General features: G+C 41.0%; 2 protein-coding genes across 6 annotated transcripts in view; one reads left to right on the top strand and one right to left on the bottom strand.

Annotated features, from left to right (window-relative positions):
• Window positions 1–670: 670 nt before the first annotated feature.
• Window positions 671–37640, top strand: SNX3 (sorting nexin 3). Of its 5 annotated transcripts, none has more exons than XM_069487860.1 (4): window positions 679–1115; window positions 26646–26741; window positions 35404–35528; window positions 36896–37640. In XM_069487860.1, exons 1-4 carry the CDS (start codon window positions 960–962, stop codon window positions 36999–37001), a joined length of 483 nt encoding a protein of 160 aa, XP_069343961.1. In that variant the 5' UTR covers window positions 679–959; the 3' UTR covers window positions 37002–37640. The 5 variants fall into 5 exon arrangements, with proteins under 5 accessions (XP_069343964.1, XP_069343963.1, XP_069343961.1 ...); XM_069487861.1 differs by having other exon boundaries at window positions 680–1055; XM_069487859.1 differs by having other exon boundaries at window positions 682–1121.
• An 18503-nt stretch (window positions 37641–56143) lies between these two features.
• The window catches only part of NR2E1 (nuclear receptor subfamily 2 group E member 1), a 20899-nt gene continuing 16094 nt past the window's right edge, over window positions 56144–60948 (bottom strand). The window contains exon 9 of the mRNA XM_069488530.1: window positions 56144–57650. Within this exon, the coding sequence (XP_069344631.1) occupies window positions 57488–57650 (163 nt within the window). The 3' untranslated portion in view covers window positions 56144–57487. The remainder of the gene's footprint in view (window positions 57651–60948) is intronic.

Genomic DNA, 60948 nt, shown 5'->3' with positions numbered 1-60948 from the left:
CTGGGATCTAATCAATTGTTTTGTTTTTTTCCATTTCTTATAAAGGCTTACCTGAGTTGCATTCCAAGTGTTGTAAAGATATGTTTACCACTTATTTTTTTTTTTTTTAAATGTACCGGGACTTCGTGAGAAATGAAAAAGAATGGCAGCTAGGCTACACAACAGCTTTCAGCCTGCCTACTAGCTATTGTTTTGTTTTAGCAGGCCGACCTGTCTCCAAAAAAACTGTTTGACCTCAATGCTATGATCTCGCCAGGCTTTTTTGTTTGACTCCAATTTATCAATCCAGAAACGTCTGATGAAACTCTCAGGTTTATGTCAAAATCATCATTTGAGGAAATTTTTTAAAGGCTATTCAGAAGGCATTTTCCAAGGCTCACGGTGAGACGCCAGCCAGGTTGGCATAGACTTAGTAGAGGCAGTTTTGTTCCGACTTGCGGGCAAACCTCCGAAGTCTGGCCGTTTTTCCTTTTGCCCCAGCAGCTCCCAGGCCGTGAAGACGGCTTCCGGCGCTCTGAGGGGGCGCAGAGACAGGAAACGCCAGCCCCGGGCGTCGGGGTCCTCTGCGCCAAGGCCGCAGCCCGGCAGCGCGCTTGCCCGGTGCATTGTGGGCGCTGTAGTCCGCCCAGGGCCGGCCCGCAACCACAGGTCCCGTGACACCGCTTCTCCTCTAACTCCAGTCGGTAGTGCCCCTCCCGGCCTCGGCTGGGCCTCCAAGCCCCGGGCGGGGCGTTCCGGCGAGTCAGCTATTTTTTCCCCGGGGCACAGTGGCGGAAGCCCGAGGGGCGTGGGGTGGAGCTTCGCGCGCGGGGTGAACGCCCGCCCTACGTGCTCGTTCGCTTCGCGACAGCTGAGCGCGAGCCCCGTGTCCCCGCGGCCGGCAGCAGCGGCGGCGTCGGAGGAAGGCGGAGGGGGCGGAGGGAGCCCGCGACGGCGGCGGCGGCGGCTGCTACAGCGAAATGGCGGAGACCGTGGCGGACACCCGGCGGCTGATCACCAAGCCGCAAAACCTGAATGACGCCTACGGGCCGCCCAGCAACTTCCTGGAGATCGATGTGAGCAACCCGCAGACGGTGGGGGTCGGCCGGGGCCGCTTCACCACCTATGAAATCAGGGTCAAGGTGAGGCCGTCTTTTCCCTTTCCCAAGAAACACCTTCTGGCGGCTGTGGTTGTCCTCACTCTACCCAGGAGCGAATCTCATCAGGCAGCCACGGCCGGGAGGCCCGTTGCAGAGGCGGTCATACAGCCCTGTCGGCGGGCCGGGGTCGTGAGCCAGGGTCCTCCTTGTAGGGCTTGTATGGGGGCTGCAGAGCGAGCCCAGCGCTGGCACTTGAAGAAGGTGCTCGAAAAAGAGGGCGTGGGTTGAACGCCGCTTGCCCCTCAAGCAGCTGATCTGGGAATGACATTTGAGTTGGAAAGGGGTAGATCTTTCGAGAACACAGCCCTTCACCGGGAAGGGAGTCATGTTGACTGAGAAAGGGGGGTTGCGAAAAGTTGAAGCCTTTTCCCAGTTTTCTTTTCCTGGAGACTTCCCAGAGGCGGCCAAGCCAAGCTGCTTGCTCCAGCCCCTTCCCGAGCTAGTGAACTAACCTAGGTTGTACACTCTTCTGAACGAACAGAACTTAATTAGAGTACACAAAAGCCTGACAAATATTTTGATGGGGCTCAGCCAGGCTAGAACGGTGATTGGAAATGCTTGACCTTAACATTTGGGGCCACCGTCTGCTAAAGGCTGAGGTGTGCTGAGTGTTGCCTACCTCACAATCCAAAACTACGATTGCTTTAAAAAAAAAAAAACTCCATTTAGGGAACTTAGGCTCTTAATTTTGAGATTTACACTTCGCTGAATGAAGGAATCAGCTGGAATAAAACACACACTTATAATTTCATAGCTAGTGTTTGTTGGCAGCAAGTAATTCAGATGATTTGAAAGATGCTAACTAAATAGTGCTTCACTTTCACTCTGTAATGGAATTTGCCCATATTTGGAAGTATCTTTAAAAATTAATTACATAAAACTAAACGAGCAGGTAAAGACAACAAATTGCTTTATTAAAAATTAAGCATAAAATGATTTTGGCTTTAGAGTAATCAAAATTTACGTAACAAATTACTATTAATGTTTAAGTGGAGTAATTTCTCATTAACTTTTGCACTTTTGTGTGTGTTGTAAAAAACACAACATAGAATTTACTGTCCTAACCATTTTAAGTGTATGGTTCAGTGGTATATTCACATTGTTGTGAAACTTAAGCACTGTTTAAAAAATGATTTTTTTTAAGAGATGGGGCGGCTCTCATGTCGCCCAGGCTGGTCTTGAACTCTGGACTTCAAGTGATCCTCCTGCCTTGGCCTCCCAAAGTGCTGGGATTACAGGCTTGAACCACCACACCCAGCGTAGAAATGATTCTTATGCAGTTAGTGTTGCTTAAAAAAAAGTTAATCATCAAACTTTAAGATATGGATCAGTTTAATTTTACAAGCCAACTCTTGTCTCCCTAGAGATGTGTAAAACATGAGCCATAAGCTGTATTGTATAGAGATACTGCAAAATCCAGGCTCCAGTACACCTAGAGAGGCCATTCATTCTCATATAAACCTAGTGGAAAAGTTTTTTTTTAAACTTTTGGAATGGTTTTGGATTGTCTTTAATGTATGGCAGATGGTTTACTAAAACGAACTTCCTCTTTTGCCCTTATTTACCAGCGTGTTTTCTTTTTTTTCTTGTGCTAAAACAGAACTTGGTATTCCTGTTTCTAAAGTTCCATAGTAAGTACTTCCTGTCACACAATTGAATTGGAATCTCCTGCCTACGTAGGCTTCCTTCACTTAATAAGTGTGTGTTTATCTTGCTGAGTGCATTATATCAAATGGATTCTAGTATAATGATTTAATCCTTTTTTTATACATCTGATACTTACTACCAAATAGCTGATGTGACACTTCAAAAATAAATTGTTTTTGGTATAGCCATTTGCATGTTAAAGAAAATAATCCTTTTAAGAGTGATTAATGAGTTAGGGAATTAACAAATTTTAAACCTACTCTGGTTTGTACTTTCATATAAGCCAGTTTTTTTGCTTGTTAATGACTGTTACAGTCAGAAATGCAGGTGCCCTATAAGAAAATGTAATAGAATTTTTTTTTTTTTTTTTTTTTTTTTTTTTTGAGACAGAGTCTCACTGTTGCCTGGGCTAGAGTGCCATGGCGTCAGCGTAGCTCACAGCAACCTCAAACTCCTGGGCTCAAGTGATCTTTCTGCCTCAGCCTCCCGAGTAGCTGGGACTACAGGCATGAGCCACCATGTCCTGCTAATTTTTTCTATATATTTTTAGTTGTCCATATAATTTCTTTCTATTTTTAGTAGAGACAGGGTCTCGCTCTTGCTCAGGCTGGTCTCGAACTCCTGACCTGAAGCGATCCTCCCACCTCAGCCTCCCAGAGTGCTAGGATTACAGGTGTGAGCCACCGTGCCCAGCCCCATGATAGAATTTTTAACGCCTATGAAATGCCCATGAGTTTCTCATTGTATGTAACGTGTTAAAACTGAAGACACCGTATAGTAAGACATTAGGCCTTATTTAAGCAGCATGTGATTTTTAGAGTAATTATAGTTTTATATTAAGATAGAATAGCTGTAAGATGAATAGGTTAATCATTTTGTAATTTTATTATTTTCTAAACTGTCACTGCTCTCCCTAGCCTCTACTGCCTGCATTTTGTTATTGAATTTGCCATGTGAAAACCATTTTATGTTCTGGAATTTGGGCCCTTAAACTATCTTGTACTTACTCTCTAATTCTGGTCTTGAGAAAAATGTTCAATTTTATAGCATCTGATTGAAATTACTCTAATTCACAGGGTAATTTTATCTGGATGGTGGTACTTTAAAATGCAAGTTTCCTAATCTCCATTTATCTTTTGGTTTGAGAATAGTGTTTAAGACTATTAGGATCATTTGATTAGTATTTCTGGGCTTTTGAAAATAATTGGCACAGTATTAATGTTTTTTAAAATTGTTCTAATGGGTAGATACAGCAGAGAGCACCATAAATGATTAAAGATTTTAAAAAGCTTAGGGCCTAGAATTATTTGGCATATTAAAGAGAAGACTGAAAGGGAAATTCAGTTACTGTTTATGAAGTTTGTGTATAATGTAACTTTAATTTTCTGGAGATTTTAAATTAATTAAGATCTATTAACCTAGAGACAACTGTTTCAAACAGGAATGGATTTAAGGATCTTTCTTGAGCTCTGAGATAGTCCTGGGTTCAAAGAATAGATTTACCATTTACTAGCAGGTAAGATAGAAAATCAAAGTGCCATTTCCTCTCTGTACAGAAGATGTGCTGTTAATAGTACCTACCTCTTAGGACTAAATGAGATAAGGCAGATAAATCCCTTTAGCACAGTGCCTGGCACATACTAAGCACTCACAAGTTAACTCTTTCTAAATATAGATATCTTCTAAGTCAGTGATCAACTACATTTTCTCTGTGTCAATATGCAGTTGAGTTACAAAAATTGTTAGATTTCCTTATCAAGAAACCTTGTCATAGAAGTATACCTTTCATTGAGCAAATGTGGTATAAAAAGAAGCCAGTTGATCAGGTGGCTTACACCTGTCATCCTAGCAGTCTGGGAGGCTAAAGCAGGAGGATCACTTGAGGCCTGGAATTTGAGACCAGCCTGGGCAACATATCGAGATCCTGTCTTTACAAAAAATAAAAAACTTAGCTAGGTGTGGTGGCATGTGCTTGTAGTCCCAGCTACTTGGGAGGCTGAGGCAAGAGTATCACCTGAGCCCAGGAGTTTGGGGCTGCAGTGAGCTATGATCCCATGACTACACTACAGCCTGTGTGAGAGAGTGAGACCCTGTTTCCCAAAAAAAAAAAAAAAAAACAAGCTAAGCTATCTTATTTAGTACTTAACCAAATATCCTTTTTAAAAGTTGAAGTATGTTAAAACATAAAGCTAAATACTAAAATTGGCTAATAAAAATTTTGGCAAGGAAGATGCTAAGCATCTTGATAGTTTGCCATTGTAAACCTGTATGGGTGATATTTGTTGGGTCAGTCATCTCCTCCTAAATTGGGAGTCATATCCAGATTGGAAACTGAGAAATAAATTATTCTTGGATTTGTTTTTAGGATTTATCAACATGTATTATTAAAGGGCCAAAATAATGTTTTAAAGAATCAGAGTATTTTGATGCCAAAGGACATCTGCAAAATCTGTGTAGCTTTATCAGTTGGCCAATGAGATGATGTCTGATACACATTTTTGCTGCTAGTTGCAGCTGACTTTTCCAGGCTTTCCATCAAGGAGAGAGATGTTGTTACAGCTATGAAGATTCTATCCTTACCTAACCCATCCATTAAGAAAATGGGAAGAGGGAGAGGAGGGCAGTGACAATTAAAAAGCACCGCTGTTATATTAGGTTATTAGGGACTCTGTTCTATAATGTTCATTTTAATATTAGGGAACCAAGATACAAAAGGTTGTCTCTCACCCAAAGTAAGTTATCTAATCAGTGTCAGAGCCAGGGTTATATTTGAAGTATTCTGGTCTTGGGTCAGAATTGGTCTACAACTGCAGTTCATTTATTTAAAAATAGTGTATTAAAACCTTTGTTATCTACAGCCTAGTGTTAGGGCACCTTCAAATGTCTGAACCCTTTGAAAGAAATCCCAGTATTGGCACCCTTGAGACCTGGGAGTTGACTTCAGTAGTCCACAGTAGCTAAGATGCAGCCAGGAAAAATAAAACAGCTGAAAAGAGCTTACTATTAAATTCTCTGGTATGATAAAGTCACCTGAGGAGAAAGTGGTAACAGTTGGCTAGTGATGCTTATAAAGGGTGAGCTCATTACTTGAGTGCCTGTTACTTGTAAGGCACTGTGCTATATATATAAAATTCAATCTTTGACTTAACTAAGCAGAATAGATGATATCCCTGTTTTGCAGATGTAGTAGCTGAGGTCCCTGTTGACTCTCATCTCTTGCTTGTCCCTTTGTCAGTCTTATTTATGCTCCAGTCCTGAACTGCTTGTATCTGCCAATTAAGCTGAGTTCTTTTGTATCCAGGCCTTTGCACACTTCCTCCTCTGTTAAGAACAGCTTTCCTTTAGCAGCCTCATCTGGCTACCACTATTTATCCTGTAGGACTCAGCCTTAATGTCCCCTTTTTAGAGATTTTGCTGATCCCTCAACTCTAGACTAGATTTCCTTCCTGTGTACCCCAGTACCCCTATTAGGATTCAATTTGTTTGCTTGTCTATGGCTTCCTTTAGTTCCTGTATCTCTTCACTATGAGCTCTTAGGGGACAGGGACTGTCATAATCACCTTTACTTAACACTTGGCAATATTTGGCCATAGTGGACACTTATGAATAAATGGAGTGTAGGAAAGTTAACTTGCCCAAGGTCACAGCTATTAACTGGCAAGACTGGTATTTGAATCTAGATTTTCTCCCATCCAAGTCCTAACCAGGCCCAACCCTGCTTAGCTTCCGAGATCAGACAAGATCAGGTGTGTTCAGGGTAGTATGGCCGTAGACTGAATTTAGATTTTCTGACCTTCAGAGCCCACACTTTTTCTTCTCCCCTCACTGAATGTCCAGATCACTTGGGAAGCTTTGAAACTATTAAGGTTCTGTTTTAATTAGGATGAGGTGAGGTTTGAGCAGCAGTAGTTTATTCTTTTTATTTTTGGAGACAGGGTCTCTCTCCCCCTGGGTAGAGTGCAGTGGCATCATTGTAGCTCACTGCAGCCTCAAGCTCCTGGGCTCAAGCGATCCCCCTGCCACAGCCTTCCAAGTATCTGGGACTGCAGGTGCATGCCATGATGCCCAGCTAATTTTTCTATTTTCAGTAGAGACGGGTCTCGCTCTTGCTCAGGCTGTGCTCAAGCAATCCTCCTACCTCAGCCTCCCAGAGTGCAATGCTAGGATTACAGGCGTGAGCCACTGCACCAGGCCGGGCAGCAGTCATTTAAAAAGCACCCCAGCAAGGGCATTTTATTGATACACAGCAAAGATTTCTCCTGGTATGCACCATGATCTCTGTCTCACTGAGAAATAACAGGCAGTAGAAAAGTAGGAGAGAAATATATAGAGCAATAATGGTTGGTAGCTTTGATGGGGGTTAAAAAAAAAAAACCACAAACTAAAAACGGATTCTAAAATAGTAAAACAAAACCAATAGCAGATCCTGACAGCAGAGCGGAAAATCAGTGACATTGGTCAAAGATTGAAAACTGTTTTTGGAGGAGAGGCAATTTAAATACTGGCTGAAAGTATGCCAGTCTCTATGGTTTAGCTTTTTGAGAGGAGGGGGAGGCACTGACCATATTCAGCCAAGCCAGGTCTTTTTGCCTCTGTCTTGCATCATCCATATCTAGACCCTGTATAATAATCATGAAAATAAGCTAGAAGTCAAGAAAAGACATATCCATTTATGAAAGGAGTCTTTACATTTTATAAATATTGTCACTGTACACCTTTAAAGAATAAAATCTAAGAATGCTTGACTTTTAGCTATCCTGGTAATTCCATATAATAGAAGTTTTCCTTTCCTGCTCACTTTCATAGTCATTCTTACCTCCCCCAGCCCCGCAAAAATGCTAGACTATTGTTGTTAGATACTTTGATGTTTGTACCATATTATGCTGCTTCCAATGTAAGTAGAGCCAGCAATTTTTGAACATCTGATAAAAAAGATGGTGTCCAAGAAAATCTTGGCACTGCTCTTTACTTTTTTTTTTTTTTAAACAAACAAAAATTTATTCTTAAATGTACAACGGGCTCCAAGACAACACTTCATTCTAGCTGTAGGTGGCAAAGGATGTTATGGCAGGGAATACAGATGTTTAGGAACGGAGTGAACGGTTGCCATTGATTGCCTCAGGCAGAAGGAACAGCTTTTTGCCAGACTTCTTAATTCCACCTGTGGCCAGGGGGCCCTTCCCCATGGTCTTAGCTTTTAGCTCTTCAAGTTTCTTCTGCTTCTCTTTTTGTTCCTGCTTAAAAGCCTCATCTTCCTCATCCAGCTCTTTGGCCTTCTTCTTGGGCTATTCCAGACTTCTTAATTCCACCTGTGGCCAGGGGGCCCTTCCCCATGGTCTTAGCTTTTAGCTCCTCAGGTTTCTTCTGCTTCTCTTTTTGTTCCTGCTTAAAAGCCTCATCTTCCTCATCCAGCTCTTTGGCCTGCTACTTAGGCTGTTTCAGGGGTTTCTTGCCACCTTAGAGGCTGGACGTGGTGCCTGCTGACCCTTCTCCAGGCCCTGCCACAGGAAATCAGAACTGTTGTTTACTGATTTGATTCCTTAGTTAAAGACTTAAAGCTTTCAACCAAAGTTCTATTTTTTTTTTTTTTTTTTTTTTTTTTTTTTTTGATACAGTCTCACTCTGTTCCCCGGGCTAGAGTGCCATGGCATGGCGTCAGCCTAGCTCACAGCAACCTCAAACTCCTGGGCTCAAGCAATCCTTCTGCCTCAGCCTCCCAAGTAGCTGGGACTACAGGCATGCGCCACCATGCCTGGCTAATTTTTTCTATATATTTTTATTTGTCCAGCTAATTTCTTTCTATTTTTGGTAGAGACAGAGTTTTGCTCTTGCTCAGGCTGGTCTCGAACTCCTGACTTCAAGCTATCCTCCCGCCTCGGCCTCTCAGAGTGCTAGGATTACAGACGTGAGCCACCGTGCCTGGCCACAAGAATCCTTTTAAGTGAAACGAGGCAGGAAGTCAGAGTCAGAGGAGGAGATACAACAATGGAAACAGGTTGTATTGATGGAATTGCTGACTTTGAAGATGGAGGAAGGGGCCATGAGCCAGGGAATGCAGGTAGCCTGTAGATGCCAGAATAGGCAAGGAAACAGATTCTCACCTAGATCCTCCAGAAGGAACACAGCCCTGCTGACACCTTGATTAGCCCAATTAGACCTATTTTGGACTTCTGACCTCTAAAACTTTAAGATAATAAATTTGTGTTGTTTTAAGGTACTAAGTGGTAATTTGTTACAGTGGCAATAGGAAACTAATAGCAGTGGCTATGCCTCTGTCCTAAAGACAGTTCCAACAGAATGATACTTTAAACTCACTCAAGGAGAATGACAGTAGGGACTGGGTCTGAGCCTAGGTTGTAAGGCCCCACAGCTTTATCTTCCTCATCTGAATCTAGCACCTTTGGTTCTCATCCCTCTCCTAGTCTGCCAAGATGTTTTGCCAATGTTGTAAAAAAAAATGGTTTTTTTAACATGAAAAAGTTGAGTATCTTAATAGGCAGTAAAGGGATTGTTTTTACAAATTAAAGAGAAAATTACTAAAAGACTAAGTCACTTTGGCTATCCAAGTCAAGATTAACAATGCTAAGTGCATTTTTTTTTTTTTAAGTCTGAGTGTAAGAGAAAGAACCACATCATCTTTGATAGTTTTCTTCCTGTTGTGATCTGGTGCCCTTGTATGAGAGAGGGCTGACTTTTGAGACTAGACACGTGTAAAATTATGAATGCTAGATGATGAATACTTTAGGTTATTGGCTTTTGATTAAAATTTAACTTAGAAAATATTTCATACTTTATTGTCATACCTTTGAACCACCATAATTCCAAGCAAAGTCTTAGGCAATAGTATCTTCAATTCACTGTACACATTATGAGAAAAGTATTTTTACTTTTGCAACTTGTGATTCTTTTTTTTTAATACATTTTTGCATTGCTTTTTCTAACTATTTTTTTTTTTATTTCATCTTATTGTTATGGGGGATACAGAATTGCAGGTTACATACGTTGCCTATGTACTGCCTTTCCCCCAAGTCAGAGCTCCAGGCGTGTCTGTTCCCCAGGTAGTGCGCATTGCACCCATCATGTAGGTATATATCCCTCCCTTCCCCCCACCCCTTCCCGAGTCAGCACCTTCAAGCATTACCATTCCCCAAACGGTGCGCAATGCACTCATTGTGTAGGCATACACCCATCCCCTCCCCCACCCCCCAGCTCAGTCTGATATCCGATTGGTGTCTGCAACTTGTGATTCTAAATCTCAAAGTCTAATATATATTTAAGCATTTCTGGCAATAAATACATAACTGCACATTTTTTTCTGTTGTCACGTGATTTTTTTTCCCCTATTTTGAGAAGAAATCTGTACCATAACTTGAGGCAGTCATTTAAAATGAACAAGAATAATCTGTTTTTAAAACATCCACATTTATTCACGGTAGGATAGAATTTTAAAATTCAACTTAAGAAAATATTATGAATTGTATAAAAAATAAGCATCAAACATGTAAGGAGCCAAGAGCTCCTGTATGAGAAAGTTTTAAGAACGTCAAAGCTAGGGGACCAGGAGTTTGAGGCTATAATGAGCTAGGATCATGCCACTGCACTCAAGCCTGCATGACAGAACAGGACCCCATCTTGTAAAAAAAGAAAAGAAAAGTCAAAGCTAAGGGAGCATTGCAGATAAAGGATTATATTTTTAATTGCATAGAATTACATAGAATCTGATCAAACATTCATAAAATTAAGAAAAGTTTTATAGGTTGAAGTAGGCCATCAGTTATAAATATAGTCCTTTATTGAATTATTTGTAAGGAATACATTCTTTGATTTGCCTTTCTCTAGAACTTGCAGTGATCATAGCTCACTGTAGTCTCAAACTCCTGGGCTCAACAGTAGCAGGGACTACAGGCACATAGCACTATGCTCTACTTTCCTCTAGAACTTTTGATCTGCTTTTGTCTAAAACTGCTCTATATATAGTAGTCATTAGGTACATATGGCTATTTAAATTGAAATGTTATACACCAACCACCAGACATCTGTTTGCTTGGTTTTCTTTTTTTTTTTTTTTTTTTTTTTTTGAGACAGAGTCTCACTCTGTTGCCCGGGCTAGAGTGAGTGCCGTGGCGTCAGTCTAGCTCACAGCAACCTCAAACTCCTGGGCTTAAGCGATTCTACTGCCTCAGCCTCCCGAGTAGCTGGGACTACAGGCATGCGCCACCATGCCCGGCTAATTTTTTGTATATATATATTTTAGTTTGCCAGATAATTTCTTTCTATTTTTAGTAGAGACGGGGTCTCACTCTTGCTCAGGCCGGTCCTGAACTCCTGACCTCGATCGATCCACCCGCCTCGGCCTCCCAGAGTGCTAGGATTACAGGCGTGAGCCACCGCGCCCGGCCTGTTTGCTTGGTTTTCTTTGGAATTAAAGTTGACTTGTTTGACTTGTCTTTAATTGATTATAAGTGATATTGGCCTCTCTGTGGAATATTCAGGATGGCTCATACATGAAGGGACCAGTATATACAAGACCTTGTCTCCTGAGTTTCTTTGACCTATTTGCCCCATCTCATTATGTTTCTGGTTACTGGTCACTCACACCTCATCACAGTTACTCCTGTGCCAAACTCCAACTGCAAACTAACTTCACATATACTCCATTTTCTACTGATGAAGATAAAGAAAAAATTTTTTTTAATCCAACCAAAGGTTAGAGACTTTCTTGATAGAAACATTTCATCATATTAGAAAGTTGAACACCAGTTTATAGGCCATAATTATAGCTTTACCTAAAAGTGAACTGGGATGAGAGTAAATCTTTCAGACCGCATATCTTACTCCTTTCTCTTCAGTTCTGTCCAGGTTAAAAGTTAAAGATATGAAAATATCTGGTCTTGGACAGATTTTAGTTGTATCAGCTCTCACATCTGTTGAGAGCACCAGGTCCTCCCAAGGTAATTAGCTCAGGAGCCCGAAGTAATTTTCTGTTCCGTAACTGGTTTGGACCTCTTACAGGTCTTTCTGTGGCCAGTGGAAGAGGAAGTGCTCCCCAAATTCCCTTCCTGTCCCACTTCTGTGAAGTTTCTTTGTAAAGGCCTCAGAAAGTCTGTTAGGTTAAAACATTGAAGTCTTACTACCTAAGTTCTCAGATAGGCAAACATAAGATAACTCACCAGTGGATATTAAATTTAGATTTCAAAGCACTTTCATAAACCAGTTTTGTCCTGGAGTGTACACATTATTCTTTTCATGAACACCTTAAATTGGTGAGAAGTCAGGGCTGGCTTGTTTTGAATAAGCTGCAAAGCATAAATATTAATAATTTCAGTTGTAGCTTCATTGAAATGCCCCAGAGAACTTTCATTTTTATAGCTTCCTAATTTAAATTCTTGGTTGTTGAATAAGTCAACAAATATAAAGATTGAATTGTTGCAGTACTTTCTTTGGCAAGTTTTGATGGCTTGTGGTTCCGATTAGTATCTGTAATAGTTTCACCAGAACTTTATTGAAAAAGCACAATTTCTTATCAAGTATCATGTATTTTTAGAGCTATCTTGGAAGCTTTTTAGTGACAGTATTGCTAGGAGTTCTATATTCTATGCCAGAATCTGCAGAGAAATTTTGTTTTTAATTCAGTTGCCATTATTTATTACTGTTAATTCTCACACTTGCCCTGACATTACATTGTGTTTTTCTCATTCTGCATCAATCCTTGTATAGGGCTCCCTATTCCTATCCTACCAACAGAAGATGTGTTCTATATCTCATTTTTTGGCTGGGTTTGATCTAAGCATCTGGGGTATCTTTCCCTATGCAGGGATGGTAGAAAAGAACTAGAGGGGCCGGGCGCGGTGGCTCACGCCTGTAATCCTAGCACTCTGGGAGGCCGAGGTGGGCGGATCATTTGAGCTCAGGAGTCAAGACCAGCCTGAGCAAGAGCGAGACCCCATCTCTACTAAAAATAGAAAGAAATTATACGGACAGCTAAAAATATATATAGAAAAAATTAGCCGGGCATGGTGGTGTATGCCTGTAGTCCCAACTACTCGGGAGGCTGAGACAGGAGGATCCCTTGAGCCCAGGAGTTTGAGGTTGCTGTGAGCTAGGCTGACGCCACGGCACTCACTCTAGCCTGGGCAACAAAGTGAGACTCTGTCTCAAAAAAAAAAAAAAAAAAAGAAAAGAAAAGAACTAGAGGTAGACTTCAGTATTTGGTGGGGGAGGTGGTTAGGAAGGAAGGAGGTTGTATCAGAAGAGCAAAACAATTATTGAGTATGGTACTTACATCATAAGGACTTACATTCTTTTGGAATCTCCATTAAGTTTTTATTCTTTGGGTGATAGTGTTTAATAGTCTTTAAAAATACTCAAAAAAATTTTTTTTCTTGCTCCAGTGTGTACAGACAGCTTTGTAGGAGTATTCAAATTATGGTCATAAATCCTAATTTTGCTGTGTTAACTGAGTGCCCTTGGGCGATTTTCTTATCCCTGTGACCCTATTGTCCATCCTAAAGATGAGCATGCTAGTATCTTCCTCAGAGTTACATGAGAATTAAATAATATGTGTTATGGACTTTAAATGCTACCTCATTTGTTCAGTATTAGCTGTTATTATTATTACTATCATTATCTGAGAGTTTTCTCCAGCTTTGTTGCCTAGCAAAAAAGAGATGGAGGTGCTGCTGATTTTAGTAAGTGATTAGTTTTCAAATATAAGTTACCAGATATGCATTTTCCCCCAAGCTCTCTGATTTTTAATTGGGGTATATTTAAGGAAAGGTCAAAACTCTTTTAAGAATCCCTTACTCATACCTAATGCCACAGAACTCTATACATTTAAAAATGGTTAAAATGGTAAATTTTATGTTATATATATTTTATCACAATAATAAGGAACATGGAAACAAATAATAGGGGGCAGCTGTTTAAATGTATATAATCTCTCCCTTCAAGTTATCCAAACAAGGGAGGAAAAGCAGTTCTTTATGATCCTTTGCCAAGAATCTGTTCTTAATCTTTCATTGTGTCTTAAAGTCTATTTTATATGATATTAATATAGCCACTCCAGCTTTATCTCCTTTTCTTTTCTTTTTTTGACAGTCTCGCTCTTTTGCCCTGGCTAGAGTGCCATGGCGTCACCCTAGCTCATAGCAACTTCAAACTCCTGGGCTCAAGCAATCCTTCTGCCTCAGCCTCCCGAGTAGCTGGGACTACAGGCATGCACCACCATGCCCGGCTAATTTTTATCTATATATAATTTTAGCTGTCCAAATCATTTCTTTCTATTTTTAATAGAGACGGGGTATCGCTCTTGCTCAGGCTGGTCTCGAACTCCTGACCTTGAGCGATCCGCCCGCCTCGGCCTCCCAGAGTGCTAGGATTACAGGCGTGAGCCACCACTCCCGGCCTGTGGTTGGCTTTTAACAGTTTGACCATCATGTTTGTTAGTTGGGGATCTCTGTATGTATTTCCAACTTAGAGTCCATTGAGCTTTGTGGAAGTGTGGATAAAAGGTCTTAGTCAAGTTTGGGAAGCCTTCAGTCATTTTTATTGTTTGTTATTCTCATTTGTGGGAATACTATTACACATGTGTTGATAAACCTGATGGTGTCCCACAAGTTTCTGAGGCTCTGTTCATTCTTCATTTTTTTCCTTTCTGTTCTTCAGAATGGACAGGTTTTTTTTTTTTTTCCAAGACAGAGTCTTGCTCTGTCGCCCTGGGTAGAGTGCAGTGGCATCATGGTAGCTCACAGCAACCTCCAACTCCTGGGCTGAAGTAATACTATTTCCTCAGCCTCCCGAGTAGTTGGGACTACAGGTGTGTGCCACAACGCCCAGCTAATTTTTCTATTAGTAGAGACGTGGTCTTGCTCTTGCTCAGGCTGAGCTCAAACTCCTGGCCTCAACTGATCTCCCCCCTCAGCCTCCCAGAGTGCTAGGATTCCAGGTGTGAGCCACCAAGCCTGGCCTCAGAATGGACAATTTCTTGATGTCTCTTCATGTTTGCTGATTCTTTGTCTGCCAGTTTGAATCTGCTCTTGACCCCCTTCGGTGAATTTTTCATTTCAGCTATACTTTCTTTTCTTTTTTTTTTTTTTTGAGACAGAGTCTCACTCTGTCGCTGTGTTGCCCAGGGTAGAGTGCAGTGGCATCAGCCTAGTTTACAGCAACCTCAAACTTCTGAGCCCAAGAGATCCTCCCATCTCAGCCTCCCAGAGTGCTAGGATTATAGGCATGAGCCATCTTGCCTGACCTGTGTCAAGTCTTCTCATGTCCGTGGCTCTCCTGTATCTATGAAAGGGTTTACATTCAGCCATGGAAGTGTAGATAACTAGGGTCCCTTCCAGGCTTTACTGAGCAGATGCACAGCTTTGTATAAGTACACAGCCTTTCAGACCACCAAGGAGGGATAAGTGGGAGCTTATCAGGGCTCACCATGGCTGTGTAATTCTCTGAATCTCCCTGTTAAACTTCTGCCAAGTCTGTTGGTTTGTTGCTTGCCCCTAGTATTACAATCTTGGATTGCTGCAGTATTGGCCTTCCCCACTGTTTGCTACCAATATTGCTACTGTTTACAACAATACCCCTGCATTTGGGACTTTTCTGTGTTCTACACCTAACCAGTGAGCCCCCTCCAACAGTGATGGTGCTGGTTTTTGCAGCTTGCCCCTTCCTGGTAGACCACTATTGATAGAGCTGGTAGGGCATGGTACTGATGTTAGCAGCCCTAGGCTAAAAACACTACAGACTTCCACTATTCTTACCTGAGGTTCAGTAGTTTTTCTTGAATGAACACTTTTCAATTTTCAGTGAATGCCTTTGCCCAATTTCCAGAATCCCAATATATTTGTTTTTGACATGTTTGTCTAGTTTTATCATTGAGTTTTTGGCTTTGCCAAGCTTCTCTCTCCACTATTCCAGCAGTTCCCACCATTACCTTTTTACTTTATACCTTTCTTTTAGGTTCCATATTTTGAAGAGAAAAGGTCTTGCTCATATTGTTATGTTCATTTTCCATTCACATTATTATGCTTTTAATGTTTATTTTGGGATGCTCAGAAGCACTTTCTATGGAATGTTTAAATTTTAAATGTGTAAATGTTGAAAAAGCCTGTTAACCAAGTATTACCACACCCTTTCCACATCCTAGTTGTTAAGATATTTATTAAATGTTCACTTAGTGGAGTTTAAAGCTTTATTTGTTTAATATCCACTTGGGGTCAGGTGCTGTAACCATAGTGTGATTTGAGAGCATGGACTTTGAAGTTGAACATGAGCAAGAATCCTCTCTCTGCCTATTAGTAGACATGTGACCCGAGCAAGTTACTTAACTCCTTCCTGTCTTTGAATTTCTTCAGCCATAGAATGAAACTTCAGGGGATTAAATGAGACTTAAGGCATGGTATTTGTTCTACATTAAGTAGTCAACAAGTGATAATATTTGTGAAGCAATAATACTTCCTATTTAATTATTGAAGTAAGTGGCAGGGTTTTTTTGTTTTGTTTTGTTTTTTGGGGTTTGTTTGTTTGTTTCTTTTTAAGAGATGCGGTCTCTCACTCTGTAGCCCAGGCTGGAGTGCAATGAATGGCCAGATCATAGCTCACTGTAGCCTTGCACTCCTGTGCTCAGGCAGTCCTCCCTCTTAAGCCTTCTGGACCATGCCCAGGTAATTGAAATAATTTTTTTTAGGACAGAGTCTCACTCTATTGTCCAGGTTGGTCTCAAACTCCTGGCCTCAGGCAATCCTCCTGCCTTGGCTGCCCAAAGTGCTGAGATTACTGGCGTGAGCTACTATTTTAAAGATAATAAAATGCAAGAGAAAGAAAGTAGCCTGATATGATCATACTGTTAACGATGTCCATAGGAGGACTTGGACCCAAGTCTGCTTGACCAATTTATTTCTTCCCTACTACTTCCAAGCATCTTGTACTCGTGTATTTGCTTCTGTTTTTCCCCCTCAACAATGCAGCATGTCAGGAACTTCCACTATAAAAAGCGATAAAACAATTGTTTAAACTTGATTAATTGTATCTTAATATATAGCCTTAGTAAATATAACTTTGAATTTCTTAGGTGAATGTAAAAAACAGACTTTAGGCTGGGCACGGTGGCTCTACGCCTGTAATCCTAGCACTCTGGGAGGCTAAGGTGGGAGGATTGCTCTAGGTCAGGAGTTCGAGACCAGCCTGAGCAAGAACAAGACCCCGTCTCTACAAAAAATAGAAAGAAATTAGCTGGACAACTAAAAATATATAGAAAAAATTAGCCAGGCATGGTGGTGCATGTCTGTAGTCCCAGCTACTCGGAAGGCTGAGGCAGAAGGATTGCTTGAGCCCAGGAGTTGGAGGTTGTTGTGAGCTAGGCTGACACCACGGCACTGTAGCCCGGGCAACAGAATGAGACTCTGTCTCCAAAAAAAAAAAAAAAAAAAAATTAATAATTCAGAGGAGAGGGCAAGGTGTGGGAAGTATGGGGAGAAAATAGGCTAGACAGAGTACCCAGAAATGAACGTTAACTTATGGGGGAAAGTACCAGAATATCCTACTTTCCAGCCCCACCTAAAACACTGATTATACATAACAATTAAAGAGGGTTTGCTGGCTAGAAAATATTTTAAATTGTGCTGACATAATTATTTGTGTATTGAAACCTTTGCTGACAAGTTGCACCTCCTATTGGGACCTGTGCTCTTAGCCATGGTTTATTGTGAGGATTCTTAGACAGTTACTTTCTGTTGCTAATAAAAAGATTTTTATGTTAGTGATATGAGTACTGTCAAGCTATTAGAACAATAATCACTCTTTGTGGGGCTTTATGAAAGGAATAAAGTATTGTAATGGCAGTGCTGTCAATCTGTAAATTTAAAGCATGCATGTGTATAGTGTTTAATATCATTGTCTAGTTGCTCTTATTATAGCTAATCACTCTGACTAGAAGAGAAAGGAGTTTATTAATATATGTATCACTCATGTCTTAGGGAATTAAGACTTATTAAACATTTGTTTTCATTGTTTTTATAGTTTTGTAGGTAATACTTGATGCTTCAAAGAAACAACTCAGCTTTATTTTATAATATAGGTGGCAAACTGTTCTTAGAGGTTTATTAAGTTATTTATTTATTTTTATTTTTTTTTGAGACAGAGTCTCACTCTGTTGCCCGGGCTAGAGTGCCATGGCGTCAGCCTAGCTCACAGCAACCTCAAACTCCTGGGCTCAAGCAATCCTTCTGCCTCAGCCTCCCAAGTAGCTGGGACTACAGGCATGCACCACCATGCCCGACTAATTTTTTCTGTATATTTTTAGTTGTCCAGATAATTTCTTTTTATTTTTTTGGTAGAGACGGGGTCTTGCTCTTGCTCAGGCTGGTCTCGAACTCCTGAGTTCAAACAATCCGCCCACCTCGGCCTCCCAGAATGCTAGGATTACAGGCGTGAGCCACCGTGCCTGGCCTAAGTTATTTATTGATATATATTCTTAGAGGTCTATCAAGGTATTTATTGTATTTATTTGGTTCTTGACTCTGGATGCACTTTAGAATCACTTAAAAATACTGATGTTTAGATTTTGCAGTCTAGACCAATTGAATGAAATTTTCTAGGTAGTGTCATTTGAGAGGTGTGATTCTTAGGATTAGGCAAATTGGGAAGATATAGAACATAGTTTTGCACTTACAAAATTGTCCAAAAAAGTTCTTAGGCTATTAATAGGCAGTGTTCTTTCAGCATAAGCCTGTAGTATTATGTAAAGGTTCATGAAGTGTTATGAATGAATTTTTTTGACAATAGAATCATTACTGTACAATTCCATTAAAAGTTGCTCTTTTTTTTTTTTTTTTTTTGTGAGACAGAGTCTCACTCTGTTGCCCAGACTAGAGTGCCGGGGCGTCAGCCTAGCTCACAGCAACCTCAAACTCCTGGGCTCAAGCAATCCTTCTGCCTCAGCCTCCCGAGTAGCTGGGACTACAGGCATGCACCACCATGCCCGACTAATTTTTTCTGTATATTTTTAGTTGTCCAGATAATTTCTTTCTATTTTTAGTAGAGACAGGGGTCTCACTCTTGCCCAGGCTGGTCTCGAACTCCTGAGCTCAAACAATCCACCCGCCTCGGCCTCCCAGAGTGCTAGGATTACAGGCGTGAGCCACCTTGCCCGGCCTAAAGGTTGCTCATTGAAAACCTTGTGTGCACTCACAAATGAGTTGTGTTGCTAATTCATAAATAAAGAATATGGACAAAGTCGGAAAAGTATGTGGAATTATTTGGTTTATGCATTAAACTAGTCTAGATAATTTCTTCTCTACTGTTTTGGAAATTATACCGTAAAGGAGACTTCCTAAAAAATAATGGGGAATTGTATCACTGGAAGGCCATGTCCTTATTTTTTGAAAAAAGAAAGAAAGAAATTAAATACTTTGGCTTAGTGACAATCTCCATTTCAAAGGTTCTCCAGACTAAAAGCTTATTCTTCATTTAAATGACTTCTCCCCAGCCATATTATGAGTTCATCTAGGTTATAAACCATATCTCCAGTTATTCATGCTGTTCCAGATTGGGTAAAATAAGTATCAAAAGTACTGAAGGGCGAGGTAATAGCTTAAGCACTTCTCAGTTTATCTTTTATCTCTAGATGTAGATATTTGGAGAAATGTAACTGTTTAATGAGAACTATAGCGGGGCATCCATTTACATCTCTTAGGATTGGTTGAATAGAGTATAGCCTATTGAGTATACTTTTGATGTTGTTGCCAGTCTCTTTTCAAATGTACACGTGACGCTATCTGAAGAAATACTAGAAACACCTAGTAAACATTTTTTTTAATATCTATTGTTAAGCCATATTCAGGTGACCACATTTTGAGGCTTGGTTTTCTGTTTGGCTATCAGTGATAATCAGGTAACATATAGGGTGTCTGTGAGCTGCTGACTTTAATAGGTCAGTCTGTGTAAATGTATAAGACCTTTTGGAGACCAAAAATGTGGCAGTTTCCTGTGCCTAGATTTGAAGGGAGTACTAGTTTTAGACCTTTATACTGTGGTTTCAAAAATCTGTTCTTGAGAATATAATGTCCATTTGGCTTCCTGGTAATCTTACCCTGTTTGACTAGTAATATTGTTTGTGGAAAACCACTGGTTTCTCTTTTATATAAACAGCAGTTCATACAAAAGTATCAGACATATAGTCATCTCTTTTAACATTTCATCTCTTTGGAGTTTTGTTTCTGATATGTTATTAGAACAGATCAACAACATCATAATATTGAACAATTCTCTTCAGATTTTTAGTCTTGTTCTTTTCTAGTTTTCTGAGTGTCTTAGGATCTTGTAATTAGTCCATCACTTTTTCATGAGCTAAGCATAATAAATTCTCATCTTGCAAATTAAAAGACAAGATACACAGAAGCTTGAGAATGGCCCTGAATTTCTCCTAGGGCAAGTGCAAATATCCATCACTTCATTCTAGCCAAGTAGACTATAAACCCTTGTATTCTGTTTATTAAATCAACAAATTGTGAACTAATGCACTTACACATCTACATATTCACACTATATTTGACAGGGAGTGAGACTTTCCGGCAGTGAACCACTCTTTCTCATAACGGCTAAAGTCAAGTAAATAACTTCACATAGAAATGTGAATTCTCCAAGAAGGAGAATTCATTCTGTGCTCTGATGGTTTTGTAAGTTTTGAATTTAGCTGGGCAAATTCTAAATTTTATTATGAAGGACAGCTTCAAGAATAAGAAAAAACCCTGAATGCAGTGGCTCACACCTATAATCCCGCACTTTGGGAGGCCAAGGCAGGAGGATTCCTTGAGGCCAGGAGTTCAAGACCAGCCTGGGGCACATAGCAAAACCCCATGTCTATAAAAAAAAAAAAAAAAAAAAAAAAAAAATTAAAAATTAGCCAGGCATAGTGGCGTGTGCCTGTAGTCCCAGGAACTCAGGAGGCTAAGGCAAGAGGATCGCTTTAGGCCATGAGTTTGAGGCTACAGTGAGCTGTGATTGTGGCACTGCATTCCAACTTGGGCAACAAAGCGAGACCCTGTCTGTAAAAGAAAAGAAAAGAAAAAGAATAAGAAAAAGGTATTATAAAGAGGAAAAAAGGTAACTATATTGGAGATATCTGGGTGCCCCCACCTTAACCAGGTGGTCCAATAATGGGACAAACTGACATCACATGCCTTCTGATGTGATTCCCTCAGAAGGCATCAACATTCCTTCCAAAAATCCATAATATGGAACCGGTCTTGAGGAAACAAGACAACCCAAATGTAGAAGGTAGCTCAGAGGGCAGGATTCTGAGGAGGGAGGGGTTTCTGGAGAAGCTGGGGTGAAGGGACAGAAAAAAATATATAGCTTAAATAGCTGTCCTGAACTCTTTATTGTCAATGCCTTGAATGGCAAAAAGGCAGGGGTGGACGTGCAGGCTATTCTAGATTAAAGGTGACTAAAGATTATAACCAGAGGCAGTGCTTGATTCTTGACTGGATTTGGTTTTTAAAAAGTTATAAAGGATACTGTAAAATTTGAGTATGGATTGTATATCATGTTAAATGTCCTTGTTCTGTGGTTGTATCAGAGAATAATGTCCCCCTTAGGAAATGTGTCTTGAAGTACTCAGGAGTAAAGGGCTGTGATGTCTTCAACTTACTCTCAAGTGGTTCAGCAAAATAACTGTGTAGAAGATTTACAAAGCAAGTGTAAAAGAACAATTGGTTAAAGGTATAGGAGAGTTTACTATTTTAGAACTTTTTGCCAAATTTAAAAGTTTAATAAAAAGACATAAAAGAAATAATGTCAAAAAAAATTATACTTACCATGCAATAATTGTTTGCTAGGTACAATTCTAAGCATATTTACATGTATTACCTCCTTTAATCACTACAACAGAACATGGCCTTCTGGTATTACAAATCTAATTTATTATAAAATAATTATCCTTTGTATGACTTCCAAAGTAGTAGAAAACAAATCACCTAGGTTAGTTTAACTTCTCAACCATCTATTTCAATATACTTTCACACTATTATCCCCGCTTTGTAGAGTGCAAATTGAGAAACAGATTAACTTTCCCAAGTCATATAGCTAAGTGTCATTGCTGGGATTTGAACCTACACAGAATCTGGACTTTTAACCACTATCCTAATATCGAACATTAGTGTGTCTCTCTCTACCCTCACCAATAACTGGCTATTACAGTTTAATACCTGCCTGTCTGATAAGTAAAATGGGATGTTACTATTTTACCAAGCGCTTCTTGTATGAATGAAATTGAACATCATTGTCCACTGGTTTTTCTATGTTCTGCCTGGTTTTTTGTTGTTGTTTGTTTGTTTTATGGGGTCTCACTATGTTGCCCAGGCTGAGGTGCAGTGGTTATTTACAGGTGTTTTCTTAGCACACTACAGACTAGAGTCCCTGGACTCAAGCAGTCCTCTCGCCTGAGCCTCTTGGATAGCTGGGACTATAGGCCAGAGCCACCGTGCGCCAGCCTGTCAGGTTGTTCATCTTTATCTCTCACTGGCTTCTAAGTTTCTTTACACTTTAATAAAAAAAAAAAAAAATTTTTTTTTCTGAGATAGGGTCTCGCTCTGTTGCCCGGGCTAGAGTGCCATGGCGTCAGCGTAGTTCACAGCAACCTCAGACTCCTGGGCTCAAGCAATCCTGCCTCAAGCCTCCTGAGTAGCTGGTACTACAGGCATGTGCCACCATGCCTGGCTAATTTTTTGTATATATTTTTTGTTGTCCGGCCAATTTCTTTGTATTTTTAGTAGAGACAGGGTCTCACTCTTGCTCAGGCTGGCATTTTAATAAAATTATCCCTCTGTTTTATGTTGCAAATATTGGTGCATAACTTGTTCTTTTGTCTTTCAACCTTGTTTATGGTTTGTGGTATTTTTAACCTCATAAATTCAACTTTTTATATGCTTATTTTGTAACCTCCTTGGTATATTATTAGCTTTCATAAGGGCCAAGACTACAACTTATTCATCATTATGAATAATGAGTCCCCACCTTATCTAGCATTCTGCCCTTTTATAGATGCTCAGTAAATAATAGTTGAGTCCTCCCAAAGGTGTAGAGAAAAAAAAATACTTTTCGTCTCTCTTCATTTTATAAAAGTTAAATAGTGAAAGTGAACAATCACAGAGTTCATAATCAACAGTGATGGTTCAGCAGCTTAAACAAAAAAACCTCAGCATTTTTCACTTATTTTTCTCAAGTAAGTTGAATTAGAAGTCCTTGTAATGATCAGAAAGACGTTTTACAGGCAAACCTGTGACTCTAAATGTGTGGGAAAATAATATTTAAGAATTTCTTAGCCAGGATTACGCCTGTAATCCTAGCACTTTGCGAGGCGGAGGTGAGAAGATCTCTTGAGACCGGCTTGGGTAACATAGTGAGACCCCCATTTCTACAAAAACAAAAAAATTAGCCGGGCAGTGGTGTGTGCCTGTAGTCCGTCCCAGCTACTGCAGAGACTGAGGTGGGAGAATTGTTTGAGCCCAGGAGTTCAAGTCTGCAGTGAACTCTGATCTCACCAGTGTACTCCAACCACGGCAACAGAGGGAGACCCTGTCTCAAACAAAAAGAATTTCTTTTTTTTTTTTTTTTTTTTTTGAGACAGAGTCTCACTCTGTTGCCCAGGCTAGAGTGAGTGCCGTGGCGTCAGCCTAGCTCACAGCAACCTCAAACTCCTGAGCTCAAGGGATCCTCCTGTCTCAGCCTCCCGAGTAGCTGGGACTACAGGCATGCACCACCATGCCCGGCTAATTTTTTCTATATATATTTTTAGCTGTCCATATAATTTCTTTCTATTTTTAGTAGAGATGGGGTCTCGCTCTTGCTCAGGCTGGTCTCGAACTCCTGAGCTCAAATGATCCACCCACCTCGGCCTCCCAGAGTGCTAGGATTACAGGCGTGAGCCACCGCGCCCGGCCTAAAAAGAATTTCTTAATGTGAATTTATCAAAACCAAAAGTCTGAAGCAGTCCTCATACAAAAAGAGAAATCATAGGCAGCTAAGAAAACTAAATAAAAGAATTTTCTTAAACTTACTATGATCCTTTTTAAAATATATAATCTATCAAACCGTTAGCTAATTATAGAAGGGAAGAGACTTTCCCCCTTCCCAACCCTCTTTTTATTAGAGTGAATCAGATATAATCATGATTGTGTCAAAAGTTCAAAAGGGAAAATGGAAGGTAAAATGAGCTGAATTGGCACTCTTCCCTCAACATTGTACCTGTAAGCTTGATATGTTGTTTCAGAGATTAACTTTATAGACTTCCGTACCCAGAAGTATGAAAATTCTTAGGGAACTCTTTTCACAAGCTTGATCTTAACATATTGAATAAAGAGAGCAGTTAATCCCTTTTGTAGAGTAATTTGAGAGGAGGGAATTCAGAATGTAAAATCTCACCTGCAGAAAACACTCAACTCTGTAAAGGCCTTTCTATCTTTAGACACTTACAAAGACTTAATATTTTAATGCGGAAGGGTGAGCTTGGTTAAAAAGCCAATGGATGAAATTAGAGAAAAATAATCCATTGCTTTCTTTCTGGGAATTATCATCCTACTCTCCAGGGGACCTAATTTTATTCCCTGTGGGGAATGAGAATACCCTCTCTGTACAACAAGCCAGCATCTTTAAATACAAGCTTGACTTTTAGTATAATAAGAGTCTTGTTAGGTGCAGTTTTGCTCTTAGTCATTAATACAATGAACAAATGTGGTTACCTGGGAAAGAAAATTCAAGTGCTTTTAAACCTCATGTGAGATTTGGTTTCATGCTTGAAACCTATACACTGTTATGCCCAGTAGGATCTGTAGAAGATTCTAAGCTATAAGGTACACAACATAGAGAAGTTAATACACTTTGGAAAAAATTGACCACTACAAAATGGATTTAAGGTCCTGAATAAAAAGCTTTTCTTTTGCTGAATAACAACTATTTACCAGTGGCATTACGCTAAACAAATGAGTGGAATTTTCTTACGAGTGAATTTTTCAAGATGATGATTGTCCCTATATACAAAGTAGGAAGCCAGTCTTTCCTTCAGGTGGCACTTAACTTTTTTTTCTGCCAGCAGTAAAACAGTTTGCAGTTCTACAAGTACAAAGACTGAATTAAGAACAAAATACAAAGAGAATATATAGTATTAATAGCATTTTTGGTGGGATGTGGCATTAATTGTATTAGATTATTTCTGTCTCCTACAGACTTTGTAATATTACTCACATTTTAAAATCTATTCTTGATGCTAAATGCTAGTCCTTAACGTTTTGTTTTGTTTTGTTTTGTTTTGTTTTGTGTTGGAGACAGAGTCTCACTCTTGCCCAGACTGGAGTGCAGTAGCCCAATGCACAGCTCATTTTGTAACCTCGAACTCCTGGGCTCAAGCCATCCTCATGCCTCAGCCTCCCATGTAGCTGGGACTACAGACACATGCTAACCACATCTGGCTAATTTTTTTTTAATGGGTTTTTTTAGAGACAGGGTCTTGCTGTATTGCCCAGACAAGTCTCAAACTCCTGGCCTCAAGCAATCCTTCTCGGCCTCACAAAAGTGCTGGGATTACAGGTATTTACCACCATGCCTGGCCAGTCACTAATCATTTTTTATTGGACATGGTAAAATAATTTTTCTTTAAGGGGGATCCAGTAGATGATATTTAATAGAAATCTTTTTTGTCATTTTAAGTTTAGAAGTTGACAGAAGTGGCAACAAGTAGCCTTTGCAATCTTATAAAGATAAAGTTCCCAAAAATTTTCTTATAATCTGATGTGACTGCAGAGTACTGGGCATTATGTTTTCAGTTTTTTGTTTTTGTTTTTTTTTTTTGAGACAGCGTCTCGCTCTGTTGCCGGGCTAGAGTGAGTGCCGTGGCGTCAGCCTAGCTCACAGCAACCTCAAACTCCTGGGCTCAAGCGATCCTCCTGCCTCAGCCTCCCGAGTAGCTGGGACTACAGGCATGCACCCCCATGCCTGGCTAATTTTTTCTATATATATTTTTTGTTGGTCAGATCATTTCTTTCTATTTTTTTTTTTAGTAGAGATGGAGTCTCACTCTTGCTCAGGCTGGTCTTGAACTCCTGAGCTCAAATGATCCGCCCACCTCGGCCTCCCAGAGTGCTAGGATTACAGGCGTGAGCCACCGCGCCCGGCCTGTTTTCAGTTCTTAAACTTGCCTTCTGCCTGTAAAGCTCCGGATTTATGAGCCAGGTCTACTAGGTATGACTCTTAATTTTCTACTAGTGGTAAAAGTAAAGACATTGCAACACTTTCCCTGCTCTTTCTGGTGTGTGTGTATGTATATATGTATATATATTTATATTTATATTTTTAGAAGACCATTAAGAATGCTTTATTCATTTCTTTCATTATGCCAGATCTAATCTAGTCTTAAAAGAACATATTTTGTGTTTCACTTAAAAGTAGGTATGGTCTGTTTCCCTTATGAGGACTGCTTGCCAAGATACTAGCTAAGCTGAATAGCAGTCAGAGCCAGCCTTTTCTCACCCCAGCCCACTTGACGTTTTTACAGTTCACTAAAATAATAGGGAAAAAATGACTTATATTTAGGTAAATAACCTCAGGCAGAATGACATCCAAAAGCATACACATAAAGGTGTATTTTAAAAGTTGTATTCTAGTGTAAATAACACATTTTAACAACTAGCAAGGTTTTATTTTGTAATGTATAGGTACTATGTTAATAACTTCATGATTTCTTAACTTAAAGTAACCAGACTTGCTATGTTATCAATTTGACAAACCTAGATTTACGCGCACACACACATACTTTTTTTGAAGTTTTCTTAATGTGCTTCAATTTTGGATCAACTTTTTTTGTTTCAGACAAATCTTCCTATTTTCAAGCTGAAGGAATCTACTGTGAGAAGAAGATACAGTGACTTTGAATGGCTGAGAAGTGAATTAGAAAGGGAAAGCAAGGTAAGAATTATTTGTACAGCAACTTTAAAGCAAAACATTCCAAATTTTGATGTTTAAGACCTCTCAGGGCTGGGCATGGTGGCTCATGCCTGTAATCCAAGCACTCTGGGAGGCCAAGGCGGGAGCATGGCTCAATCAGGAGTTCGAGACCAGCCTGAGCAAGAGTGAGACCCCGTCTCTACTAAAAATAGAAAGAAATTACCTAGACAGCTAAAAATATACATATAGAAAAAATTAGCCGGGCCTGGTGGTGCATGCCTGTAGTCCCAGCTACTCGGGAGGCTGAGGCAGAAGGATTGCTTGAGCCCAGGAGTTTGAGGTTGCTGTGAGCTAGGCTGATGCCACAGCCCTCTAGCCCGGGCAACAGAGCGGGACTGTGTCTCAAAAAAAAAAAAAAAAAAAAGACCTCTCAGGAAAATTATCTTGAATAAAATGGGTAAAAGAAAATATGGTTTCTTTTTTTCAAATAGTTCAATTTCATCTTATTCTATGGGGGAAGAGTCTGTAATTTTTCCTTAGGAACTCTCAGTCTTACCTACTTTGATGGCCCAGTTGAGGCCTTTGCTGACTCACATTTGAGTAACACTTGTTAGAACCTTCTTGCTATTACTTCCTTCCTTTCCCTCGTGTTCCTATTTCATCTTCCCTTCTCCCCACCCCTTGCCAAGTTTCTCTTCCTCAATACATCTCATGTCAGTGTATTTCTAATTGATTTTACTGACTCCAAATAAATTTTTTTCATCCTCACACATATATACATATAACAGAAGTTTCATAAAACAATAATTACCTTATTCTGTGTGATACATGCTGATATTTTTCAGATTAGCTTTTTAAATGGTAGCCATGATCCATTAATGTGATGCTACCTATAGTTTGTGTTATGTGCCTTGCTAACAATTATCTTTTCTTAGAAAAAAATTTGGGCCGGGCGCGGTGGCTCACGCCTGTAATCCTAGCACTCTGGGAGGCCGAGGCGGGAGGATCGCTCTAGGTCAGGAGTTCGAGACCATCCTGAGCAAGAGCGAGACCCCAGTCTCTACTAAAAATAGAAAGAAATTATATGGACAGCTAAAAATATACACATATATATATATATATATTAGCCGGGCATGGTGGCACTTGCCTGTAGTGTCAGCCACTCAGGAGGCTGAGGCAGAAGGATTGCTTAAGCCCAGGAGTTTGAGGTTGTTGTGAGCTAGGCTGACGCCCTGGCACTCTAGCCCGGGCAACCGAGTGAGACTCTGTCTCAAAAAAAAAAAAAAAAAAAGAAAGAAAGAAAGGAAAAAATTTGGCTTTGGCTTCAAAATAAATTAGAGCAACGTCTCACTCTAATGTCCCTCGTTTCACCCATACTTCAGGATGACATCAGAGGCATGGAGTCATGGAAGAGTATGGCATGCTCAGTAGAAAGAAGTGGGCTATGGTAGGAGTCCTGAGCGAAGTTAAGGGTAGATTGTGCTCATTTCCTAAGTCTAAAAAGCTAGAAATGGAAGGAAAAATCGATAACCAGATACATGTGGCTTAATATGAGAGTAACATACACAAACCATAACATTCCATCAGAAGTATAAAGGGAAAAATCTTAAAAGAATATCAAAACATAAAATACTTATGAGTGAAACTAGAAATATAAAATCCATGTAAAGAAAACTCTGAAACTTTACTGAAAGGCAAAAGACCTTAATAAAGAGAGAAATACTACATCCCTGGTTTCTAGTATTTGCTTTTGAAGATTCATTTATTCTACAAACATTTGAGAGCTCAGTCCTTGTGTTTTAGCAGTTATAGATCTGTGAACAAATTAAGGTTCCCTCTTTTATGGTACTTATGTTCTATTAGGTAAATCCAGGGTAGTGGTGAAGAGAAGGCAGGGAAAAATGTAAAATATATAGTACATCAGATGATGATAAGCTCTTTTTAAGAAAAGGTGGGGGGGGCCGGGCGCGGTGGCTCATGCCTATAATCCTAGCACTCGGGAGGCCGAGGCAGGTGGATCGTTTGAGCTCAGGAGTTGGAGACCAGCCTGAGCAAGGTGTGAGACCCTGTCTCTACTAAAAATAGAAATTAGCTGGACAACTAAAAATATATAGAAAAAATTAGCTGGGCGTGATAGTGCATGCCTATATCCCAGCTACTCAGGAGGCTGAGGCAGAAGGATTGCTTGAGCCCAGGAGTTTGAGGTTGCTGTGAGCTGGGCTGACACCACGGCACTCTAGCCTGGGAAACAGAGACTCTGTCTCAAAAAAAATAAATAAATAAAAAGTGAGAGAGAAAAAGAAATTAAAAAAATAATAAATAAAAAGGGTGAGGGGATAGGAAGTGCCAGGAGAGATACTCTCATATAAGGTGCAAGGGAATGCCTCATTCATAGGTGACATTTTAGCAGAAATGTGAAAGGAATAAGGCAGTATCTCATTACTTATTTATAAAATCATAAAATTTTAAAAGAAATCTCAGTGGGGGTCTTTTTAGACTTGCAGATTTAGATAAGAGCTTTAGAATCAGAGAAAGCTCCAGAATAGCCAAAAATTATTTTCAATGTATAGTGAGCAGATGTTTGTTTTGCCAGACATCAGAGCATATCTTAAGGCTATAGTAATTAAAAAATGTGGTACACTTGCAAGGGTGACCTTTGTAGTAGGTCATGCCATTCCAGGGGCCATAGCAGGGGTCCCCAACCTATGGTGAGTTGTATAATTATTATATATTACAATGAAATAATAATAGAAATAAAGTGCACAATAAATGTGCTTGAATCATCCTGAAACTATCCTTCCCCCCATCCATGGAAAAATTGTCTTCCCTGAAAACAGTCCCTGATCCAAAAAAATGTTGGGGACTGCTGCCATAAAGACCATGATCAAGGAGAGAAAACCTGGGTGAGTCATGCGAAATCATCATCTGGCATTTCTTCAGCATGTGCTTGGCAGCAGTCTTGCTCCCATAGTCCAAGGACCCCCCACATGTGCACTGGCCAGATAGGGCCTACAGGGGCTCTAAGTTTCCTAGAAGCGATTGAGGGGCTGAGTGATGAATCCAAACATGAAGTGGGTTAAAGCCTCCTGGGCCTGACCTCTACCACTGGGGGAGATAGTACATGGGAAGAAACCAGGATAGTACATGGGAAGAAACCAGCAGAAGCAATACTCCCTCCTCTAACCTACCAGACTGTTTTAAGACTAAGTCGTTTCAAACAGCCTTTCTGAAGTTCCAGCTGCTGCCATTGTGAAGTTGTTGGCCAGCTTGTTAATCCATTCTTTGTATTTGCTTTCCCCCTTTCCTGCCTCACTCCCTTGGCTTTCGCTTACCTGGGGTTGCTTCTCTCTCCAGTAGAGTGTTATCATGTAAACTGCTTCAGTTCTATTTTCTAGGGAAACTGAACTAAGACACCATGAAAGAAGGGATGATTGGATTATAGTGAACAATTAGGAGTCTTTATTTCCAGGGCCCATAAAGCACCTTACTCAAAGGAAAAACTTGAGATGCATTTCCTACAAGATCAGAAATAAGGCACAGATGCCCGGTATCACCACTGCTGTTCAACATAATATTGATGACTCTAGCCAATGCAAAAAGACCTAAAAGAAAACATAAAAGGTTAAGAAAAAAATGTGGTATAGTCATGTGTTCCTTAATGATAGGGTTATGTTCTAGAAGAAGTATCCTTAGGTGATTTCATTGTGAAGACATCGTAGAGTATACTTACACAAACCTAGATGATATAGGCTACCACACACCTAGGCTATATAGCATAGCCTATTATTCCCGGGTATACTAACATAAATCATGTTACTGTACTGAATACCATAGTCAATTGTAACACAATGGGAAGTGTTTATGTATCTAAACATAGAATAGGTACAGTAAAAATAAAGATTAAAATGGTATACCTATATGGGGTACGTACCTTGAATGGAGCTTGTAGGACTGGAAGTTGCTCTGGGTGAAGTCATTGAGTGATGAGTAAATGTGAAAGCCTTGGACGTTACTGTACACTACTATAGACTTTATAAACACTGTACATTTAGGCTACACTAAGTTTATAAAGTTTTTTCTTCAATAATAAATTAACCTTAGGTTATTGTAATTTTTTTACTTTATAAACTTTTTTTTTTTTTTTTTTGAAACAGTGTCTTGCTCTGTTGCCCTGGGTAGAGTGCAGTGGCATCATCGTAGCTCACTGCAGCCTCTAACTCTTGGGCTCAAGGGATCCTCCTGCCTCAACCTCCTCAGTAGCTGGGACTACGGATGCATGCCATGACACCTGGCTAAGTTTTCTATTTTTAGTAGACACAGGATGTCACTCTTGCTCAGGCTGGTCTTGAACTCTTGGCCTCAAGTAATCCTCCCACCTCAGCCTCCCAGAGTGCTAGGATTACAGGCTTGGGCCACCACATCGGCCCATATAAAGTTATAAAATAACTTTGACTGTTTTGTAATAACACTTAGCTTAAAACACAAACAACAAGGAACAGCTGTACAAAAATATTTCCTTTATATAAGCTTTTTTCTATTTTAATTTTTTCTTTTTAAACTTTTTTGTTTAAAACCAAGACACACTCACACATTAGGCTAGATCTACACAGGGTCAGGATCATCAAGGCGTAACTAGGCAATAGGAATTTTTCAGCTTTTTAATTTTGTAGGACCACTATTGTATATGCAGACCGTTGTTGACTGAAACGTGATTATGCAGTGTGTGGCTGTGTTGCTTTAGGGTTGAGCAGAGGGATTAGTGGAATGTCATAGAGTTTAGATGCTGGTCCATGTATTTGTAGGGAATTGGTTCATAACAAAAATAGCAGTGTCACTCAGTGGGGAAAGGAATTCAGCAAATGGGGTTGAAACATTTGACCATCTATTTGGGAGTAAAGACTTATAGCGGGTTATCAGAACTTAACTAACATTAGTGTCTCTAAAGTTCGTATACAACCCCCCACTGCTAAATTTGACTGGCTTAAAAAAAAAAAAAAAAAGACTTACAGCTCACAGTATACAAATTACAGGTGGTTAGAACATTTAAATGTACGAAACAAGTTAGGAAACTTTTGGGTAGTGACAAAATTTTTTTTTTTTTTTTTTTTTTTTTTTTGAAACAGAGTCTCTCTCTGTTGCCCAGGCTAGAGTGAGTGCCGTGGCGTCAGCCTAGCTCACAGCAACCTCAAACTCCTGGGCTCAAGCAATCCTTCTGCCTCATCCTCCCGAGTAGCTGGGACTATAGGCATGCGCCACCATGCCCGGCTATATATTTTTTAGTTGTCCATATAACTTCTTTCTATTTTTAGTAGAGATAGGGTCTAGCTCTTGCTCAGGCTGGTCTCGAACTCCTGAGCTCAAAGGATCCGCCCGCCTCAGCCTCCCAAGTGCTAGGATTACAGGCGTGAGCCACTGCGCCCGTCCCAAAATTTTTTATGATTCTAGAAAAGTGTCTCAGTAGGCTTTGGGCTTTGCTTAGTGTAGCATGTGGCACCCTGGAATGTTTAATGAATTTTTGGTGAATGTATACCTTTTTTTTTTTTTTTTTTTTTTTTTTTTTGTAGTAACAGCTTTATTAAGATATAATTCACATACCATATAGTTCACCCTTTTAAAGTATATAGTTCAGTGAGTTTTAGTGTATTCACAGAGTTGGGCAACCATCACTACAATCAATTTTAGAACATTCTTGTCACTGGATAAAAGTGACTATACTCATTAGTATTCATTACCAATTTTTCCCCAGCTTCTCCTCACTGAGCCTTAGGCAACTACTCACTAATCTACTTTCTCTGTGGATCTACCTATTCTGGACATACTATATAAATGGAAGCACATACATAATATGTGATCTGTTGTGTCTGGCTTCTTTCACTTAGCATGTTTTCAAGGTTCATCCTGTTGCAACATGCATCAGCACTTCATTTCTCTTTCTTGCTAATTAATATTCTATTGTATACATATATCCCATTTTATCCATTCATCATTTGGTGGACATTTAGGTTGTGTTACTACTTTTTGGCCATTATGAATAATGCTGCTATTAACATTGGTGCACAGGTTTTTGTCTGGACATATGGTCTCATTTCTCCTGGGTATATACTAACTAGTGTCTTGCTAGGTCATACGATAACTCTTTTTTAACCTTTTGAGGAACTGCCAGACTATTTTCCAAAGCAGCTGTACCATTTTACATTCCTACCAGCAATGTATGAGGGTTCCAGTTTTCTCCACATCCTCACCAACTCTTGCTAACATGTCTTTATTATAGATACCCTAGTGTTTGTGAAGTGGTATTGCATTGTAGTTTGGTTTTTCATGTCTCTGATGGCTAATAATGTTTGTCATCTTTTCATGTACTTTACTGGCCATTTATATATCCATGGAGAAATGTTTATTCAGATCCTCTATTTAATTGGGTTGTCTTTGTTATTACAGGGCTGTATCTAGAACATATCAAAATCTCTTACAAATTCCTTTTCAGATGCATGATTTGCAAAAATCTCCCCTTCTATGGTTTGTTTTTCACTTTCTTGATGTTTTGTTTTTTTTTTTGAGACAGAGTCTCACTCTGTTGCCCAGGCTAGAGTGAGTGCCGTGGCGTCAGCCTAGCTCACAGCAACCTCAAACTCCTGAGCTCAAGCGATCCTCCTGTCTCAGCCTCCCGAGTAGCTGGGACTACAGGCATGCACCACCATGCCCGGCTAATTTTTTCTATATATATTTTTAGCTGTCCATATAATTTCTTTCTATTTTTAGTAGAGATGGGGTCTCGCTCTTGCTCAGGCTGGTCTCGAACTCCTGAGCTCAAACGATCCGCCCACCTCGGCCTCCCAGAGTGCTAGGATTACAGGCGTGAGCCACCGCGCCCAGCCGATGTTTTTTTAAAAGTACAATACTTAACATTTAACATTAGACCAGTTACATATCTTGGGGAGTTCAACCTATGTGAAAGTTTTGCTCATATTACAATATTGCTAAGAACAATGTAATCAAGTTATTTTGTTATAAGTACTTTTAACTAAGGTCTATTAAACTAAGCTAGAAACTCGGTAACATATATTGTGTTGTTTTGTTTTTTTGGTTTTGTTTTTTTTTTTTTTTTTTTTTTGAGACAGAGTCTCACTCTGTTGCCCGGGCTATGCTGTGGCATCAGCCTAGCTCACAGCAACCTCAAACTCTTGGGCTCAAGCAATCCTACTGCCTCAGCCTCCCGAGTAGCTGGGACTACAGGAATGTGCCACCATGCCCGGCTAATTTTTTTCTATATATTTTTAGTTGTCCAGTTAATTTCTTTCTATTTTTTAGGGGTCTCGCTCTTGCTCAGGCTGGTCTCGAACTCCTGACCTCTAGCGATCCTCCCGCCTCGGCCTCCCAGAGTGCTAGGATTACAGGCAGGAGCCACCACACCTAGCCGACATATATTGTGTTCACTGGTCATTATGGTTAGATCTTTTAGCCTTTATTCTAGTGTGCTTTGGCTTTCAGTATATTTTGCTCACCAGGTATCTTCCTAGCTACTTCTCACCCTACATGCACACACACGTCTTTGGATTCATGACTTTTAAATTGGTATTAGAAATCTATTTAGATCTCTTCCGACTGTTTAAGCAAAAATAATATGACGTGGAAGTGGATCTTGGGAATCTTAGCTGGATAAACCATTCATGATTTTTGTAGATCATTAAGCCTACAACCTCACAATTCATTTGAATGACTACTTTGATTTTTTTTTTTTTTTTTTTTGAGACAGAGTCTCACTCTGTCAACTGTGCTATAGTGTCATGATGTCAGCCTAGCTCACAGCAACCTCAAACTCTTGGGCTCAAGCAATCCTCCTACCTTCACCTCCCAAGTAGCTGGGACTATAGGCTCAAACCAACACACCCGGGTAATTTTTTCTATTTTTAGTAGAGACAGGGTCTCGCTCTTGCTCAGGCTGGTCTCTAACTCCTGACCTCAAGCGATCCACCTGCCTCGGCCTCCCAGAGTGCTAGGATTACAGGCGTGAGCCACCGCGCCCGGCCCTTGGTTAGGTTTTGAAGGGGAAAATTTGGGATGTTCTTATAGTGTGAGGAGGAAGAAATGGCAGGTCTTTGGGGAAAGATGGCAAGACCTGCTATCTTTGGGTATTTGGGAGAAAGTTGATTTGTTTCTTAGTGTAGGAGATGAAGAATGGTGACAAGTATAGTTGATTATTCTGTCATCACCTCAAACACAAGTAGGAAACACTATATGCAGATGGTAAGAGGATGAAGAAACCACAGAATTCTTACCTACCCATGTTACAGAGAGAACATGGATCTCTGTAGTTTCTGTTGCAATAAGGCATTGTCTTCCCTGAATGACAGCAAAAGTATCTGAGGGGCTTGGTAACCTTTATTTCAGTATTGTGAATGTTCTCTTTGTATAGTAGTGCTTTGATAAGTCCAAGAAAAGTGATATAAGCTGAGGGCTCTCTAAGGAGCTTTGGTCTGATGGGCTATCCTGCATTTGGTTATATCTTGCCTCCAAAACATTAAATCTTTTTTCCATATAATTTTTTTACTCTTTTATATTTAAACTAGTTTGAGAGTGGAATGGTTTCCATAGTGAGAATGTACTTTGTCTTCATGTTGCACTCTGTAAATTTTCACAACCTAGTCAACCTGATCAAAAACTTTCTTGCCCCGTGTTGTTTTAGGTTGTAGTTCCCCCACTCCCTGGAAAAGCATTTTTGCGTCAACTTCCTTTTAGAGGAGATGATGGAATATTTGATGACAATTTTATTGAGGAAAGGAAGCAAGGGCTGGAGCAATTTATAAACAAGTGAGTGCTTTCTATTCTTTGAAGTATGTGAGTGAACAGTGTCTTGAGAGTACTTTAGGTGATTGCTGATAATTTAGATATTGAACAAAACTGTAATGTTACCTTTCCTTTTGGCCATTTCCTAACTTTTTATATCATTTAAACAAAGTAAAAGTATCTGACAAGTTGAATATCATGTGATGAATATTAACACACTTGAGTGATTGAAATGAGTATCTTTGTGTTGACCTAAGTTTTGTGTTTGTTTTTCTTGGTTAATTTATGTAAATTACATTTAAAATTACAGCATTTAAAAAATACACTTTTACTTATATTCTTTCTGATTTAAGGTATGTTCTAGTATGAACAATAAAATCAAACAAGATGATTGCAGATGCAGATATTATCAGCATGTGTTGTGTAAAGGCACACATTTTTGATTTTCATGGCAAAATGTATTCTTTTGAAAATGTGAGAAGACTTAGGATTGTTTCTCTTTTTTTACTTTAGAAACTCTTGCTAAGCACAGACCAATTTTTTAGCTTTTAATTTTATTCCCATTTGAAATCTAGCTATTTTTAAAAAGCCAAAGTAATAGAGTTCTGCCAAGAAAGGGCTCACTGGAATTATGCATTGGCCTTAAGTCTGGCCAAATAAATCCCAGAGGATATGATTGTGTAAACTTATGTTTTATATTTTAAATTTTATCTAGTGATTTGAATCTGTGAGTAATAAACAGAAGAGAAAGGGTTATACAAAACCTTTAACTCTTAATTATCTGCTGTAGCACAGAAACATCATTTGTCTTTCTGTGAACATATTTTCCTTTGGGAGAAGGCAGTGCTATATTAGATGTTTTAAAATTCTGAAATAGAAGTCTGGTTGCCTGGTCTAATGTTTGTAGTTAGCTTGTGGTGGAAAGCTTTAAAAGCAAGTAAAAACAAACAAAAACTCACCTGGACATTTGTGCCTGTTTTTTAATTTGGGGGGCTTTTATTGAACTTTAGTGTATTTCTAACTCCAATCCTGTATCATCTTCTCTTTAAAATGGATTCTTAGAACCCATTGACATGCTTCACTATTAACATGAAAATTCATTTAAGTTTTTTATGAATACACCAACTAATATGAAAAGAAGCTAATTGTGTATATGTGTCAGAAGCAGTGAAAAGTTAGTCTGGGATTAAATGTGTTCTAAATTTCTCTTGTGAGCCAAAGGAAAGAAAATATACCATTAGTTGACAGAGCATAGCCTTATGGGAAGTCCATTATAGTACTAATATCAGTAAATTGTATGTGCTTCCTAACCTTAAAATATGTGTGTTTTGATCCCCACCACCACCACTTTTATGAAATATTGGAATAAATTTGTGGTTTTTTGTTCTCAGGGTCGCTGGTCATCCTCTGGCACAGAATGAACGTTGTCTTCACATGTTTTTACAGGATGAAATAATAGATAAAAGCTATACTCCATCTAAAATAAGACATGCCTGAAACTTGGCAAGAAGAGGCAAAACGTGACTATTAATGATTCATATGCACCAGTGAAGAAGTTTTAACTAACTTGTAGCATGCTGCACAGAAACTGGTATAACATGCCTTCAGTATACTAACACTCATGCTCAGTTTTGTTTTGTTTTGTTTTGGCAGTTGACAAGAAGTTAATTTGCTTTAGTGAAAAATCTCTCCTTCTAGCCTTTCTATATAAATAGCTCTTCCTTGCTGTTTTAATGTGGTGCACACTATAGCCTCACAAACCTGTTATTCCAATGTAATCTGCAATGTCCTAACTAAAGTTACTGACTTGGTCTTATTTGCACAGTTTTTGTGTCATGTTTGCTTCTTGAATCTGATTAAATAGAATATTTCTCTTTCCCCCTTTTAATATGTGATGTTACTTGACCTAATTTATGTGTAGGCGCACTACACCACTGGTTTCCAATACCGCACACATAATATACACACTTGTGTGCAGAAGGTATCTTCCTTCAGGCTTATAACCCTTCACATGGAAGATTAATGAGAGAAATCTTTATATTCTGTAAAAACAAAATCAAATTTATATACTAAAATCATTTGTCTAAAAATTTAAGTTGTTTTCAAATAAAAATTAAAATGCATTTCTGATATGCACTGATTGTGTTGCCTCCAGCTTTTCTTCTCCCTGTGGCTTGACTACTTAACTCACTTGTTGAGAGGGATTATTTACTAATTATATACTTCTCATTCCTGTAACTCCAGTCCTCTCTAAACAGTGGTGATATCAAATATGCTTCCACCCTTTGAATGGGGTATTTTCTTTTTAAACAACAAAAAAAGTGATGTGCTCAAAAAAAAAAAAAAAAGCATTCCTTAAGGCTCATTGAATCGTTATGAAGCACTTTGTGTATTTGAAAAACGCTTTATAATCTCAAGTCATTCTTTAAAAGGCCTTTTAAGATAAGTCCATACCATGCCTCCTATTTTTCAGAAGAATTTTTTTCCTAGTAAATCTGAGTGACTTGTTTAAACAAACTTAGCAAGGGTATATGATAACCCTTTTCTTAGCAGAGTATGTTTTCTCTTTAATTTGGCTTGGGATAGTAGCACACTTTATCCTCTTCAAGGAAGGAGGAAGGGCACAGTATTCTAGTCTGACCTGTGTAAACGATAAGAGACCAGAAAATACATGACTCCTTGCCCAACTTGTGGCGCTAGACCTTTCAGCCAGAATGTGGTCTCTAGTTGGAGTCTGTACATCCTTTGGTGGTTTGGAGACCCATTGTGACCTGGAGTTAAATCTCAAGGTAAGGAATATTTGTCATCCTACACCATGGGTATCTCCTCTGAAGATGGGTTAGTCTATTTGAGAGGAAACTAACTTAGGTCTTGACCACATTAGAATGTCACCAAGCAGATTGGAAGAAGTCATAGCAGCCCGATGAGGCGGTTTTTTTTGCTCAAGTAATATTTTGATCCCATAATACTAGACATTTCAAACACTATAATAAGACACAAAGCTAAACTACATGTAAATTTTATTTCCATGAGCTACAGAAGTCAAAGTTTTTGGTACAGAGAATGGAGTAATGGTAGCTCTGCTGAAGTGAGTAGTGGTTCTCAACCAGGGTTGATTTTGCCCCCCAGGGGACATTTGGCAACGTCTAAAGATATTTTTGGTTGTCACAACTGGGGAATGTTGCTGGAATCTAACAGGTGGAAGTCAGAGACACTGCTAAACTACCTACAATGCACAAGACAGCCTCCCACAACAGAAAAATGTCAATGGTGCTGAGGTTTTCACTCACCAGGGAATCTTGATTTTGACCACTTAGAACGAGTAATGTGGTTTAGGATGAGTTGTATCAGCTTGCTTACTTTTAACCTCTACCACAGTTTCCGGAGGGCAGGCGTGCTCTTGAAAAGTCAAGGGTTTTAAACAAGGTGAAAAGTTGCCTATCCAGGTAACATGTGTTTGCCTAATGTAGGAAGGTACTTTTCAGTGTTATCTCTTAGGAAACTGAGACCACAGTCCAGAGTAAAACTATACCTTTAACCCTCTTAAGTAAAAAATGCAGGTGCTATTAAGTCTACATAGGAGGGGGTTCTAGAAGAGTTTTTCTAAAAGAAGTTAATTTAGCAGTGAGTTACACAGCAATGGAAGGGTAATTCTAAGGAGTTTCAGACTCTGTCCACTCAGTAAGTAAGCATTGCTGGGTCTCAACTCCTGCCAGTTGTAAAGGGTCAACATCAGTGGTACCTTCAGTAATTTATGGGAGTTGAGGATTAAATGTAAAATGCAGAGAACAACAGTGTCAGGGACATGTACAAGCTTAATAATAGTTGTGTGATGGCAGCGATAATCTAGACATAACAGTAGTAGTAGCAAATGGTACCCCTAAACCCTGTTAAAATGGCCTCTTACTAGTTTGCCATGGCAGTTCCAGAACAGGTTTATCTGGTATTTGGTTTCCTACTCAGAGGTTCTGCCATTATGACCCAGACTAGTGATTGTGACCTGTGGTGGGGAGAGTTGGGGAGGAGGATCTGTGGCTTTTCAACTCAACCCACTGTTAAAAGTCTGTCCTATTGCCGCAGCTCGCTTTGCGTGTTTTCTTTCAGGAGCAGGGAGTAAATATGTCCAATGAAAGGAGGCTGCTGGCCCCTGGTCCTCTACAGATAAAATGTGTTTGAAGTATGGATGGTCAGATAGAGAGTTTAGCACCCTGCCTGGCATGCAGATTAAATGCTTAGTGGTTGCTGTCTGCCATTATTAACAATGTGCAAGTGTTCGGACTGGGAAGGGAGTTAGAACCTGTTTTAGGGGGACAGAGAGTTTGTCCTCCGTATTTCCACTGTGGTCTCTGTTGCAGAAATTCCCTGTGAAGCACATAATATTCTTTTCACAGATGAGAAGACTGAGACTCTGCAAGCTTGAGTAGCATGCTCAAGGTTACCCAGAATGGGATGGCACCGAATATAGACTGGAAGGATGTCCAACTCTAAAGGCCATGCCTTGTCATGCTTCCTTCTTGTGGACAGGGCCTGTGGCTTTCAATATAGTTGCTTGAATGAACGAATGGGTGAATTTTCAGAAACATTTCATGTGTCCTCTAGGGCTGAACATGAGTGAATGAACAGGTATGTTTGGTGTTTTGTGGTTTCATGGGCTTTTTGGGTTTTTTTGTTTGTTTGTTTGTTTGTTTGCATGCCTGGGCACAGAAGGGAAGATTTAGTTTTATCTTTTAGCTTTTTGTTTTTGTTTTTGTGGGTTTTTTTGAGACAGAGTCTCACTCTGTTTCCCAGGCTAGAGTGCCGTGTCGTCAGCCTAGCTCACAGCAACCTCAAACTCCTGGGCTCAAGCAATCCTACTGCCTCAGTCTCCCAAGTAGCTGGGACTACAGGCACATGCCACCATGCCCGGCTAACTTTGTCTATATACTTTTAGTTGTCTGGTTTCTTTCTTTCTTTCTTTCTTTCTTTTTTTTTTTTTTTTTTGTTGTTGTTGTTGTTGAGACAGAGTCTCGCTTTGTTGCCCAGGCTAGAGTGAGTGCCATGGCGTCAGCCTAGCTCACAGCAACCTCAAACTCCTGGGCTTAAGTGATCCTCCTGCCTCAGCCTCCTGAGTAGCTGGGACTACAGGCGTGAGCCACCGTGCCCGGCCTTATCTTTTAGTTTTGATTTTAAATTTGGGTCCCAGTAGCTCTTTTGGACATGAAGAGTTTGCTTATCAGAAGTATCTTATTTTCCTAAATGTATCTATGCATGACAATTACTCCCTAAGATTGAGTCTAGGATTTTTTTTTTAAGCAGGTAATTCTGAAACAGGTTTGAGCATTTAGCTAGGAGGCCCTTTGGTTTCCTAGAACTTGGTCAGATTTGATCTTACCTGGCTACTTAAGTCATTATAAAACGAAATGAGGAAATTGAGAAAAAGGACTTAACCAGATCTTGAGAAATTACTTTTTTTTTTGTTTGTTTGTTTTTTCATCCCCACCGCCCACCCCCACCCGAGAAATTACTTTTGTAAATTTTGATTTACAGGAAGTGAAGTTTGACTTATTCCAACCTTGCTAAGAAAATAAGGTCTTAGTAGCCAGGAAAGGTAGTTCAAAAGCAAAGCTCTGGCTGGGCGCAGTGGCTCACGCCTGTAATCCTAGCACTCTGGGAGGCCAAGGCGGGTGGATTGTTTGAGCTCAGGAGTTCGAGACCAGGCTGAGCAAGAGCGAGACCCTGTCTCTACTAAAAATAGAAAGAAATGATCTGGACAGCTAAAAATATATATAGAAAAAATTAGCCAGGCATGGTGGTGCATGCCTGTAGTCTCAGCTACTCGGGAGGCTGAGGCAGGAGGATCACTTAAGCCCAGGAGTTTGAGGTTGCTGTGAGCTAGCTGACGCCATGGCCTCACTCTAGCCCGGGCAACAGAGTGAGACTCTGTCTCAAAAAAAAAAAAAAAAGGCAGAGCTCTAAAGGATGTTGAGAGGATGCTGGGTAACACCTTATCGCAGATGCTTTTTATCATAGAGTGAGTGCCATAAACAGAAGTGATGCGATAAACCAGCAACACTAAGCACTGCAAAATGCTAACATGGGCAGGTCAAACACCAGCCCTTTTTCAAACTCACTCCTGTTAGGACACCGAGGAAAAGACTCGATAATAGCACAGCCAGACTCGGTAGATATGGCAAATGTGGGGGCAAGAAGGGACACAGGAGTTAAGGTGGAGGGAAGGGAATGGCCAAAGTAAAGATTTCTGGTTTTGGCTCCTACATGTAAAGAACTTGAACACTCTCATCCTTAACAACAAGAAAAAGCTGAGAAAACAAAATCCATGACTTTTCTTGGACCCGTGAGAGAATTGATGTTGCAGGGCAAACCACCACCCCAAAATCTGGAGAAACGGGCTCTTCTAGAGAGACAGCCAAAATTTACTTCCCTGGAGCAAGAGCTGCTGGAGGCCTAGTATGGACTAGCATAAGAGCAAGAAATCCCTGGGGATCGCAGTCTTAGATATGTCATTGGGCTTTACCTCCAAGAACTCCATCAGATTTTCACAGTGACTATCTAGAAAGATCCTCTTGTGGCTCTGACATGGGAAGAAGATCAATAATCATTGTGAAATAACACCTAGAACCTTCTTTGTTTCAAATGCCTATTCTCCAGGGTAAAAGACTGCCAGAGTCTTATCCCTGCTGGGGGAAGGACATTTTTCCCACTCCAGCCCCACTCTAGCCTTCGCGTCTTACCTAAGGAAAATATTGTAAAAAAACAGAAAAACCGGCTGGGCGCGGTGGCTCACACCTGTAATCCTAGCACTCTTGGAAGCTGAGACAGGAGGATCGCTCAAGGTCAGGAGTTCAAGACCAGCCTGAGCAAGAGTGAGACCCCCGTCTCTATTAAAAAAATAGAAAGAAATGATCTGGATAACTAAAAATATATATAGAAAAAATTAGCCGGGCATAGTGGCGTGTACCTGTATTCCCAGCTACTTGGGAGGCTGAGGCAGGAGGATCTCTTGAGCCCAGGAGTTTTGAGGTTGCTGTGAGCTAGGCTGATGCCACGGCACTCACTCTAGCCAGGGCAACAGAGTGAGACTCTGTCTCAAAAGAAAAAAAAAAAACTTTAAAAAACAAACAAAAAAAAACAACCATAGTCAACGGGGGTCAGGCCTCCAAGGAACTACATTGGAAATGCCTCAGCCAGGGAAAGGAATAGGGACCAGAGGGGGAAAGTTCTACCACTGGGGAAACACTGTGAAAATCACAGGCCCACTAAAGCACTGAGCTTTAGTCTGGAGACTACAGAATGCCCCGCTCCCCACACTTTACCACCACACCAGTGGGGCTCCAATATAGTCACAGTGGGTTACAGATGAAAGCTCTTCTCTAAGGAAGAGCAATTAGAGAAACCCTAACATTAAGAGACTGGCAGAAACAAACACTAGAGGAAGGTGAAGCCTCTGGTACTATAACTATGAGAAACATTAAACACAGTCCAACTTCCTCGCTAGATTACCATAAAACCTCACACTCAGCCGGGCAGGGTGGCTCACTCCTATAATCCTAGCACTCTGGGAGGCCAAGGCGGGTAGATTGCTTGAGCTCAGGAGTTAAAAACCAGCCTGAGCAAGAATGAGACCTTTTCAGTAAATAAATAAACAACTTTGCACTCGAGACCTATCTACTTTGGTTTCTATTACCCAGTGTAATATGTTTGGCTTTCAACAAAAAATGACAAGGCATGCCAAAAAGCAAGAAAAAGTCTGAAGAGAAAAACAATCGGAACAAAAGTCAGGTATGACACGAATGTTGGAATTATTAAACAATTAAAATAACCATGAATAATATGGTAAAGGTTCTAATGGAAAAAGACACGCAAGAATAGGGTAGGCCGGGCGAGGTGGCTCACACCTGTAATCCTAGCACTCTGGGAGGGGCCGAGATGGGTGGATTGTTTGAGCTCAGGAGTTCGAGACCAGCCTGAGCAAGAGCGAGACCCCGTCTCTACTAAAAATAGAAAGAAATTATTTGGACAGCTAAAAATATATATAGAAAAAATTAGCCAGGCATGGTGGCACATGCCTGTAGTCCCAGCTACTGGGGAGGCTGAGGCAGAAGGATTGCTTGAGCCCAGGAGTTTGAGGTTGCTGTGAGCTAGGCAGACGCCACTGCACTCTAGCCTGGGCAACAGAGTGAGACTCTGTCTCAAAAAAAAAAAAAAAAGACTAGATGGGTAATATAGTCAATAAAGATGAAAACTCAGAATCAAAAGGAAAAGCTAAAAATCAAAATCAGTAATAGAAATGAAAAATGCCTTCAATGGACTCATAAGAAGGCTTGAGATAGTTTAGGGAAGAATCAGTGAGTTTGAAGATAGGTCAATAGAAACTTCCCAAACTGAAATGCAAAGAGAGAATACAAAGAACAGAACCTCCAAAAACTGGGACTATTTCAAACAGTAATGCATACGTGTAATTGCATACAAAACAAGAAAGAATAGAGCAAAATATATATATACACAGTTGACCCTTGAAAGATGCCGGGATTGGGGGTGCTGACTGTTGGAAATCCTTGTGTAACTTTTGACTCCCCCAAAACTTAATAGCCTACCGTTGACTGGAAGCCTTACCAATAACAGTCCATTAGCCCATATCTTATATATGTATTACACACTGTATTCTTATGCTAACACAAGCTAGGGAACAGATGTTATTAAGACCATCATAAGAGAAATATATTTACTATTAAGTGGAAGTGGGTCATCAAAGGTCTTCATCCTCGCCTCTTTCAATTGAATAGGCTGAGGAGGAGGAGGAAGAGGAGGGGTTGGTCTTGCTGTCTCAGGGGTGGCAGAGGCAGCAGAGGTGGAAGGGGAGGCAGGCACAGTCGGTGTTACTTTTATTGAAAAATATACACATATAAGTGGACTTGCATAGTTCAAAGCTGGTGTTGTTCAAGGATCAACTGTATGTATGTTTGAAGTAGTAATTGCTGAGACCTTTCCAAAATTAATGACACCAAAACTACACACAACCAGGAAGCTGAAAGAACACCAAGCAGAATAAATTTAAAAAATTAAATAAACACCATGGCATATCATAGTCACTTCAGAAAACCAAAGACCAAGAGAAAATCTTGAAAGAAGTAAGAAGAAAAAAGTAAAGGAGTGCTGGCTTGACAGTTTTCAAGTACCTTTTATCAGTAGTCTTGAGAACAGAGATGGTAATATTTTGTAACATCTGAGTTCTTAACCTGGATTCTAACTTGAATGGGAAAAAAGTTGTACCTTTACATTTAATATTCTCTAACTGGAATTTAGCATTTCTTCCATTATGAATGTAGGAGCAAACCAGAGTGGTGGTACAAGCCTGAGCAAGAGCGAGACTCTGTCCCTACAAAAAATAGAAAAAACCAGACGGGCATCATGGCGCACACCTGTAGTCCCAGCTACTCGGGAGGCTGAGGCAGGAGGATCATTCGAGCCCCCAGGACTTTGAGGTTGCAGTGAACTAAGATAACACCACTGCACTCCAGCCAGGGTGACAGAGCAAGACACTGTCTCAAAAAAAAAGTAAAAAAAAAAAAAACAACAGAGCGGTGGTACAAGTAGAACTTGTGATTATCACCAATTAACACAAATATATTAATTATATCACACTTGTTGCAGATTTGAAATACACTGATCACTACTTGAGAATTATCGTAGTTATCAGACTCACCTCAAGATCTTGTTTAATGCGTTAAGAGAAGCACATTATTTTATCACAAGTGTTTAAAAATACTTTAATAAACACTTCAATAAATTGATTTCTTTTATAATCCTATGTATTTTATGCTTTTATAAACATATTTGAGTAGGGATCTCTGGCAGAAAATTGGTTAAGCCCTGGTATATAAAACTGAACCCGCCTGTGGCAGAGTGAGATTTGGATGAGCCTGAGTCAGCAGGATATGGAGAGGTTGGCTCGGTGTTCAGGTGTGTGTGTGAGAGAGGAACCGCAAGGGAGAGGGACAGAAAGACAGAGATTGGAAAACAACAAACCTACGGTGTATGGAGTGTGTAGGTTTTAGTCTGGTGTCTTTATATGTATCATCTCATTTAATTCTCAAAACAACCCTATTGGATGGATATTATCTTTATTTTACCAAAAGAAGAAATGGGACAGAGTTCAGTTTGTCCAAGGTCACACAGCCAGGAAAAAGTGCAACTGGGATTCGAACCCAAGTCTTTGTGATTCCAAAACCTGTACCTGTGCGATGGATGCTGCCTCCAGTACGGATTGCACCAACTGTGCAGTGTGGCCAAAACACCTGCCCTGACAGCTGGTGCCTGCAGACTCCTGGACACGATGCCCCTGGTGCTTGCACGGTTGCCTTGGTGCCAGTGTTATCGAAGAGGCCAACACGGGCAGAGACTCATTTTCCTGAGCTAAAGAAAAACTGAACATTTAAGAGAATTTGGTGATAAACGTGCAATGGCCATCCCTGCTTGGCAGATGTAAACACTGCAGCCTCGTCGTTACTTAGCTTCTCAGTACATTTCCTTTCCTTTCTAGCTAGATTATACTTTAATCCAGTTGTTTTCATGTTCACGAAATCCAAACCATGTTTAACCGGTTTATTATTGGAGTGTCTCTAAGGTGAAGAAAGTTTTGTCCTTTCAACTGTGCTGGGGATTTGCCGTCTTCTTTCTGCAAAGGGATTTTCCTGGATCTGTAATCTGAACACTTTGACCTGTGAGGGGTGTTTTCCCCCACTATGAGCAAATTTGTGAGGCTTGACCTTTTGTGTGCTGTGGAGCAGAGACAATGGCCTTCTGTGAATGTCTTTTCTTGAGGACAGTAGTAATTGGTGTCAGGAATGTTAATCATCCCGGTGTCTTCGGGGCCTTGTTGCTCTTTGCCGCTGCAGCCAACTCCCCGCTTGCCTCTGCTGCCTCCCTGAGAACGACCCGCCATTTCCTGAGAGCTTTCAGTCAAGAACATTTTCAGGGTTGACAGTCTGACTAAAACTGACGTAAGTGACTGCCAGTTCGCTCTCAGACAACCATCTGAGTTGACGAGATGACAGGTCCTCATACACAGTGCCTGGTGGGAGGATAGATTGGTACAATTTATTGCCTTCCATGGTAGGCAATTTGGCAATAACTATCAAAACTATACGCCCCAAATTTCACTTCTAGGAATTTATCTCACATACTTTCTATTTTGAGAAATGATATTTACAGAATATAGGCTACGTTATTTGATTGTTAATTGAATATCTCTGAAAGAGTCTAGAAGAAACAGGTAACTTTGGTTGCCTGGTTGGGGAGACTGAGTGGCCCAAGGACAGAGGTGAGAGGAAAACATGTCACTCTGTACCCTTTAAAAAACAAACAAGAAAGAAAGTCTTTTGACTTGAGGATAATTTTAGATTTACAATAAAGTTATAAAGATAATACAAAGAGTTCCATATACCCCTTCATGCTGACATCATATGTGACCAGCATATATTTGTCAAAACTAAGAAACTGGCATTGGTTCATTATTACTAAGTAAATTCCAAACTTAGAGTTTCGCTAGTTTTTCTACGAATATCCTTTTTCTGTTCCAGGATCCAATCCAAGAAACCACATTACGTTTGGTCCTCACATCTCTTTAGTCTCCCTGTGGTCTGTGACATGTATGCCCTTTTGAACTTTATATCATGTGACTACTGACTACTCAAAAACAGGTAAAATATTTAAAAGAAATAGACTTGTAGAGTCATAGGATGTTAGAACTATAAGGAACCATAGAAACAATGCAATCCAAGCCTCTCATTTTTCAGACGTGGGAAGGGACTTGTCCACGGGCCTCCCCCAATAGCAGACCCAGAGCCACACTAGACCCCAAGGGAGGGGCCCGGGAAGGGCTGAAAGAATACAGGCTTTGAAGTCACCTAGACTCAGGCACAAATCCCAGCCTTGTGTCCTTGGGCCAGTCGGTACTTTTTTTTTTTTTTTTTTACTGGCTTCTTATATATATATATATATATATATATATATATAAAATGTTTTAAGATTCATCCATGTTGTTGCATGTAAGTAATTTGTTTAAAAGACCAAACAAATAAAAAATAGTTCCTTGAGGAAGTAGTCATGATTTCTAAGAATTTATTGAGAAAGCATGTTTTTCCATCCTCGATCTCTACTTATGCAGGAATGCGGCACCACTGACCAGACTCCCTTCCCTTCCACACCCCAGCACATTTCAAAGCCAAAGGGAAGCTTGCCTGGGGCACTTTGTCCTGAGGCCCAGGGACTGCTGCTGGGGAACCTGCGGGGTGAGCTGAGCGCTGGGGAATGGCAGTGTGAGAGGAAAGCCTGGAGAGGGAAGACAGCAGCTCCAAATATACGCACTGACTGAGCAGACGCCTCCGTATTAAGCAGGGCACCTATCATTTATTCATAAGGATTGTTTGTCTCCCCCACTCACACTTCCCCCCTCACAACCCCTCTCCCCAGCTTCCAGCCTCTCGGATGTTTCCTGTGGGTATTAGTGAGACACTATGCATAGGTAGCCTTTCCCTGAACTTGCATAGGGATTCCCAAGAAGGCAGGAACCTCCTCATTACCTTCCAGACTTTGTGTGTCTCCATAGGGTGAGGAACCCATGGTCCTGGGGCCACGTGTGGCCTTCTGGATCCTGAGTTCTGCCTTTTGACTGAATCCAAATTTTACAGAACAAATCCTTTTTATTAATAAAGGATTTGTTCTGTGAAGTTTAGATTTGGTGGAGGGACCACACACCACATGATAGATGGTTTGGAAAATACATGAAAAGATAATTTAACCATAATCCCAACATTTTTTTCCTATGTTGAAAATGCAAATTTTTAGCTACTCAGGAGGCTGAGGCAGGAGGATCACTTGAGCCCAGAAGTTCATGACCAGACTTCTTCTCAAAAAAGAGAAAAAAAAAGTACAGATTTTTATATGGAGATCTCTCTACTTTAGCCCATCATTTCAGAGTTCAAATGACTGACTTACCTAGCAATTTAGAAGCTAATATAAGGGAGCCCAGTTAAACTCTCACTGTAATTCAAATTACAGAGATATTCAATTTCTTTATCTACAATTCGCCTGGTCTTCACAAAATCTCACCTGCTGATTAGAGATAAAAATGAACCTTTCATCCTATCTTGTGGGATTGATTGAAATAGCTCCTTAGGTATTCTGCAATCTTCCAGAGAGTGACCCTTTCCCCTTGCTTTTCTTCCTAAAAAGACATCCCTGAGGCTGGGCATGGAGGCTTATGCCTGTAATCCTAGCACTCTGGGAGGCTGAGGTGGGAGGGTCGCTTGAGGTCAGGGGTTTGAGACCAGCCTGAGCAAATGCAAGACCCCGTCTCTACCAAAAACAGAAAAAATTAGCTGGGCGGGGTGGCACGTGCCTGTAGTCCCAGCTACATGGGAGACTGAGGCGGGAGGATGGCTTGAGCCCAAGAGTTTGAGGTTGCAGTGAGCTATGATGACGCCACTGCACTCCACTCTAGCTTGGGCAACAGAGCAAGACTCTGTCTCACCAAAAAAAAAAAAAAAAAAAAAAAGATCCGTGTATAATGAGGGCTGGTTCAGCAGACAAATGAGTGCTCCTGCACGTAGGAAAAGCTGGGGTTCCTCACACACATGCCCCCGCCCCCCTGGTCTCTGGAAAGATGTTCCTGTCTGCCAAGGTGCTGCCCACAGCAGGTGTTGGTCTGCTCTCCAGGCTTGATGAGCGCTCGTGGTGGTCCCTGGATGGCAGGCCCCACTTCAGCGCTTGCTGGCTGCTGACACTTGAGTCCCTGCGGAGTTCTCCAGACAGTCTTGGACCCAGTGGTCTGCCCCTATGCTCCACGGAGGGGTCTGTCACTTTGCCCTGCCACGGCAGGCCATTAGCTCTGCGTCAGCTTTCACATCATAGGAGACTGAGAGAGTTAAACTCTAGGAATTTGCTTTTCTCTCCACATGGTGTGGCCAGGTGATATGGCCACCTCAAGAGTATTGCGGGTTACCAGAATCCAAACAGGCCTGGGGGCAGAAAGCTCCCTCCCTGGAAGTTACCCTCCACGCCCCTCCCCCACACCAGGTCAAAGGCCTGACGGGGAAATCAAGGCAGTCCGTCAGCCTGATTCACTCTGCTGCATTCTTGCTCTCTGTTTTTCCTTCTTCCATCACATTCAAGAATGAGAAAGGAAAGAGCAAGCTTTTCTTTTACTTTCTCCCTCTTACTTCAACCACCAAGCAGCGAGCATCCTGGCCTTGCTGTCACGAGCCAAAATGCAATCAATCTTCTCTATGCTACGGAACTCTGTGAACTTGGCTCTGTAGGTTCTGCCTTTGAAACAGGAGAGAAAAAAGGAATTTGGGGTTCCCCGGGTTAGAGTGCCGTGGCGTCAGCCTAGCTCACAGCAACCTCAAACTCCTGGGCTCAAGCGACCCTCCTGCCTCAGCCTCCCAAGTAACTGGGACTACAGGTGTGTGCCACCATGCCCAGCTAATTTTTTCTATATATTTTCAGTTGTCCAGATAATTTCTTTCTATTTTTAGTAGAGACGGGGGGGTTCTCGCTCTTGCTCAGGCTGATCTCGAACTCCTGACCTCGAGCGATCCTCCCGCCTCGGCCTCCCAGAGTGCTAGGATTAGAGGCGTGAGCCACCTCGCCCGGCCTGCATCAGGATTAAGTACAGATGCCCAGGCCCCACCTCACACTTGCTGCGTCCCAATCTCGGGAGGTAGGAACAAGGAATCTACATTTTAAACAATCTCCATGGGTAGGTCTTATTCATGCTATTCCATATTCTGTAAATTTATTTTATTAAATATTTTTGTTGAGCCTAATTATCCAAAACAGTGAATGGCAGGTAAATCAGGCACACACCAAGTAGCAGAATTATTACGCAAATACCAAAAGGAATTCTGAGACTTTGTAACTACTGATAAGTAATGTCAGTGATAGAATGTTAAGAGGGCTATCAGAATGCAACACACGTTCACTCCAATTACAACTATGTTAAAATGTATAGGAACATGTGCAAGAACTGGAACAAATAGGCAAAAATGAAATAGTTCTGTTAGGGAGGTGGAATTGTAGGTGATTTTTTTCCCCTCTAGATAGATTTTCCTATAGTACCATCTTTAATTAATTAATTAATAATAAAATTAGCCAGGCATGGTGGCATGCACCTGTAGTCCCAGCTACTTGGGAGGCTGAGGCAGGAGGATCACTTGAGCCCAGGGATTCGAGGTTGTAGCGAGCTATGATGATGCCACTGCACTCCGCTTAGGTGACAAAGCGAGATTCCATCTAACAAAATTTTTTTTGAAAAGGTTAAAATATTCCAGGAGTCCCTGCATGCCTTAGGAAGGAAATCAGACAGCCCAACCGTCTGAGAAGGAAAACTCACCCCTTGTCCCTGGGTCACTCTGATCTCGAAGCTCCCTGCATACAGGAAGAAGCTTGGGCTGAAGGGCAGAGTATGTTTCACTTTGGGCTCAGCTGTTATTTATTAGGTTTCACAGTATCTCTAAATGAGGTTGGGAGGAAGGTATTACCCGCTTGGGTCTGACAGCCTCGACCCCACTTCTGAACTACAAATCACCTGCACCTGCTGCCCCTCCCCAACCAGATCTGTGTTGCCCAGTGCATAAACAATCCACTGATGGCTAGATACAGTGGCTCATGCCTGTAATCCTAGCACTTTGGGAAGCCAAGGCTTGCCTGAGGCCAGGAGTTTGAGACCAGCCTGGGCAACATTTCAAGACCCCTGTCTCTACAAAAAATAAAGAAATACTCATGCCTGTAGTCTCAGCTACTCAGGAGGCTGAGGCAGGAGGATAACTTGAGCTCAGGAGTTTGAGGCTTCAGTGAGCTATGATTGGGCAACTGTACTCCAGCCTGAGTGACAGAGTGAGACCCCATCTCAAAAAAAAGAAAAAAAAAAAAAAACACTGATCTTCCGTATTCCAGGGATGCTGGAGAGACCTTCCTTTCTATTGCAGAGAGCTTGGGGTAGCAAGGGAGCCTGGAGCACTGTTGGCAAGAACTGGCTTCCTCATTTTGACATTCAGGGAAGAGCAAGAGTGGGAGCTGGCTGGCCCCTGGGGGAAGCTCTGGGAGTCAGGGGGCACAGCCCCTCCCTACATGCCAGGCCCTCCCCTCTCCCAACTTCCCCACAGACCCTGGATGCTCTGCTCCGAATCACAGGCTGCTGCCAATTACAAAAGGACCCTTAACTCCATTTTGCAGCCTCTTGATTGATAGCACTGGTGAGTGAAATTATAAGCCTTAATGATCACGTTAATTTCTGGGGAAAGGGAAGCGGTCAGAAGAGGTTCTCAATCATAAGCGCCACAATCAGCTGGGGGAGTTCAATGACAGGCCAGAGCAGAAAAAGAGGGGGAAGAATTAACTTTTCTAAAGGTCACCAGAGAGTAGAAGGTGAGCAACCCTGCATGATGGATGAGGGGCCCAGATGACTCTGGAGCCAGAAGGTGAACCCCCTTCCCAGGGCTCCTGAGAAGGCCGGTCAGTGCTCCTCATCCTTAGCTGCACGCTGGAATCACTTGGGAGCTTTAAAATCACGGATGCCTGGACCCCACCCCAGAGGCGCTAGTGTGATTGCTCTGGGATGCGGCTTGGGCATCGAGAGTTTTTAAAGCTCCCCAGGTGATTCCACGTGCGGCCAAGCTTGAGAAGGACTTGTCTAAATGCAAGGATTTGTGGGGCAAGGTTGAGCACATTTGGAAATGTGCTTAATCTGATTAGTGCTTGCCTCAAGGAGACTTTCTTCTGGTGGTCTCTTGGCCCCACTTGAGATGTTAGAACAGAAGGAAGAGTGGGCATCGCTGAGCCTAGTACTCCTTTTCATAGATGAAAACCCGGAGGTGCAGAGAGGTTAACTCGCCCAGATCACAGTGGTCATAACTAGAACCCCAGCGTCTTGACCCTGGTGAAGGCTCTTTCCGCTAGGCTCACCGCTGGGGCCAAGAAGATGCTGTGGACTGACCATCAGTGGGACAGGAGGTGGGAGCTCTTTTCTAGCCTTCATGGTAAAGGAGCTCAGGTCTCTCCTGATTGCTCAGAGTCCTGGGACATAGCAATTGACAGATATTAGTGATACCAGTGCCATGGACAGAATAAGGCCACCTGGCTCACCTGAGGATCAAACCTATGACCGTGGCTTCCTTAATACATTGACCCTACTCATGGTTTCCCAGCAGAGCACGGCAACACTTCAGCATGTCACAAAGATGCCCAGGATATGTGGCAACATCCTGGTTGCTTCATCTGAAAGTCTCCCTCTGCCACATCGCTGATGAGCCGCCTCACAGCGTACAGCTGACAGCACTGATGTCCCTCCCTAACCGTCTCTACTGAGGTCAGCAATATCCAGAGAAAAGAGCCACTTCATGTTCCAAAATGAGTTTCGAAAATCTAAAAACATTGTTAAAAATACAGACTACATAGAAAATAAGCCATTTGACATTTGTGATAAAGGTAGTGGAGTTATTCAGTTAAAGAGAGCTGTTCTTCAATTTCCAGAGTGATCACATAACAAAAAGGTGTTGTACAATGTGTGGCCTGAGATTCTTGGAGCAGCAGCTGAGCAGCAGAAAGCATCAGCTAACCTCATTTTGCATTTTCATTCATCCACTTTCTCTCAACCTTCATTGCGACTTAGGTACTCCCCAAAGTTCACAGAAGTGGCCTGTGCTGAAAATTTGGGGAACGAAGCTCTAACTATTGTACAGGGTGAGACCTACTTAACCAATCCGGTAAGCATTATAGCAGAGGCATATTCACAATAGAAACATACATATTCTCTGTATTTTTCTAATAGCTTCTGAAGTGTTCATCAAGCCTGTGTCTGATTAAGCACTTTTAAATTTTGAGCAATGAAATGGGCCCTCTCATACCCTCTTGGCAGGAGTGCAAATTGAAACAACCCTTTTAGAGAGCCATTTGGCTGTATCTTTCAAAATTAAAAATGCATATAATCTTTGACCCAGAAATGCCCCTTCTAAGAATTCATCCTACACAAATACTCCCACAAATCCACAAAAGTGTACATGGAACGTTGGTTCTTTGCAGTTTAATTTATTATGTGAAAAACTGCAAGCAACCCAAATTCATCAACACGAAATTTGTTGGAGCCTGGACAATAGCGAGACCCTGTCTCTACAAAAGTTTAAAAAATTTGCCAGGTGTGGTGGCACTGGCCTGTAGTCTCAGCTACTCAGGAGGCTTAGGCAGGAAGATCACTTGAGCCCACGAGTTTGAGGTTGCTGTGAGCTGTGATAATGCCACTGCACTCTAGCCCGGCTAATAGAGCAAGATGTCTAAAAAGAAAAGAAAAGAGAAGAGAAGAGAAGAGAAGAAAAAAGAAAAGAAAAGAAAAGAAATTTAGTTGGCTAAACTGTGATTCCATAAAATGGAATACTAGGCAAATGTTAAATTGAATTGAATGAGATAGAACCATATGTATCCATCAGGAAAAGAAGAGTGTTTCCATTTTTATAAAATAATTAAGGCAGGTGGCCATGAAACAGATCTTTGGCCAATGGGGTTCAGTTCTTGGGCTCCTAAATTGGATTAAAAACCTGCACCATAGCTAAAATAATTTGAGGGTTTTAATTCAGTTCCTGAACCCATCCCCTGTTCACTGTCTTCCCTTGCATCCAAAACAACCTAAAAGTAATTCAAACACAAATGTAAGAGTCCTACCTAATCATCATGGTATGTAAATAACACTTTTGAAAAGTGACACGCCCAAGTTCAGAAAAACCGTTTGTCAAAGAAGCACTGAAGACTAGTTTTTTCCTGCAATAATCACTTGGATGGGCTTATCTTCTCTTGTGTGTATATCCCAAAATCCCAGAAGAGATTGTTACTGAGCTTTTTCAAATGTTGAAAGCCAGGTTTGATTGTTTTTTTGTAATGGCAGAGATGCCCCAAACAAAAGGCAATTCCAGTGGGAATCAGTACTCTGTGGCTTGTCACAAGAATCTTACTCCCTTTTAATTTTACTAAGAATATTTAAAATAGACTGAAGTAGATTATGATTGTAATCGATTTTATTAAACCTCAATGAATCCTCTCCCCTCACCCCGTGAGAGAGAGGAGTGCATTTCTCTGTACCCTTAGGGTTGGGAAGACTGGCCATCAATATGGCCGTGGCCAGGGGGAAGGGAGCAAACGTGAGTAGCAGCTGTAAATGAACTTGCAGGGTCTGGCTCAGCCTCTTGCATTCCTGTATTCTGCCAAGAAAAGAAGTTGCTTTCGGGAAGCTGCTAGTCCAGAATGAGGAAACCCTGGAGCACATTCAAACCCAGACTACAACCTGAAGCCAGGTCCAGCTGAGCCCAGCCACACCCTGCAGAGCCTCAGGAGACTGGGGGTCCTATGAGCAAGAAATAAAAGTTCATTGCTGTAAGCTCTTGGGGTTGTCTGTTATTTAGCATTATTGAAGCAAAACTTGACTAATACATGAATGAACAGCCTGTGACCCATTACCCAGCCTTACAAAATCTTGTCACTTATCTCATATTTGTTTGAGATTCTTTTTTTTTTCTTATGAAATAAATCATTCCAGAAACATTTGAGGATCTCTTAGTACCCTTCACCAATCCCATCTACTCCTGGAAGTAGCCACTGTCATGCAGTTAGTGTTTATAATACTTATGCCTGTTTTAAATGTTTGCTATCCCTTTATATACCCATAAACATTATCTGGTATTGTTCTGTAGATTGTAAAATGTTACATAAATGATACCAAGCTGTATGTTTCTTCTGCAATTCACTTCTCTCCCTCCCACCCACCCAACACTGTATTTCAGATTTACTGATATTGATGCATTGGCTGTAGCCATTCAATTTACCTATTGCCTGTATCTACCACAATGTATCAATCCTCTGTTGATGGGCATTTAAGTTGTTAAATATGAACAGTGTTACAGGGAACATTCTTGCACACATCTTTGAGTACCTTGCTGTTCTTTAAGACCAAGTTCTCATTTTTGGGGGGAATCAGTAGACAAGAAGTGCGTGGTTGATTGAACTTTCACAAACACAATCTGCAAGGTCATTTTAGGCAAGAGCAGAGGCACGAGCATCTCTTGCTGCAGCTGCCACCCAGAAGGAACCCATAGTGCCTGTGGCCTCGGGCACCTCTGATTTCCACCACCAGCCTCTGGCTATGGGGCCAGCGCCCTAAGATTTCATGGCAACATCTAGATGACCTTTCTGCTGCTCATTCTGCATCTTCCCAATAGTTTCTCACACTTTATCTTTTTGATCATTAAATGATTTCAAGTGTCTGGTCAGGACTGAAATGTTGGCAATGAGTTAGAAACAGAGGAAGGAATGAAGACTCTGTTAATCGGCCTCTTTCTTCCTCACACAGCAATTTTGCTAACAGATGCAATTATATTTGAGAGCTGTAGAGAACAGAATCTTATGTTTTATTCCTTTATTCATCATTTTACAAATGGAATTCACTGTAAAAAGGAAATTGCTTCTGTAGTTCAGTTCTTTAGGCTCTGCGCTGGAGTGCTCTGAGCTTCAGTTTTAACACCAGCTGCTGCCGCCACCTTGTTCCTGGTGGGTGCGAACCAGCCAGGGATGGAGGCTGAGAAATCAGGCAGAGTTCATTTAAATTCAATATATTTTTATTCTTTGTAAATACAATGAGTACAACCTTTTAACTTCACAAATCAGTTAATTCACTTTGTACAAGAAAAGTTTTACTCATCCTATGATAGTCCAAGTGCTGAATTTTTTTCTCAGTGCTAGTACCTAATAAATCAAAATGTGAAAAGTACAGCAGCTATTTAAAAATGTTTGTTTCTACATTTCCATAAGTATAGAGTCATACCAAAGGAGCAGCGTATAGTGTGGGACGATGTGTGTGTGTGTGTGTATGTGTGTATGTGTGCATTCAAGGCTTTACTAGAAACCAGAGTTTTCTGAAAGGCATTGAAGAGTCTCAGGCTGTTAGCAATGGATCAGTCAAGAAACCTTTTAGCATTCTCTCCTTGAAGTTCCTTCTGGCACTGCGTCCATGCTCGGTTACTGTCTGCTGCGACTCGCTGAACCACGAGTTTGGACCCCCCCTTGCCTTTGGTTTCAGCACTATGTTAACGGGACAGCAATCTACCTCACTCAATCACTCATCTCCACTGTATTTGGTTTTGCTGTTTTTATTCATCCTCCCTTGACTTGTGTTCTTTTAGTAAAGCTCTTCTATTTTTGAGATGTTATCCAATCTGAAGTCCTGGTGAGAATCTCATTTTCGTCCACCAAATCCTTTGACAAGGTTGCCTGGCCTATGGTATTAAAAAAAAGAAGAAGAAAAAGAAAAAAAGAAAGAACAAAAGAAAGAGAAAGAAAAGGAAAAAAGAAGATAGAGAAAAAGCAAATCACATGGCATAAGCTACTTTTCACTTATTAACTCAGTTCTGAAGGCCACTTAATAATGTTTTACAATAGAAGGGAAACTTTTGATAATACTTTTGCTTTAAAACCTAGCCATTATTTTTAAAATAAATGCTCCAACATAACATAGTTCTGAAGGCCGCAGTATGATGTTATACACAGAGCTATATTTGGTTACCCAACTTCATATGCTAAAAAGGAAAAGAAAGCACTACTTGTCTTTCAGCTTTTGATAGTTCGGCCCGATCTCCAGGTAAGAGGCAGAACGGCACGGCACGGCCTGTGGCAACCCCCAATTGGCCACCCTCCCAGGGCAGGCAGCAGTGAGTCTTCCGCGCAGGTGATCCTGTTGCACTCTCTTTCCTTCCCAGCCGCCCTACCCTGATTGAGGCAGCCGGTCAGAGCTACTGGAATGTTTTTTGTTGATTGGCATTTTTTTCCTGAAGGCTACACATTCCCAGGTTTATGCTTCCTGAAGGGTTTGTTAGTTGAGGCTTGTTCTCCGTGGGTAGAAGTTCATCTGATACTGTCCCATCCTGAAAAGTGGGTACTTTGAGAGCTTAGATATCACTGGATTTGTACATGTCTGAAAGCAGTCTTGTAATTGGCACGTTGCCGATGGTTTTTTTGAAAAACACTTCTTCTATGGTTGATGGGCTAATAGAACGTAAAGCTGGCAAAAGCAACAGGAGTTTTCCAAAGCGACAGGGTTGAGTGGGATATCTGGAATATGAGAAGCCATGAAAGCAAGGTCAGAGTCCAGTATTAATGGGAATTATCATCTCATACTTGAACATTCATCATCTCCAGTATGATTTCCTGACTTGGGCCTCTTGAGTATACATACTATCCCCGCAACAGAGTCCTGACAGGCACTGTTGTCCCTGTTTTGCAGGTAGGTAGGCTACTTGAGGCATGGAGAACATAAACAATGTCGCCAAAATCACTTGCAGACTGTCTGCATTAGCAAAGGGGTTGCATTTTGTTTGGGGAAGAAACAATTTTAAGAAACATGATACTGGCTGGACGCGGTGGCTCATGCCTGTAATCCTAGCACTCTGGGGGACCTAGGTGGGAGGATTGCTCAAGGTCAGGAGTTCAAGACCAGCCTGAGCAAGAGTGAGACCCCGTCTCTACTAAAAATAGAAAGAAATTATTTGGACAACTAAAAACATATATATAAAAAAATTAGCCGGGCATGGTGGCAGCTACTCGGGAGGCTGAGGCAGGGGGGTCACTTGAGCTCAGGAGTTGGAGGTTGCTGTGAGCTAGGCTGACGCCCCCGGCACTCTAGTCTGGGCAACAGAGTGAGACTCTGTCTCACAAAAAAAAAAAAAAAGAAAAGAAAAGAAAGAAACATGATACTAATTTTAAGTATAGTGTCCATGATAAAGCTAGCAACAGAATCCATGTTTTCTAACTCTCGAGGCTCCTTCAGTAGGCTATTTCCCTCAAATAAAATGGCTCCTTTTTCTAAGCAATTCTCCAAATTATTATTCAGGCATTATACTTAGTCACTCTCAGGAATAATTCCATCCTTATTACACTGCAAATTAAAGACTAAGTTCTGTTGGTGGCAGTGCCACCCAACTTTCATGTCAATGAAATTGGCATATAATTAAAGATGTGAGAAATTGCTTAACAATTTCCTCTCTTAATGTCCAACATACATCTGGGCTCAGATGTGCAAGTTCAATTTTCTGCTGCCTTTAGATGCCTGCAAGCCACCTCCTCACTGCAGCACTGATGCTGCTTCAGCCGATAGCTGGAATCAGGTATCAAGGCCTTCCACGAGGAGGGATCCCCGCACTGAAACAAACCACCTACAAGACAGGGCTTCAGGGGCACGTATCTGTGACTAGGCCAGGTTCAACCCAGGCCACAGGGTGCTAGAAACGGGAGATATCAACGTTCGTTCAAAGGAGTTGGCTGTGTTTAACTGCCTGATAACTTCACCCTGCAAATAGATTCCAGGAGAGCAACTTTCATGCTTGTCTCTTAGCATTGGGCACATGAGAGTCCCTCTCTCCAACCAGATACAGGGCTTATAATTCACTCTGGGCCTCTGAGGAGCTCATTTGTCTCTTTCAGTGCCCAGCTTCATGAGCACCCATGGACAGCGGCCACCAGACCACATTTAATAATGTGCCATGGAAATGGTGAGGCTTATCTACATTAAAAAAAAAAAATCCTCCCTAAATCCCACCACTTGCTCTCCTTGCTGAAGGTATCTCCTGTGTTTCCCAGAAAGTAGTCCCAAGATCCATGTCTCCCTTTCACCTTCACACTCCTTCTCTTCAACAGCTCCGTTTCCCTTCCTAGGATCAGACAGTACAAATAACTCTTCAGCGAGTTGGGGGCAGTGGCTGCCTGGACAATCTCTGCCATGTCTGCGGCATCCGCCCAACGTGCTGCACATTTCCCATGGTGAGAAACCACTGTGGGAAATAATCACTTTCAGAAAGGATGAATTTTGTAGAGTCCATAGACAATCAACTCTTGATTTTCTGTGAATAGATTACCCACTTATCTACTCACCCACTTCTTTTATTCTCTAGTTGGGAAAGGGATGGTTAGTCAACAAAAATCAATTATCTATTATATGTGGAGTACTGTACCACCCAGAAACAATAACAATTTGTGTGTATGCGTGAGAGAGAGATGGGGAGAGAGAGAGAGAGAGAGAGAGTCTGACTGATCAAAATTGTTTTTTACAATGTCTACGCCACTGACTCCATCCATTAGCATGAATAACTGGAAGTTTCCTTTCAGGTTTAAGTGTTTGGGGTCTATCACAGAATTATTTATTTGATCTTCAGTTATAACATATAGTTTCTGTAAATTTCTAGCCTTCTCCTTATGTCCTAGATAATTAGAGAAATAGCTTATAAGCTGTAACATACATTTAGCTCAGTCTCAGTTTGCATGTTAACTTTTCATTCCAATTTCAGATTTTCTTTTTCTAGACAGGAAAGTGCTAAAAGAAAGAGTATTCACTGATTTGAAGGGGCTAAGAAATAAGACATAGTCATTTTGTCACATTTTGTCACAGTTTAAAATATTAAACTGTAGCTGTAGCTGATACCATGAAATAAGATTTCCATGCCAAAATAGATGTGTTCCTTCCACAAATAATTTTCTTGTTTGGGGGGGTAGGGGAGATGTAGTATACTTGTGTTTCTCTAAAATAGATTGTTATTGATCTGTGGTTGCGTTCTCTCAGGTCACCCTCTCAGCAGTCCATGGCATGCCTGGCTCCCCTCAGTCACCTTTCCCCTCTTTCCGCTCTACCAACTCCTCCAAGGGCTCTGGCTGCACCTTTCTCCCCTGCTGAAATCGTTCTACCATTCAAGGACCAACTCACATGTCCTCTCCTCCATCAATCAGCCTGTCCGGATTTTCCCTCACCCTCTCCCACTAGAATTCATTTCTCCCACTCCCCACATTGCTTTTGTCTCTTCTCTGGTCTGGATTGGAGTGACACCTCTGCCCACTTCTCACAATGATAAGGGGAACATCTTGTTTTTTCTGGTACCCCACAATGCCCACCTGGAGCCCTGCACATGGTGAGTACTCAGCAAGGGCTTGACTGAATCAATAACTGTATATCATGTTCTTCTTGATTTGGTGTACTTAATCCCATAATGGCTCTAAATATCAAAGGTCAGTTATGATATGCAAGTCAGTTTTTAGTGAGGGAAAAGTACCAAAATTATGTACTACTGCTCCATTTTATAGTTCTGAACAAATAAGTGCCTACTATATATAATTCACTGTGGATTTTAAATTTCAAACCATGGCACTTTGATTTGGAAAAACAAATACATATGCACTATCACTCGATACAGTTTCAGTGATATTCTATGGACAGGGAACAGGTTTATTCATTCAGTGTTCAAAAGAGGATTTATAATAGAAACAAGGAGATCCTAGCAGAAGTAATATCACACCAAATGGATAAAGTTGACTTGGAATTTCTCTGACCCCTTAGGCGAGATAGGCATTAAAGGCCTCTACCCAT

Source organism: Eulemur rufifrons, chromosome 15 (assembly GCF_041146395.1).
Source record: "Eulemur rufifrons isolate Redbay chromosome 15, OSU_ERuf_1, whole genome shotgun sequence".
Lineage (NCBI taxonomy): Eukaryota > Metazoa > Chordata > Mammalia > Primates > Lemuridae > Eulemur > Eulemur rufifrons.
The sequence above is the reverse complement of the archived record's forward strand: the minus strand, read 5'-3'. Positions and strand labels throughout refer to the sequence as shown.

Excerpts from the sequence above, each read along its gene's own strand:
- SNX3 (XM_069487859.1), top strand. The coding sequence starts at position 960 with ATGGCGGAGACCGTGGCGGACACCCGGCGGCTGATCACCAAGCCGCAA. Across the intron at positions 1,122-26,645 it reads CCTATGAAATCAGGGTCAAG|ACAAATCTTCCTATTTTCAA; the intron begins GTGAGGCCGTCT and ends TTTTTGTTTCAG. Across the intron at positions 26,742-35,403 it reads AATTAGAAAGGGAAAGCAAG|GTTGTAGTTCCCCCACTCCC; the intron begins GTAAGAATTATT and ends GTGTTGTTTTAG.